Source organism: Phymastichus coffea, unplaced genomic scaffold, assembly GCF_024137745.1.
Source record: "Phymastichus coffea isolate CEN01 unplaced genomic scaffold, Cenicafe_Pcof_1.1 PCOF00061, whole genome shotgun sequence".
NCBI classification, from domain to species: Eukaryota; Metazoa; Arthropoda; class Insecta; order Hymenoptera; family Eulophidae; genus Phymastichus; species Phymastichus coffea.
Window position 1 is genome coordinate 519,477 of NW_026706872.1, and position 68,745 is coordinate 588,221.

The following is a 68,745-nucleotide window of genomic DNA, read 5'->3' on the forward strand; positions in this document are numbered from 1 at the left end:
GTTCACCGAACAATATCGAGCATTGCGAATTTACGTTGTTTTTATCTCGGTAAGAGAGCGGCATCCTCTTTGGCGCTCGAGCTTTTAGCAACTTACGTAAGTGCGATTTATGAGGCGCGCGCCAAGTTCGCTGCACTCCGCGGGATTTTTAAGAGGATGAGCGTAAGACGTGGCCTTTTAGGAGGATTTTCGAAGGAGACTGGTCGTGAGAGCGATTGCTTGGCTGCTACTATTTTTTCAATTGCTGCCAATCGTCAGTCTTATTCTTCCCAAGCAGATGACTTTCGCCCATTGATCATCGCTTGCTGTGAGACAGTAATGTTCAAAAATCAGGGCGAAAGTGATGAAACGATATCGAAAGAACGCATAGTCCATTTTTTGGGGGAAATATACCGGACTGCAGATGGAGAGGAGGAAGAAAGAGATCTCATTATCGGAACCATATAAAAATCCGAAATGTTGTTCGGAGGCAGCAGTGCATGTGGAAGATTGGACAAAGCAAGAAGGATTATTTGCTTAGCAAAAAACAGGTGGGATCGAGCGGCGCGCTGGTTAGCGAAGCGAACGAACAGGCACGAAGGAAAAAACAGTTGGCAGGAAAATGACGGCGGAGCAGTGCTAATGTTGGCAGGATAAAGGGCAAAAACATGATGCTCCGGTTGATCGCCGAACGAAGTAGGAAGACGGCAAGCGAGCAGCAGCAGTGGAAGCAAGGGACCAGCATAGAGCTATCTCTCTCCCTTGCATTCCCCGGCTAATCTGTGGTAGGAGGCATGTAGGACGAACGGATGGAGAACACGAAAGTGTTGGGCGGAGAGGGAGCAGGCAGAGAGAAACTCGAGAGGAGAGCGATTGAAAGCCTGCAGCGGCGAGCGAGCGAGCGTGCGAGAGAGGGAGAGAGGGAGAGGAGGATATAAAAGAAAATGTAGGGAGAGAGAGAGAGAGAGAGAAACTACGCTAGGAGAGAGGGAGAACACGACTGTGCAAAAAATAAAAGTGCATCTTGCCAAGGCAAGATGGCCGTCGCCGCTTTACTCGCTCTCAAGGTTACCACTCTGTCTCTCTGCTATTGCTGCTGCTGCTGCTGCTGCCTCTTCTTCTCGATTTCCCGCATGTATATGCGAGCCACCGCCAGCGAACAACGCTGTGTGCACGCCCACGGAAAAAATGCTACCTACTCTCTCTCACTAATGCACTCAGTATAGAAATACCTGCAATTTCGCCGAGTTCTACTATGCTTTTCAATTTATTTCATTATGCCAGAGCCGAGATTTATGATGCGTTTTATTACTCTAATTTCTTTACTGAACCTGTCGCTGTCCCGTTGTTGCTCTCGACAACCACGCTTAGCTATGCTCCAAGGGAATTGTTTCATTTTCTTCCTAGCTTCATATTAAATTCACAAACGAACTCGCATTCGCATTTAGAATAAAAATGTCATTACAGAGGCATGCATGTGAGAATTTTCACTGCCTCTCATCAGTCGCTCATGCAATTAATCGTTACTATCGGTATTTAATAAATATTTAATGTCAATCAAGGTCATTTCTATAATAAGTCCATGAAATATATATTTAAGTCACGCTATCACCTAGCATCACTGCTATATAAATATTTTGAGACAAACCAATTATTCAAACTTTTTACGCAACTCCATTTTAAATAATCAAGTACTAATCAATTTAAAAAAAAATAAACTTACTTTCTTTAGCTCGCTTTGCGCGCTCTTTTTTCCTTTTTCTATGATTTATTACATTATTATTGTAATCATACAATTATAAATTTGCTCAATAACAGTGGTTTTCTGCGCCCTAGTATTATATTAGTGTTCGTAATATATCTCAACATCCTGTATGCCTTTTTATCTCGTTGAAAACACCCGTGAACATTCTTCAAGTTTAATATTCTGATAATAATTACTTTCCGTTTTCCGCATACCTCTTACTTTACAATGTCAAAAAGAAAAATTTAATTTTCTACATTTTATTTTATTTACTTTTACTCTTTTCCAATAACATTTTGAAATGACACTTTTCATTTCACAGGCAGTAATTAAATTATTGATTCCTACTAATTATTCCAGTGTTAAGAAAAGAATAGATGTCCAGAAAAGATAACCTCTTATTTTCTTAAAACGTTTTCTTAACGATATATTTTCATTTTTGCAGATTATTATCCACATTGATTATTCGTAAATTGACCTCACTGCTGAAATATAAGTCACACTCATAGATATATATAATCTAAATATTTCAAAGTATACGAAAATTTGAAATTTCGCGGTCTATTTTAGCACCAACCAATCATAACGCTGGGTATCGGCGACTCATTAGTTTGTAAAAATAGAAAAAAGGAATAATAGGAAATATATGTAATCGAGTACACTTCAGTACTATATACAAAATATTTAAAAAAATTTTTAAAAATGAAACTTGAATATTTGAAATGATGATAAATTTTCACGTAGAAGCAATTTCATCAGCGAAGAAAAACGTGAAAATGAAAAAAAATTTGTCAGAAGTGGGATTCGAACCCACGCCCACAGAAGTGGACTGCGACCTGAACGCAGCGCCTTAGACCACTCGGCCATCCTGACAGATGTCAGAGAAGAGCTAAAATTATGTTAAGTATTTTAGTTATACCATAAAGACAAATTTAACATTTTACTTATAGTTGATGTATATCAATTGTTGATTATGAACAGTTAATAATTTACACAGTTTGCGATAACAATAGTTGCGTAATTTATACATAAATTTTTCCTGTAACATTGCCCAACTAAATAAACAGAGATAAGTGTTCTGTTGTAAAATGTTGTTATGATTTTTCATTATTTATGAAGTTATTTAAATCGCATGGGCATGGTGCTACTAGTAAACTAACTTACCGACGAGCTCCGAAATGGACGAAGAATCCGATATAACGCTAAAGAACGTCATAAAAAACTTGTCCTCGTGGAATTGAACATTAACTACTGCACAAATAAAAGATTTAAATAGTTTTAATGTCGATGTATGAGTAAATTGAGAAATTAAGAATGATGCACGAGAGGCTTAAAGATATGCGAATCCTGCGGATTGATTTTCTAAGCATGAGTGAAAAATGGAATAAAATGTAATAATGAGCGTTTGTGAATCTCAACACTGATTGACGGAGCGTAGAAAGATGCAGCGCGAACAAGGCATACTCGAGCCGGTGGCAATGAAAAGCATTTCAACGAAAGAGCGAGAAAGATACGCGAAGAGAAAAAACGCATCGGCTCGCGGCAATTATGTTAATACGTCGTTCGGATTTAATCGATAATTTCTTTTTTCGAAAAATGTTCCTTGCCTCCTTCGCCGCTTGTTTTCTCGTTTGCAATGCGAGAGAGCGAGAAGCTCTTTGGATTTTATCGCGATGCGAGTCTCCTGAAATATGCGACGGCTGAGAAAGAGATGGGGCTCTGATATGCGTGCGCCTGCCAACTTCTCCTTAGCTCCTTTTCGAGCGCGCGGACTTTCCCGAAGCCGGTGCGTGACGCGCGGAGAAGACGCAGAAGAGACGGCTCGTTCGCGCGCACTCGCTAATTTTTAATTAGGCCCCGGCGTTCCTATATCGCCACTCGGCGATCTTAATATCAAACATTTTTTCGAATTTAATGGCTCGCGCACGGCCCGCGAAAGCTTCGGCCTTGACGCTCGCGCCAATATGGTCACGGGAGCTAAGCTCATTAAGCGTCTCGAATGATCGCTCGATTTTCGATTTCGTGCGTGAGATTACTTTTTGATTTCAGTAATGGAGACTGTGCGCGAGGCAATCTGCAGGCTCGCGCGCCAGCGGATTATCTATACGCATCGCGGCGGAATTTATTATGTAGCGACTCTCGCGCAAAAAGGGCCGATCGATCGTACGCGCGGATATAGTTGGTGCAGGCTGTCGCCGCCGTGCCGCGAAGTGGTTTTGCGCGCAGACCGCGTAACGAGACTTGGAATAAAGAGCGCCAGCGAAACGGAAGCGGCTGCCGAAACGGAGCCGACGCAATTGGCCGCAAGTATTGGCGCGACAAAGAAGACAAAAGGGGCTTAAGCGTCGCTGGAGCGAGCGACCGAGCGAGCGTATAAAGATTCGCTTATTCGCCTGTGCAGAGGCCGGTGCATTGAGGATCGCTGGCGTCTCAAGGCCGCGACGTCCGCGAACTAAGGACACGAAGGAGAGCCAAAGAGAAAGAGAGATCCCCACCGAGAGTAGTCTCCGTCGACTCTGTCTCGCGTGCACGCGTAAACTTCAGCGACGACCACGACGACCTGTTCGAACGCAAATCAATATGTGCGCAAGCGGACAGCGCGAGCCCCTCGACAAAAGCGCCTTTGAACTTGGAAGGCGCGCGCTCTGTGCTCTGTGCTCGGTCGCTCGGTCGCTCGGTCGCTCGGTCGCTCGGTCGCTCGGTCGCTCGGTCGCTCGGTTGTTCGGTCGGCCCGGCCGCGGCGAAGGATTCCTACTAGACAAGCGCGAGCTTCGCTCCGGTCGGCTCGGCCGTTCGCGCCTGCGCGACTTGCGAGCGACCGACGCCGAGGATGATTTATGGCGGGCCTTTTAAATGGCCGGCTAATGAGCGGCGATTTCTTGATTGGCCGCGTCGCAAGCGATCAAGCTCTCGCCGGTCTGATTGCTTCTATTCGCCTTGCATTCCGCTCTTCTGCTCATTTTCTTCGGCCGCCTCCACGGCAATCCTTCGTCGCCTCGGCTGGCTGATTGATGAAAATCCTGCCATTCACGCCTGCTTCCAATTTATTATTCACGCGCGTCTATTTGATAATCAGTCTAACAGCCATGGATGATTGATCGTTCACGTTTTTGTCGTGTGAACCGAACTCGTTGCGCGCGAATATACCTCGTTGTTCGCCAGTTCATTCAATTCTTTTTCAACGACTTTCTTTCTCTGCTCGAATGAGATCCACAATGCACGAGTCGAAAACTTGACTGCCAAGCCAATTTGCACGAGAATTTCTATTTGCTTTATTCCAAAAAAATTTGCATTTCTAATACAACCGTTCCTTTCAATTCTATTGCATTCAGATCTTTGGCAGAAAGAACTGTCAAGTCCCCATTGTTTCGACAAAAATCCTTCATTCGAGCGTAAAACAAAAAATCCAACTGCAGCTTGAATCATTCATTGGTCTTTTCTCTTCCGCCAGTCAAAAGTCGCTGCGGAATGTCACATGAATCGTCGTGGGTACGTCTACAAAAAATAAGAAGAAGAGGAAGATCATGAATTCACGTGGCACAAAACAAAAAAGAGTGCAAGTTCAATGTCAGTTGGTGAGTCTTGCCCCTTTTTTTCGACAAACTCGCAGCCCTGGCCGAAAAAAAGTGGAGGCAGGTGGACGGCGCGAGAGCTTCAGGCAGGTTGTGGGCCACGGCGTCGCCGATCAAGGTCAAGTACAACGCACAGCGTTTTAGAAGGTTGTGGGCGAAATCGTATACGCCACGTGTATAGATTTCGCGAAACATCTGCGGGGCCTGCACGCACGCACTAACACAGCACCGTGCAACAGCCGAAATTCGCGTTTAGCCCAGTTCCCTTCGCACGCGCCTGCATGTATCCCCTTTCGTTTTCAAGGTCGCGGACTAATTTCGAGGGGGAAATTTTGCCTTCGTCGTCGACGCACACACACGCCCGATGCTCTCTCGCTCTCCTTCTCCTGTCTCTTTCGACGCTGACCGAAAAAAGGGCTATTACTGTTTGCCGAGGTGGGTATTTACGTTGCCACGCTGCTCTGCTCATAACAGTTTATCACGTTTTGGCGTTCTCACTCACTCGATGTCCCTTTTTTTGCTTTTCGCCCCCCCCCCCCTCCCCCACGCCGCGCTGCCACCCCACTCCAGCCTTCCTGCTCCGACGTCCTTTTTGTGACCGACGCACAAATATTGGCTGTTCCGACTGGTGCATTTTTGCGATTTCTAAAGCAATTTTAGATTTTCAAGGCGTTCTTTTAATTGCTTCTTCGAATTTTGATAGCGGCTAAATTATTATCTTTCGCAAATGTTAAAAAGGAGATTTGATTAGAAGGCGAAATATTTGTTTTGCATTGCACTTGTGAGCTTAGTGTTCCGATTATGGATAACGATTGATTCGAAGTATGCGTAGGTATAATGTATAAAAATAAATTGTGATACTAATTGAGTGAACTGCACTCGAAAACTATTGACTTACTTGTCAAAAATACTGGCTAAAATAAGAGAAAATCCGTGAGAGTTTGTATTCAACGTTAATTATGGTTTAATCGAGTTCTATTCACGAGAATATTATTGCCTTCTATTTTTTTGCGATAGATAAAAAATAAATAATTTGTTGAAGCTTTCGCTATGAATAGCTTGCGATGCACATATGCATTTCTCAACTTGTTCGTCGACATTAAAAGCTTGCAATGGTAATGGCAGCTTAAATAATTGACGAACAACGCGAACGAAGCATAATGCACAAGAAAAAGAAATGATGTAACGTGTGCATAAACCACACGTTACATAATTAACGAAGCTGCGGTCGTCGCGACAGCTCACATTTATTCCTTTAACAATTGATGAGGCGTGCGAATACAAGCAAAAGTGCAGTTTTCAAGCTGCCAAGACAATTGGCATCGAGCAGCTCTGCCAATTATAATAATTCTCCAAGACAGAAAGAACAATTAGCACCCCGAAGAGTAGGTGAAAACGCGTGGGCGCACGAGCAAGTCGTCTAGCATCTCTCTCCTATACCAAAAGGCTAGCATTACAAGCTATCTGAAAAAAGCCACCAACCCACCTTAGCAGCAGGCATCCAAAATCTGACTGCTGTGTTTTTTTCGATACAGGAAGTTTGAAGCTAGCAGGTGCGCTCCAGATAAACGCCTGTGCGCTAGCTATTTCCTTCTTTTCTTTTTCGCACGCGCTGCATCTGCGCCGCTGACGACGGCGGCCTCGACTTTACGTAACGTCGTATACTTGCTGCAGTCAAGCCAGAAGAGAGAGAGAGAGAGAGAGAGAGAGAGAGAGAGAGAGAGAGAGAGAGAGAACAATATTGCGACTCAAGGCCGCGAGTCTGCAATTATAATTCAGTGGCTACACACCGAAAGGGATATATCTGTTTAAATATATGAAACGAGCGAGAGAGAGAGAGAGGGAGAGAGAGACGATTTGATCGCATGATGCATGCTTGTACGTGCGTTGCATCTGCAATCGATGACCTACAGAGAGAAGAAGAAGCTTTTGGCAAGCGCGACGCAAGTGCGGCGTTTTATTGAAGGCGGCGCGAGCACGGTTATAATTAACATTGAATGAGCGTTTGTCAATTTCATTTTTTTTTCACCGTTCTCTGGCCGTTGACTTTTTGTCTGGGTAAACACGCCTGCTGTGGCTTGTTATTATGCCGAGGCATTCAATCACTTGAAATACGATGTTGCGAAAATATAACGCGTCAGAGACAGTGAGAGAGAGAGAGAGAGAGAGAGAGAGAGAGAGAGAGGGCTTGTCCAAATTTTTCAGAGCGCTGCTCTCTTTCTTCCTCGAGTGTTTGGCTAAACTGACATTTTATTCAATCAACGCGATTTTTAAGTTGGATTTTTAAAAATGGCGATCCAAGGACGACAAATTCATTTCCCTGGCATCCTTTCTCAAGTACGCGCAGAGGAATGCACGGAAACGATTGATCGAATTGAAATATTCTAATGACTATATACGCTTGCAGTTGGCAGCGCTGGGCTGTTTCTCGACTTACGCGTTACTAATTCACGCAAATGGAGCAAAGTTTCAGAAATGCAACTTGACGGAAATAAAGCACAGCAGCAGCAGTCATTTCGAAAATATGCATGAAGGCGAGCTTGACGAGATCCGACGATGAGAATGAAAAGAGTAAATCGAGCGTAAGAGAGCGCGAAAGAAAAGGCAGTTTGAAAGTAGAGGCCGGCCGGGAGCTGTCAATTAAAACGACACATCGGATCTTGCCAAATATGTACGCACGCAGGCAGAGAGAGAGAGACGCACAATGCGACGTGGTTCCAGAGAGAAGAGTCGGGATCGGAATGTTTACATTACCCTCGTCCATTAAAGTCGGCTAAGCCTGTCGGATGGGTTCACGCGACCAACTAGTCATACACGCGTATATCGGAGCGACAGCCAGCAGCAGCGTGCTATTGATCAAGGAGTAGCCCCTGTTTCTTTTTTCTTCTGTGGGAAACGATATTACACGCGCGCACAACTGCGTCGCCCGAAAAATCGTCAATTTTCATAATAATGGCCTTTCGTTGTCGCACGAGTAGAAAAGACGTTTGTCTTGCACTTTTTCCCCTTCTGTTGTTGACTTTGTACAGGCCGTACACTCGACAGGTTTCACTGCCACGGCTTTATGCGTTGTCGGCGTGTAAGTTAATAATGATCGGTGTTCAGTGCAGTCGAGTCAAAGTGACTCGACAATGCCGTCTGATAAACACTCGTCTGTCTGTTACTTTTCCTAACTACTTCAATTGCCCTTTGAATCTCCTTTCAAGACGTAAGAAAGATTTTTAGTGCACACGGCCGGTCGAAAAACTGCAAGCAAATCGGCTTGCGAAAACGTCGAGAAATGAGTTTTGCTTCGCGGCAAAAATATATGCACGTATATTTGTTGCTGTTGAACGGACGCATAAAAACGTGCTTCCCGCCTCATCTACGCAAAAGACCCAGTGAAAAATGAAAAAAGGAGCGCAGAAGAGGAGCTCGCAGCAGTCGTAAAATTGCGCAACGGCGCACAAAACGAGGAGACTCGAGGGGCAGAGTCGAAAGACGAGAAAAAAAACCTAGCGAGAGGGAGTGGCGTGGGTGTGCACATCTGCGCATCGCCTAGCTATAAAGCGCATCTACAACTCTGCGTATGCGGCTCGTGGCTGTCCGTGGCTGCGGCCGCTGTCTCGTGATGCTTCAGCCAGGCGGCGGCGGCCGGCAGCTGACCTTGGCGGGAGAGTTGTAGCTGGCGCGCGCAGAGGCGTTGCACTGCGCGCGCGAGAGAGCGAGAGACTAGCTGGCTGGCTGGCTGGTTGGCCGCTCGCGGTCGCTGTACGACTGACTCTCTAACCCGATCGTCGTATTATATACACAACGTGGGCGTCGCTCTTTTGCTCTCCATTCATTGTATAACAATGCTGCCGCCGGCGGCGCGCGCTTTCGCTCTTATCGCCGTTGGCGCAAGCTCTCCACGCGCGCTTCGCTGCGAATCGATCGCGCAGCGCAGCCGCTGCCGAGAGAGCTCCTGCTTTTCAGGCGAGCGGCCAAGAAAGCCCAGCATAAATTTAGCCATTAGCCGTTTGGACATCGCCGACGAGTGCACGCCGATGGGAAGCGCAAACGACTTGGAGCAGCAGCAGCAGTGAATTGCCGGGCCGCGAGGGAGCAATCTTCGCGAATAAGAGTCCGCCAAAGGAGGCGCGGAGCAATTGATAGCGCTGCAGGGAAAGCGAAGCGCACCACAGCTGACGATCGGCCAAGCTTGCGGCACGCGTGGCTAGAGTGGGCCAGATCAATTGGATACGGTCGGTGCATGTCTCGAGGTCAGTCTCGAGAAACGACCGGTGAATTTCGTTTCTCCGCCGGAAGGCGCGAGAGAGAGAGAGAGAGAGAGAGAGAGAGAGAGAGAGAGACGGAGAAGGAGAGCGCGCGAGCCAGAGCGTGGGCTCGAGATCGCCCGCCGCTCGTAGGCTCTATCGATGCAGCCATTCTCTCTCGAGGCTTTCGGCCGCCCAGTGGCTCTCACTCGGGCTGCGCCGTATTCCGCTGCAAGCGCCTTACCTGCGCTTCTCCGCTTCGTAGCTTTCGTTTCAACGCCCCGCGACTGCTCGCACCGTCGACGTCCTTTGCGCTCGACTTCGCGTACTTTTATGACTAGGTCCATCGCGGGCTTGCAAAATAACCTTTCGCAGTTTATTTACGGAGAGGCGATCGAATGACCAGTCCGACGCTAGCGCCTGTAGTGCGCGTGGCTGCGTAACGTAACGTGACGTGCTTGCTTTCTTTTTTCGTACTCTACGGCTTCTGTGTTGGGAAGATCCGATTGCAAGCGTGCATTAAGCGTTAAATTTGATATATCTTCGATACGCTGGTAGTAGCGTCATTTGAAAAATCCACTCTTTCGCCATGAAATCGAGCTTCGAACGGCCGATAGATAAGCAAAACGGACGCGTGCTTGGTTTTCTCTCGGCATTGATAATAAGAAAGCCCGGAAAAAGGTCCTTCCGATGGAGTAGAGAAGGGGCGCCACGAGCCGAGAACAAAGCAGGCGTACAAACAATTCGATAGACTCGGGCAGCGAGGAGAAACGAAGCTTTTTAGCAAAGAAGAAATGATTTGGATCGATGAAGATGGACGATAAAGCGGGAGCTGTCGTCATTATCGCAACCGTCTGAGAAACAAGCATTGTACGCGAAACTCGATTGATATTTAGGGTTAGTGGCACTGTTGAAGCGGACGGCGGTGGGAGGTGTATAGTAGAACACCTCTTGTAGTCATGACGACCGACGCGCAAAAACGCCATGCTATACGAAGAGCACGCGGCAGAACTCCCCGTCGGGAGCTTTTTAACGAGCAAATCGCTTTTGTTTGGGCTTGTCGTTGGCGCTATCGGCTCACCACAACGACTCCACGAGAGAGAGAGAGAGAGAGACAGAGCTACCTACTCTAGATAGGGTTCGTCACTTAGCACCTGCATCCCTGGCAAACACTTGCTCGCGTAAATGAGTCAGAGGAGGATCGTCGTGTAATTCGGCAACAGGACAAGGGTCGGTACGTAAGCGTGTGTGGCGCGCGAGAGCACGAAGAAAGCCCAATTCCGTGAGCGCAGACGCGACTGTTGATTTCGACCGAGCACAAAAAGAGCATTGGCTAGAGTGTTGCTCTTGCACGAAAGAAGCGCGTCGGTGCAGTAACCTTTGGCAATGCCGCCGCTCTCGCGCGTGTCCGTGTCTATATGAACGCGCCTAATCGTTATATTGATAATTCGGACGAAGCAGGCTGACTCGCTGGCTGACGCCTCGACGGCGTGGTAGTCGACTCGCGCGAGCCAAAACACCAAGCTCAACCGTGCTCGCGACTACCCAGCCTTTACCTTGATTGTGCTCGTCTTTTGACGATACTTTCACGCGCCGATCATAGGCACTGCATTTTCAATTGGAAAGCATAATGTCGACTCGACATTCTTCCAATGATGCATATACACAGAAATACTTTTAGACTTTACGGCGAGTCTTACTTAAATTCTCTCTTGTATTTCAACGTGAATTATCTGCGTGGAATGTTTGGCAAACGTCTATACGCGGCCAAGCCGAAAATTTACAAAGTTTGCTCCGGTTGTATTGTTTACTCGACGCTCTCTTGTTCGACTCGCGCGCCAAGAAGAGTGAATCGTGGATGAGATTTAAATTTGCACAATCCAGCAATGTCACTGTCAATTTATGCGCCGTCGCGAAGAGCCGAGTTGGAATTGTTGTTTCTTGCCAAAATAAAACGAGCGAAGAGCGCCGCGGCCCCTTTGGACCGTATAAAATAAACTGCGCAATCCATCATCTGTCCGAGCTTTTACGAGTCACGCTATTTTTAAAATTACTCGAAGGAAACGTTCCATTGCAAAGATGTAGATCGCGAGAGTTTGGAGAAAAATCAATGTTTACGAAGTAGGCGAAAGAAAGAAGATCGATGATAAAAAGACGAAGAATTTGTATTTGTAGTCCGAGGAACGAGGAGAACACGCTGTATGCTCATAAAACTTGCAGGAAGCTCGTAAAAGTACTCGAAGTCGGCGCGCCCGTCGGAGGATCAACGGTTGTCGCGGCTGGGTTCGAGGAGAGGTCATCGCCGTGCACGCACGCCAAGTTTGCAGGCGAAGCCGCGGCTGCTAGGCTGAAAACGAGAAAGCAGGAACAGCACCCCAACAGGCGGCAGGTCATCGTCGCGGCCGTCGCGGCGTCAGGTCGGCCGCGCGAGAGAAGAGGGGGCCGAGTACGTCTGCGACCTTGCTCGGGGTCGTCGCAAGGTCGGATCACTCTTTTCCTCCCACCAGGCTCTCGCCTCGCACGCTCTATACTTCTTTCGCCTTTTCCCGCTGCCAGGGTCAATATCACGGGCTCGCCAAATTCTCGCGACGCGACGCGACGCGACGCGACGCGACGCGACGCGACGCGACGCCTCCTGCTCCGCTCCTCATTATTTTTATCTATGCGTCGCCGACCGCCAACAGCCCGTGACTCATTGTCCAGCGCTCCGCGGCTAACTCTCCTTTTGCACTATATCGATTGCTACTGTTGGATAGCTATGTTAATTGCGGCCCAATTTCGCTTGCAGTCCAGCGACCGGCGGCGCCTACACTTTCCTCAAAATTATCTTGAAGCATCTGCAATCGAGATATTCAGAATTTTCAGAATCGATTTACGATTTATAATGATCATCCGTTAGGATCGTCGGAGTCGTTGGTCGTTGATCGCAGTGCTCGGCGCTCTTGGTTGCCACGAGAATATACGAGTCCGTCAACAGGTTATCAGCTAAGTGCTAAGGTTGGGTCGTTTTGTGCGCGCGCGCGGCCACGCTACGCTTTCCGTCTCAATTCCATCGAAAGAAATTCAAGTATCTGGCAACAACTGGAAAAGATCGCTTTGGCCAAGGAATGCAGGAGAATGGAGAAATATCTCGTGAGTCGGCGAGCGTTACGACTCACCTTTTTTCGCTCGAGTTGTATCGAAACAAGTTCGCAGTTGCTTGAAGACAATTCGTAAGCTACCTCCATTTGTGTTTATGAAAATGGTGCGAGCAAGAGCGCGCGAGTTGGTTTTGTCGAAGCGCGCTTTTTTTTGTTCGCCGGCGAGAGATAGTTCGCGTCCTAGATTACGCGTGGCGGGCGCTCGGCGATCGATAGAGCTTCGCTGTGACCGTGCGCGCTCTCTGCCAATAAGCGTTTTTTCGCCTGTTCTACTCCCCCGCAAGTGGCGAGCTGGCGAGCTGGCGAGCTTCGCGAGGTCGTACTTCAACCGACTACGCCCTTCCGTTTGCCTTTATTCGGTAGTTTCGTAGACGCGCCGTCTGTTGCATTGGACCGACCTGACCGTCGGATCAGCCGACTGCTGGCTGAACACGGATCGAAGCAGGAGAGAGACGATATGGCCACCCACAACGAGAACAGAAGAGCTGTCGCGGTCGTGGTCTTGGCGATCCTGATAAAACGAGCTGTCGCGTCGTGCGCTCGATATATCTGCCAGCAATAGCGCTGGCCTCGATGTACGAGCTCTCGCGCGGACACAATGCTCTCTGGCGGCGCGCGCGCTTTTCCTCTGACCTTGCCTGCTCGCGCTCCAATTTCGGCGCCACTGCTCCAACTGCAATCGCGCAGCATCGGCTTTTTACGCGCGTCAACGGGTCGCGCGCGTTTTACGAGCCAGCCGCAACTGCCAAGCGGATTCATTCGTCAGAGCCACATTTCCCAAGAACGCGCGAGCTTCGACCGTTGGACTCTTGACAAGGCCCATGTCTCGAACCAGCATTCCGAATGCTCGCGTGGAACGGCTAGGAAAATCCGCGCGCAAAGAGCGAGAGCGCGGCAGAGGGGGGGGGGGGGGCAGGGGGCGTGCGGTTATTCGACAAGTTCGCATTGCGCATGTTCGAACGGGCTACGAATCAATCGAGAGGCGTCGGCGGCGTTTAGCCGCACACGCACACACGAACGGGCAAACAGACACGAACAAAGCTTCGCCGCAGAGAGTTTGGCTGTCGGTTGTAGGCCTAGGTCGGGATCACCGTAATCGTATATACGTATGGTCGTGATCGCGTCTAGCAGCTGATTTCCTCCGCGCGTCTATACGTCCTTTTCCAGGGGTCATGGCTACGAGAGTTTTTGGGCGTTTTCAGCGCGGCGCCGCAGCCTCGGCAGCCTTGGACTCGGCCGTCGGACGCTGCTGCCGCGGCTAATAAAAGAACGGACTTTAACTCTCTCGCTCGCTCTCGCCGAGCAGAAATACATCGCCAATGGCCTTTCGCATGATCTAGTTGTACAGATGCGGTATTTTTGCGCGCACCATGCTCCAGAGGTTCGTTGCTCGCACGCTGCGACACTCGTCTCGATCTCTCGAGTCGGCCAATTACTAAGATTAATCCGAGACGCGGAAATAGAACGCGCGTGAATTATAAATTGACCTTTGACTGGAACGCCAGAGCAACGCTGTCGATGATTCGAGATTGAATAAAGCTGGAGAAAGCTGTTCTCCCCGTTCTCTCTTGCAAAATTGGTAAAAAGACCAAGCGAAACGAATCACTGCTTTTGTATACGACAGACCGATTTTCATTGGTTTTTTCAGGCGAAGGCATATTTTATTTGGGCTACATAAGTAATGCGCCGTGGGCCCCCTCGTTTACGTTGCGATTTGCCAGATAGCAGCGCTGACGATATCCAATGCGTCGAATGCGTGCAATAAAAGTGAAAGGCATATCGGCTGCAAATGGCGAAGAAAGCTCGCCACAAGACAAAAATGAATCATCGCTGGCTTGGCATTCTCCGAATGGGCGCGCGTGTTTGCGAAAGCCGCGAGTCTCCGGCAGGAGGAAAGGCGCATCTCGGTCGACTCGAGGTTGGTTGTCCGCGAGTCGCCGCCCGCAGAGAAGAAGGCTACGGTCAAGGTAGCGCGGGCCTAAAAGCAGGCGCAGGGCCCGCAGCGCACCGAGCGGCATAGGCAGCAATGGAGAACAATAATAGAGGGAACAAACATGGAAGTGAAGTAGATAGAGCGTCGGGGGGCGAGCCAGGAGGGAGAGGGAAGAGAAGGGACGCCCGCCAACGAAAGCTCGCCCAAGGCTGCTGCGCGACACACTGGCACCGGTCAAAAACACTTACAGTCCTTCCGCGCTTCTCCGCAATCTTGCCACTCGGTGCGTTGGCTTTCGGATAAGGCCAAATCCAGTCCGGGCTCGATTTGCGAGAGACCGAGAGACTTTTTTTCGGACATCTCTTTGTCGTTATGGCAGCGCTGCAGTTTGTACCTAACGAGCCACAGCCGAGTGCCGAGTCGTTAGCCAGTACATAGGTATTTCTGAAAGGTCGCGCTCTGCCTTTCCACAAACGACCCGGAGCTCATTAGCATTGCTAAATTGTTTTGGCGCACGGCTCTCTCTCTCTCTCTCTCTTTCTCTCCTTCTAATTGATACCCCCGCGAGCTACGCAACGTGCGGGCGCGCTCTCGACTCTACGTATCTCTCTCTCTCTGCCTCTCGACGTATAAAACAATCCTCCGTGCCGTTGAAAAAATGAAAAAATTAAAGCAACTCGCAGACGGCATGGGCTGCCCAGCTGACGTGGAACTCTAATCACGGGTACAAGCTCATGTTGACAAACGGAAATCGGGCGCTGCGAAGACGTTTGCGAATGAAACGGACAGAGGCGCCAGTCGACGTGTTCGTGTCATCAAGAGTATTTCACGGCATCGATCCTCCACACTCCTGTCTGTACCTCGTTTTCCTCGATGACTAACACTGTGTACGTATCTTATACTCAATGTGTCGCGGAGATAAGAAAACCGCGTGCGCCTGAAGGAACGTATACCTATTCGGATGAAAAGATATCAAGTAAAAATTCGCTATTATCGTTTGCGAATGAAACCTTTGAAACCTCTGCTACAAAAATATTCGTTCGCGTTACACATTCGATATTTTAGATTTTCAGTTGTCGTATAACGTTGCACCCGTAGCCGACGATATTTACATGACGATATTTGAAATGTTGCCCTAAGCATACGCCACGGGTGATTGTAAAATACAATTCTTCGCAGAGAAGCATCGGCCGAAAATAGCACCCGCCAAAAGCAGCGGCAAGGAAAGCCCAGGTCATTGTAATAGGAAATTTGGCGCGAGCGAGCGAGCGAGGAGGCGGAGGCCGGGCGCAGAGTCAACCGTGAAAGCCAAAAAGCCGAGAAGGAGGTCTTTTTATCTGCCGTCGAGTGGTCCGCTCGGCGAGATCTTTGAATCCAAGTGAATCGCGCGACGTCATCACTGGCCGCGCGCGCTGCTCGAAACTCAGAAAAGCAGCCCCCGCGTCGCCGCAGGCGAAAAGCGCGCGCACGAGCAGCAACGATCATACGGCCTTTCGCTGACGCTCGCTCGCTCGCTCGCTCTCGCTCTCCGAGAAAACCTGTTTGCGGACGTTCCGGCCGCCGCTGGCGTCAACCGTAACCACTGCGCCGCGCTATCTACCGACCGAATCTACTTTATGGCACATTGCTAATTTCATTTCTGGCAAATTGTTTGTCTCCTTCGACTCGGTGCGTTCTTAGCCGCAACTTTCTCACCTCACATTAGGACATTAGGACGGCGAAATGTTGGCGAAACATAGCCTATGTTTATACGTTGCAACGTCGCGCAGTAGGTTTGCGAGCTTCCGAGCAGCGAGCGCTTGGAGACAAGCGCTAGAAATAGGGCAACAAATGAAAGAGAAAAGTGCGATGAAAAGCCGGACGACGCGCAGGTTCAGGGCTCCAGAAATAATTGGCTTGCAAGCAGGCGGTAATTGAAGCAGGCGGGCAGTCCGACGAAAGAGTGCGCGCGCACCTACTGGCTGGCCAGTCGTCGTCGTCGTCGTCGCTGGCGTTGGATGCTGCCGGCTATTTATATCGGCTGGCCGCGCGAGCTTGCACTTAACAGACACAACGGCGAGTCTCGCGCGCCGTCGTAGAAAGCAGCGCCGAGCCGTGAGCCGTGACCCTTTCCTCAAAGCACAGAGCCAGCCGAGTCCCCCCCCCCCCCCCCCCCCCCACTCTTGCCTCGGCTGCTTCGCAGGTACACTGACTCGTGACTTGGTTGCCTGATTACGCAACAACGCGCAGCCGTTAGCCCCATTGTCAGGCGGCGCGCAACGCTCGCTTGAATTAACGATATCGGCGCGAACAACCTCCTCGACGTTGCCCGACTCTTCTTTCTCGCTTTCTTCGTCTTCTCGCCGTGCGCACCGTTCCGTCGTTGAGTCACGAGCGTTGCGTTTGCACTTCTAGCTAACCGCCAAAATAGTTGGCATTTGATTTTCGCACCGCTGCCGCCCGGGATCATCGTCCTTTTTAATGCGGTACAATCTCGATCCCACTTGTGTTTACCTTTCATATCATTATCATTTGTTATTCGTGGCGCTACGCTCTGCGCGAATACACCTTCCGAATGCCAATCGTGCGAAAATACACGCACAAAGCATCAAAGTACAAAAGTACGCGCGCGCACGTATCGCCGATGCATCGCGATTGCGATTTTTATCGATCGCTAGTAAATAAGCTGCTTTGTACGAAGCCATCGAGACAGAGACGCTAAGAGCCAGCAAGAAACAAACACAAAGGCGCGTGAAAGCGTGCGATTCGAGCCTCGCGCGGCTAATAACCGTCAAGAATATAAGACGCGAAAGACAAGTGCGCACCAAAAAGGATCGGACGGCGCATGCACGCGGCGTCGTTGCATCACACGAGACGCCGATAATAATCGGCAGTCGTGTCCCCTTTTCACGCAACTTTCACTCTGTTTGTGCCATTTTTTCGTTACTGCGACGATGAGCATTGCGGCGGCGCGGGGCATCTGGACGCCATACACGTTCCGTTTTTTCTTTTGCCTCGCATTGTGTTGCACAGGCGTGATCGCTTTACGACATTACATTACGAATAATTCAGGCGTTTACATAAAGCACAGCTGTACTCGACTGCTTGTCTTCATTCCGTAGCCGCCAGCGAGTCATCGTCGGTGTCTCACGTTCGCTACCCCGGAGGTTCGTTTTATAATTGGGTCAATATGTTTGTGGCAGTTCTGTGTCCGTCGGAACCAAGGGAGCGGAAAAGCGAGTTTTCTCGCAATTTGAAATCGATTCAGCAGGCAGGACGACGCTGGGTCGAATTGATCGCGGGAAATCGGTGACATTATTAATCAGAACGCATGCCTTGCACTTATCTGGATGTCGGATGACTTACGACACGTGCTTGCATATATCAATGTTTTCGTCGATGCTCTCGCAACGAGAGTTCACGATTTGCTCAGTGGTAAAATTAGCGCGGCATAATGAACTCTTGCAATGAACTCTGCTTTGTAAACTTTGAAGCGCGACTGCTCTTTTTTTCATGTTGCTGTCGCAAATGAATGCAACTCGTGACCTTCCTTAAGTTGTAATACTCGCAGCAGCAGCGGCGGCAGCAGCGGCAGCAGCAGCAACAGCAGCGGGAGAGAGAGAGAGAGAGAGAGAGAGAGAGAGAGAGAGAGAGAGAGAGAGAGAGAGACAGTTCGATAAGAAAATAATAAATAAATGATTACAGCTCTCGTGTAGAGGTCGATAGGAGCGAGAGAGTCGAGGCGATCGTTTCTTATAGATTACATAGCTTGGCAAAACGTTGTATTCCGACTGCGGAGTATATAGTCCGCGCAAGTACAATGCGAGTTCGCATGCCAAGTGAAAAAGCAAAAAACAAGTGCAGTGTACACACAATAAGTGGATGTGTACGCACACGAATGTGCACCGAGTTACATTTTTCAATTACTCTCCTCGTTATCTCGGAAAAACTCGCGGGCATCGATCTAAGTATAGTGCGATGCGCTCGTGTACGTGTGTCTGTAAAAAAATGCGCGAAATTTTAATTGACAACGAACGCCGATTGCAAATAGCCGATATAACGGTCGATGATAAAGGAGCTGCTTATAGAAGCGGACGTGTATTATCAGGTCGTTTTCGCGCGATAAGAAGCTGAATGAGCAATTGTAATACGCGCCTCGAAAAGAAGAAGCGCACTGCTGAAAATATGTCAACAGTGCGGAGAGCGTCTACTTGCGCGAGCGAGAAGGAGCGATCACGAGGGAAAGGAACGCGAGTCGAGGGGCACGCGGGCTTGTCGAGAACAGATAAGCTCTACGGCCGTGTCACGCGCCCAATCCAATTGCACGCTCCGCGGGAGCAAAGGTCGAAAAGGTCGCAAATGGATAGGACAGTAGGTGGAGTGCACGGCGAGCGAGAGGATGTGCACCGACGACGCGGCGCGTGGTGGGGCGCAATTGCAACGCCACGCACGGCCGCGCGGTTCGAGATCTCGCGTCGGCAGATCTCGCGAACTCGGATGACGAGAGGACGGCTGAAAATCAATCTCGCGTCCAATCGTCATTTGGCAGATCCATGCACAAGCTCAAAGAAAAAGAATAAAAGGACCGATGTGTAACTAAGCGGCAGAGGAAGTAGCAGCATCGGCGAATACGTGTATATAAACGATGCCGCGGTTGACTGCACTATCGACTGATCGAAGCCCGTTTGAAAGCGCTACATCGGATGACGTCAGCCGTCACTGATGCCCGAGTTATATAAACCTTTGGCAGAACGAGGAAGAGCGCGCTCTGCCCATTCGTCGCTCACTCTTCTCTTGCGATGCTCGCTGCATGCTCTGCTCGCGGCTCGCCTCTTCTACTACCTCCCTACTCCCCTAAGAAGTCCTGTTCATCGTTCCAACTATACTTTATCAATGCTCCAAAATTACACTTGCTTTTAGCCTTTTCGCGGCTGCCCATTTTCGTCTAACTCGTTGCTTCGACTTACATTATTTCAAGCTTCGCTTTTTATAAATAACACTTGCCACAACCGCTTTTTACGCTTTCTCCCATACCTTTCCAACAATTAGTATTCATTTTATTGTACAGTTATCCGACACATGTGCAGTGATCATGGATATTTCTCGATTTATGGATAAGAACCACAATCTGTCGGATGATAATAGAACCACCCATGTTTTTTAAGGTAACGCAGTTTTCGTTCTTGACAGAAAATAAATACTCGGTTTTCCTTCAACAGATGGCGTTGCAATCGATTTCTTGCAATCATTTTCCGATTTTTCTTTAATCACCTGATTGATATTTAATAGGGAAATATTCTTCCGTAAGACTAAAAAACGTGCTTCTATCATTACGCATAAAAATTGGAAAATGATAACATCTTATTTCATTTGACAAAAAAACTGTTTCCGCCCGGGATCGAACCGGGGACCTTGTGCGTGTGAAGCACACGTGATAACCACTACACTACGGAAACTAACTTAACGTACTCTATGAATAAGGTTGCTTTTATTCTCAAGAAATATTTCGTATATTTAAATACGCATTAAAATTTTAATCAATTGAATTAATAAATTTAGTGTATTATAATAAATTTTCAAAGTATTAAAATTAATAATACTTGTTAGTAAGTTTTTTTTGGTTTTTTCTCTGATATTATCTTTTTTATTATGACAGTACAGTGAACGTTAAGCTCAGCTAATCTCTTCTAAATGCGTAATACAACGTAAAAGAGAGATAGTATTAGCCCAAATCAGAAAAGTATTGATAATTTTATAGCACGTGAGAATTGACAATAAAGACGAAGCCAAGCGAAGAAAGTAATTTTATAATGACGATAATATTGTATTATAATACGGATTTTTCAAGCGATTTTCAAACAATAACAATGAATTATTTAGATGAAAAGAGATGTTTCACGTTTTTCTTAGTTTTTTTTACCGAAATATACGCAATCAAAGAAAATCAATTTTAATACGTATTTTAGGTCGAAAAAATATTAGTAAGTCCATAGCACACGAAAATTAACAGCCGAGGCAAAGTCGAGGTTGTCAAACACGTGAATGGAATTTCATGCGCTTCACACGTATTGGGCGCACAGGGCCTCATAATTATCATGGTAAATGATAAATGACAAGGTAAAATAGCGTACACTTGGAATTATAATTTTAACGCTGTACAACTTATATTTTCCTTCTTTATCAAAATGACGTTAAACACGTTCAAAATGATAAATCATTTTGTTATTGCAAAATAAAACATCACAATAAATATTTATAAGTATTTTAATGTCGAAATTGATTACTGAACTTTACGCTTTGCATGAAAATATGAACGATTTGCTTGCCAATATTTTTCCATCCGACAAGATTTTCATTATGTGAATCAGTAATTAAAAAAAAAGCTACTACCAAGTAGCCATTGATATGTGAATGACACTATAATTGAATCCGTTATATGCATGTTTTACAGCAAGAGCCAGTTTGACGATAATAGTTTTTGTAGTAATTCCCACATCAATCAGTTGCCACTTTCGAATTCATATCGCTTCCAATTATTTTTATGCACATATTTGGCTCATCTTACATGATAAAGTCAGGTCTATCAAGCACATATATACGTAAGTTGTTTTCAGTCTTCGGCGCTACATCATACTCTGACTACATATTTCTTTTCATATTCTAAAATACGGTTTGATAAAACATTTTTTATTAATCTAGTATGCGAGGTATTAACGTTATTTCAGAAAAACTAATGAAATGTCAAAGGCATCAATAGTAACAGTATTTTAGCCACATTAAAAATTTAGCAAATTTCATCTGCCATGGCGGCTGAAAACAGTTACGTAATACGCAAAGGGCGAGCATGTGAACAAACTGAGCTGGTGTCATTCCTCGAACAATATTATTTCCCTCGTGAATCGGTCATCAGAATGTACTTACAGAAGAATAGATACAGGATTGATGAAAAAGAAAAAAAAATGATTAAAAGTGATATCAAAAGCACGTACTCAGTGATAGTTGCTAATGTGCCATCTCTTGTAGCGGTTCACGAGGAGTCTAACAAGATCGTTGGAGCAGTTTTGATGCTTGTGGAAGAAAATCCTAAATTCGCTAATGGAAATTCGAGAGACGTAAGTCACCCGTAATTAGATAATAAATTACCACATTTTATTAGCTGTATGCTGAGAACTTCTGCTTGAATTTCAAACAATCTGCTAAAGGCTAAACAAGTAGATAACAAGAAAGATTTATTTGTCAAAAGTAATGTTGTTGTACCTATGTTATTAAAGCAAATCTTTTGTATTTTTGATATTATTGAAATGACACCAATAAATAATTTATTTTCACAATTTTGACACTATTAACGTTACGTAAAAGGAATATTGAATTAATTAGTACAGCTCAATTGGATATTATTATTTATCAAACTTGGATATACTCGAGTAAACAAAAAATTCACTTCTGTTTATTTTGAAAATAATGTTTTCACTTAACTATCAACATTCGATCTTCTTATTTAAGAAGTTTTTGTTTCTTATGATATGAAATCATCGTTGACAACTAAAACATATTTTATGTGTATTTTTAGAATGCAGATAAGAGTTGTGCTATAAAAATAAGCCCAGTCACAGAAATTCCGCTGCCTTTTCAATCAAAACTTCTCGATGAAATAGCAACAAATGTCGTGACACCAGCATACAATTCTGTCGATTTATTTGCCGAATTTCCATTTCATCGTACAGCTTTGAAATTAACATTTTTATGCGTGGATCCAGAACACTCTCGTCATAATTTGGCTACTAGACTGGTGCAGGAAGCTGTTATCTATGTAGAGAATAATGGAATCGGATTCATTTATGGACTTTGCTCGTCACCTTTTTCACGTAAAGCAACTGAAAAAAATGGTTTTCGACAATTCAGCAACGTGGACATAATGAAATATCGTGATGTTGACGGCAACTTGATGTTCGATTGCGGGGAATCATATATGATTTCCATGATGGCAAAAAAAATCAAAAAAATTGACTAAAATTATTCATCGCTGTTAATTTAGATTAAGCTACATACATACTTGAGAAAAATTATAAAAATTTATTTTACGCGATTTAGTTCACCAAATATCATAATAAATAAAAATTATTACTTATTATTACTATTTATTCGATGAGATACAAAATAATACGTAATATTTTTAATTTGGTTTAATATCGATTTTTAATTTGTCTTTTTTTATGAATTAATTATTTTTAAAGTATCCATTAAACGCTCTTGAAATTGTTATTTTTATGCGTCGATCCTGAACATCGCATTCGCAATTTATCAACGAGACTTGTACAAAAAATCTTTCATTATAACAAAAGTAAAGGTATTGGACTTGTTTATGTACTTTTTCTGTCACAATTTGCTCAATTAGCACTAGAGAAAATTGGCTTTCAGAAACTCAGCAATGTGCAAAAATTTAATTTTTCAAGGTGAAGAGTCTCATGTAATTTCTGTGATGGCTAAACAAATAACAATACTTTATAGCCAGAATGTCTGATAGTTATTATTATTTCAAAAGCTAAGATCATTTAAGCTTTGCAGAGGTAGGAAAACGACTTTTAGCCCTCAAGTAACTAACATTTTCTATAAAAGAACCTGTTAACGTAATAAATCAATAATATTTTACGAAAAATACAAAGTTTTATACTTGCACAAGAAATAAAATAAATCACGACGCATGATGGATTTGAGAAATAGATATTCATTTACTTTATAAGTTTAAAATTTATTATTTAATTAAATTTGAATATCACTAATATTTCATTTTCTGCCATGTTAAAATCCAGATCAACCCAGATTTGATGTTATCGACGCATCATATGTACTCTTGCAAGCTTTCACATAATCTTGATAATACACACATTAGTCTAGTTGACACTAGACGAAGGTAGAATATGTCTACGTTTTCGATGATTTTCGTTTATTCTGATTCACTTTTGATCGATACTAAAAACTTTATCGAAATGTCAAAATTATTAATTATTAATTAAATTTAATGTTGCCGTGGCTGCTTCTGATGATAATTATGTAATGCGCTAAACGCGGGTAGATGATAAATCTGCATTGGTGACACTTAATGAAGAATATTTTTTCCCTTGTAAGTACCTTGACATGATGTACTAAAAAACTAGATATGTGATTAATGCTATTGAAAAGAAAGATATCGCTTTAGATGTCAAGACTAGTTATACGTACACGGTCGTTAATCGACCAAGTCTGATAACGACTGAAATAGTAATTTAAAGGAGTGTTATAATAAAGCAACAGCCCTTAACAGCACATCAATATCCTCTCTTAGACAAGCAGTTCAAAATCATTCACTCATTGATATAACTCGTGATCGACGTTCGCCAACTTCAGTGTCATTCTTCGATAATACTAGTATTAGTTGACTGTATATACGTTAATCTAGGATTTATTTTTCTACGATTTCCATCGCGACTTAACTAAAGTTCCGCTATATTATTTAACGTTTCTTCTGTTTCTGCACACTTTTGTTCTGGAAACGTTGTAGTTGAACAGCATTAGTACGGTTAATAGATTCCTTTTGCTCGATTTACGCATTATTGCTGTGACAAGGTTGATGATATTAAAAAATAAACCTATCGCTTTAGATGTCAAGACCAGATATAGAACCATGGTTGTCAATCTACCGAATCTAAGAATTGTCCAGGACGAGCTGAAGAGGATTGTTGGAATGATTTTGATGAAGATACAAGAAAAAATTTGTTTAAAAGACTGGCAAATATTTTATTATAACAAACGCTATTAATATAAAATTTACGTCAATTGAATAAATTGGAAAATAATCTATTTAGAAGCACATAGGTAGATAAGATAGTGACATAACAAATTAAAAATTCCATATGCCAATTATGACTTATACTCAATATAACTAAAGTTTAATTTAATTTATTGATTTAATCTATATTAAAAAAGTATAAATAATATTATTTAATTATAGCCATAGAAAAATCATTAATTAGTATAACATTACTATTCCTACAGTATAAAATGAATTTCAAATCGATGAATTTACAAAGATTTTATTGTTTATCTGTCATTCTATTTATAACTGATGTTATAGATAATGAAAAAAAGAGCTTTTGATGTATATTTTTAAGCTGAACTGAGTTTTTTTCATTTACTTTGTAACTATTTATTTATTTTTTTTTTTTTAAAGACGTCACGAGTTTTGCCGTAAAAATAAATTTAATTGCTTTGAAGTCCTAACTTACTTACATACTTAGGTCAGCAAGATATTTCTGGTAATTTATTAAACAAATTTCCATCTCATTAAAGGATTTTGGAGATTTTGATTTTGTATGTTCTCCCTGAATACACTGATCGCGATTTCTCCACAAAATTAGTACAGAAAAGCATTAGTTTTTAACCTCTTATGAATATTGTGCATTAATAAACACGTTTGAACTCTTTTATAATTTATCGCATTTGTCGCATTATTTATTATTGTGTAAGTATAACAGTATGTTTGTAATATTTTATACGATAAAGAATTGTTGAAATTTAGATTAAAAATTAGAGTGATTTTAGTATAGTGTTCTCGAGTTAAGAGGTTGAATAAACATAAAAGTGAAACCAATTTATATTGATGTGTTTATTGTATTGAAGTTCTAGGGCATTCATATAATAAGTAATATTGTAGCAAGTATGTTCCGAAATGTGCAAATAATTCTTGTTTCATGTATTACATGACCACAAACATACTCTGTATTTTAACAAATGATGGAGTGGAAAGACAATCTACTTATTCTATATTTTTCTATTCCGTGATAATATCCGCGTTGAGTTTTAAGTTAAAAGTTGATAGAAATTATTTCGTCATTACAAACTATCAGAGTCTAACACTACAGCTGAATATTTTTTTATAATTCGAATCTATATGATTTTTGAAATATAGATTGTTGCCGATTTCTAGACACATAATTCTTTCCAATAAAACATTTCTTTATCGTCTTTTCTGTAATAAATTTATTTATATATCAGTTTACATTTTATTTTATTTAATCTAAACAGACTTATTTAATTCGTATTTAATACAACATATAAAACAACTAGGCCATTCTAATAGTTTATTAGTAATAACATATTATATATTTTACAGCAAGAGTAGTAAAATTTCTGTAGATTTAGCGATTGGCACTATTATGAATAAAAATTATTATAATTTGAAATAAAACAAAAAAATTTGAAAAGTAAGCAAAGTGTTTTTTGAAAACATACTTTCGAAATTTTTATGGTTTACAGTAATAAACTATAAATTTAGGTATTTACATCCATTTAACATAACTATAACCCTTTTATAGTTTTATCAAGAAATCTTTCCTAAAAAAAATTTCTATGTGATAAAAATAAAAGTCATAAAACAATTACGCAGACATTTGCGACAAAATCAATGATCTTAAAATAAATTTCAAGTTCACATTACGTATTGCAGATTAAAGTCATGCATAAATACGAAGCTCGCACATGGGAAGACAAAGAAACGTGTACGCTTAAATAGTGACACTGATGATAAAAATTACAGTATTTATTAAAAAAATAGGAATAAACTTTGTCGTTATTGTAATTACAATTACTCGATGGTAATTTCCTAGTAACAATGACATTTGAACAATAATGTAAAACATACAACAATCGCAAAAGAAAACATTTTAGTATTTCACAGCAAGGCAATATATATTGAATAATAAGCTGTCTGAAATACATTAAAAACTACATTTATTCATTTTGGCTTTTGATTTATCTCACCGACCACTAATATTAAAATCAGTTGCGCGAGCGTTTCATCTCTATACAAAACATCTACATCTTCTTTGGCAAAAATATTCGTTGTCATTTCATGAGCCATCGTCAAAGTAGCACTAAATTTATAGCTATCGCTTATAAAACCTCATTTTATTGAAAATACAAAGTGCACAGTTTTTTAATGCTACTGTAACAAAGGTTTCTTATCAACGAAGACTCTTGCCTGTCATTTATCAAATATAGTTATTAGCTATCATTGATCGTCAGGCATTACAAAGAAATAATTAGATCTGCATTATTATCAAAGATGTAACACACAGCAGTAAACAACTGCTGTTTGTCATACTGCTCTATAAAAAAAGTTTTTTCAAACCTCAAACCACTCGATGTTCAAAATTATAGTCTTTTCAGAAGTTGACGAGTGGAGTAAAAAAATATCTAACATTTTCCTTCGACCGGACAATTGACTTGAAATAAATATAATCACGTATAGCTATCGTTGCATCCAACAATCATATTTCTAGGGGTATTTAGAGTCATTTTAATATCTAGATGGTGACTGGTTGAGATTTTGTTGTGATCTACTTCGCCGACAATCTTGCTTGTTATTATTCGTACTTGTGGGAGGTAACCTGGTTGTGTTATGTAGAAATGTAATATTTCTGTGATTCCTGTCGTGGCGTTCATCAGCAGCATGCCCTCCTGGATAATCCGGGAGTGGAGCTGATGTTTGAAATTGAGATAAGCTGTGGAGTACGCCAAGGGACCTTCGCCAGTCTTGATAATGTGATTTGTTCTGTTCATTGTGTTCGGTTTGCCTGTCCTTTCGTCTACTCTGAGAAGAACCACTTTCCGTGGAATTGCTGTCTTCGCTGGTTCCTAAACCAAGATCTCTATCTTCGAGGGCAGTTGTGCTAATAACTGGACTTACATCTTTTCCTTTGCTGTAGAGAAGTGTCGGATGAGGTATGACGTACGGTTTTGGTAGCTTTGCAATATCCTCAGCTTTTTCCAATTCTTCTTGTTGATCGAAATCGGTCCAAGAGCCAGGTCCAAATACGGAAAGCAGCACTGGCAATAAGAATAGGCCATGCAGAGCACCAAGAAAGACGACTAAGAAGACCATCTTGAAGAAGACGAGGAATATGTAAGTATCGGCGAGTACCAGAGCGAACAGACCAATGATCGTCGATAGAGAACCTTGGACTATGGGTAATCCCAAAGTGTACAGACACTCTTTGACTCGATCTTCAGGTCGCTTTTGTTTTGAACTCATGTACGCGTAACAGATGTGGGCGGTAAAGTCGACACTGAAACCGATGCACATAATTAGATTGATCATGGATATACTGTCCAAGCTAACGTCCCATAGCGCCATGTATCCTGCAACTCCAATCTCGATGGAAATGATGCAAAATGCTACCCACAAACTGCACAGCACATTTGGTATGAATATGAAGGAAATCACCATCATCGTCAGGGCACCATAAGTCAAACACTGTATACTCGTAGGCATTACGAGTTCGAATTGATCGAAGAACACGAAGTAAGGATGAAAAACTGTTGCATTCAAAGGAGAATCTTCACAAATTTGACGAAGTTCTCTGACCATGTCTTTTTCGTTGTTGGTTCCACTAACGTTGACCGCTTGAATGAGGAAACGGCTGGCAACGATATGCTCGGTGTTGTCGTCAAATTTGACGTCCAAAGCCCAAGTTGAAGTTGGATAAAGGAATGTATTTCTGAGAGTATTTATGAAACCCTTTTCATTCAAGATTGTATAGTTCACATGGTCTTCTTCTTCACGATGATCTTCGTAAAAAGAGAGAAAACTCCGCAGCCAACTTTCTGTATAAATATTGCTGCCGATCCATTTGGTTCCCTCCAAACTTAGCGTTAAGTTTTCCATCTGCTCCTGGATGACTGGATCGCTGTAGTTGTATTGACCGCTAACGACAACCTCGAAATTAAAACAATCGAATTATTAATTATATTGGTTGTAAAGTGATTGAGATAAAGAATGTTTGACGCAACCCGATGAAAAATTATTTTATTCAAAGCGAAAGAAGCCGCACAGTTGTTAAAACATTAGTAAATATTATAGCCCAAAGATGTTTTAGTATTTTTTTAAAAAGTAAGATTTTTTTGCTACGCTCTAGCGAATCCAATACACACACACACACACACACAAACACACACGCGCGCGCGCGCGCGCGCGCGCACGCACATACACATATATGCTCGCGCGCCGTGAGAACTTATGTAAACGCGGTCAATGATCGTTGTCGCATCGAAGCTTCGCTAGGCGCCAGGGAGTTTCCCGATAGTTCATGAAAAGCCACTTTGCGCTTTCTCGTTTAGCTGAACGCGCGAGAAACTCGTAGGATTCGTGGTCGTTTGTTGCCTTCCTAAGCACGCGCGCGCGCGCACGCATCATGGAGTAAGCTCTGTATCGAGGAAGAAGCAAATTTCCTTTCTCAATGAGCCCAACTTCCGCTCTCACTTTGAACGATGCGTCGTCGGACAATTCGATCGACTTTCGTTCTCTCGATCGGATGCTGCCGCAGTCACATCTCTAATCAATCTCTATTTCTTTCAATATTCTAAGTATTTCGCTAACTTTACTAAAGTAACCACATTATTTACACTTGGCGAATGTGCACAATATTATTCACGCCGCATTCGACGTCATCATTCAGTTGCAAAAAAATCAATATACAGACGTGACAAAATGTGCTTTCTTTCTTTGCCATGTTTACATAAAGGTTTCTTCGTCTCTATTGGCGAACACCCGGACGTATCAAAACAAAACAGCGACCGAGGTCTATGTACATAAATTGTGACCGCAAAATGTTCATGAGAAAGTCTTAGAGAAAAAAGAGCGACAAAGAGAGAAAAGTTGCGAAAAAGGTGAAAATTTCAGCGGCGCAGTCAACGATCTTCAAATATAGGGCGTTGGCAGCAGATTAACACGTGATGCAATGCGTACAATTAGAATCAGGTGTGCGTGTGTGTGTGTGCGTACTGGAAATGCCCAATATAACCGAACAATAGAAAGTTGCACGTCAGGGAAAGGGATGCGTGACATAATTACACACGATTACGCGCCGAGAGAACAGATGCCTGTCTCTCTTTCTCTCACTACGTACGATTAATCAATTGGTTGTGGCAATTTGCATCCGACGCAGTAGCTTCTGTTATCTCGCGGCTAGTAAGAGTTGTTGAAAATCTAAAGAGTGCATTATCGAGGCGAGACTGACGTCTGGCCTGAATACCTAGTCTCCGGAATAGAAATCTTGTTGTTTGAACGATACGCGCTGCTACGACAAACGCATGTACAATGTGGGTGTCATTGTTTTCTTTTCGGTATATAATTCGATCAACGATCCTGCCATTACGAAATCTGTAAAATTATTTCACAAGTATGAACATACGATTGTGTCATACTATCACGTCTTTAAAAAGAACGTTAATTAATATTAACTTGTGGCCTCGACATCACTACGAAACCAAAATTGGTTCTCGAAAAGTCATAAAAAAATAATTAGTAATTATTAGGATAAGGGAAAACCCACCTGTATCCTGTAAGGGAATTCTCGGTAGTAAGTGTCCTCTCGATCGTAAAATGTGATGGAGTAAGAATCAGATTTTGATAATCTTCTTCGATCTAATCCTTCCTTCAATGTTGTTAGTCCGTACAAGCCTCCAGCCAGATATAGTCCAAAAATAAGAATGACTACCACCTTGACTATGGGTTGGTTTAAGGCAGCTGCAAGATAATCCCGAAACCAACTCATGCAACCATGTTCTGGGTTATCAACAGGATTGTTCGGGTCTTCTGGATCCAATCCACCAGTGCAGAATACTCGGTAGAACCAGGAGCGGTGCTCTGCAATACGACCGATTGATTGATTGATTGTCAAATGATCTCACATTGAATTTGATTACAGTCTCGGTATTTCCGAAGCGAAAAGAAAGTTGAACGAGGGAAAATCAATGAAAAGAAATTGCACGCAGCAATTTCTCGGTAATGTAATTTTACGAGGACGTAGCCTAAGAATATAAATATAAAGACGACAATCACGGTGAATCCGAATAGATGGTATTTCTTAAGTAGCCGAAATGATTGTTGTTGGCAATAATGGGCTATGGTTAGTCTCGGCCTAAGGAAGGACAAAGCAATAAAATAGCAAGCAAGCGAAATCATCGTATAACCAACCGGATATCTCTTATAAGCCGGTTGGGGAACGTTCAACTTCACTTGCTGTCAGTTAGCCTTCGCAATCGCGTCCGAAAGTCCCCACGATCGTCCGATGGACGTCTTTCTCCGCGTAAGAATATTACAGAGCTTGGCGCTTCTTTTCTGTCGACGATATCGACAAATCCCAAGTTCCGGCAAGTTCCGGCAAGTTCCGGCTACTTTCTCCGAGCGCAGGTATTTAGAATGACTACCACGACGCGCCGCGCCGAGCAGCTGCTAATGTGCGCGTACTATTGCTAAGAAAAAATGCCAGCTCTTATCCAAGACTTTTCGCCGTAACAACTTTGCATAACCGACCTGACCCGAAAACATGCTTGGCATAAAAGATAACGAATAAAGGGAAAAAAGTCCGAGCGGTCGTTCATTAAAATCGACTTGTTACTATTGTCATATTTTTTATGTGAAAACTGCGACGACGTGAGGAGAATATCAATGGAGCGCTTTTGCGTGTACAAAGGCTGCCGAGGTGATTGTCTGCCGTTGCTACGAGCGTGCTGATGAAACAAAAGTTTATCGCTTCCGTTTATGACCGAAATGACTCATCATCCCCCGAAACGCAACTTTTGTTCTTTACAATATCATTGCATTGCATCTGTGAGCTGATCTACAGTCGTTTGCCAATCGCGCAACCTCGTGAAGCTTTGCGCGGAACGACTGATAAAGCGCCATACCGTTGCTCAAACTGAGTTTGTCATTTCGTTTGTCGTTTTTCTACTCCCCAATCACTGGCTTCATTTTCATTTTCCGATGTAAGACTTACTGTTTAACTCCTCAGTTTTTTATCGAACGATTCTTTTCTTGCCGTCCAGTCGACATATTGTTTTGAATAACGGGAGGCTGTGTTTAGCGTTTGCCCACCAATAAAACTTGACCAAGTTATTCAATGCGGAAATCTGTTTGAAATTTATATTGCAAAAATTGTGCAAACAGCGTTATTCAACGACGAAAATTCACAAGCCGCTTCAATCGATCATAGCGATTTTTTTCAAAACTACTATCACATTTCCGTAATGGCGAGGCGTTAAAAACTAAAACGCAGGCTCATTATGAAATCGCGCGGCTATACTTAATTACTACCGGTTGTCGCGCACATAAATAATAAGTTCACTCGTAACAAACGATTTCTACTTGATGGGAATCTCATAACAGGCGCCAAATTAATTCGGAGCGCAGAGCAGGCAACTTTTGTTTCCACTGTATTACAAGTTTCGCAAAGTCCAACCACGTCCGGTAGTAGTTGGCCTTTCAATCAACACATTATTGTATTCGGGCGAAACGTAGCCATGACTCAATGAAGCCATGACTTAACGACGCGAGCCCGCGGGATCGGCCCCGACGATTACGACGATTACAAACGAATTCGCGTCCAATACGATATCGTTCGGTTCATAAGAATAGGAGAAAGCGAGGAGTAGACAGCCCAAGGGGCCGTTGCATAAGTCGATCGGCCTCGTGTGATCTAACAAATTGACGACACTGACGTAATGTTTGACGCGCTCTGCTATACGTACGTTAGCTTACAGTCCGTCGACGACGTCGCTTTCATTGTTTCTGCCAATGTTACTCTCGATCGAGCTTCTTCTAGCTCGTAAGTTGAACATTTGCTGCTTTGAGAAGACGAATTTCAAAAGAAGAAATCGAAAATTTGCGACTCGGCGTCGCAAATTGTCGCGTAACAGCTTGACCGAGCAAGCATTTCGATCAATCACGACCGTTTCACCACAACCAATTGCACGTTGGATAAAATGGCTGTCCTTAGAGTTTTTGCCGGTGATTAGACCCGATTAAAATAATTCATTGTGCACGCTCAAAGCGACGTATGATGAATTAAGCAAGCGAGCTTTTATTCAAATAAACGCTGCTTTTACAAAGACAGCTGCAGCCTATTGTGCCCGAGCCAGTATCGCTTTCATGCGAGAAAGTATAACAGTTTTATACCGATGCCCGCTATTTTCTCGAGCGGCCTCATTTAACTTGCGCAGCTCTATACTTTGATCTTGATAGGTTTTGAAACAATCAGCAGGTGCGTTTTCTAAAAATAAAATAAGGGAAACTCCCGCTGCGATTGGTTGCACGATAAAAAGTGAGAAGCAAGAGCTACGAATGTCTAATTGCGTATCTAATATTCGGAATTTTCATGCGAGAACGAGAAGCGGGTCTGCGTTTATGATCAAACAAATCATAAACGTACACTCAATTTTCCTCTTACGCTAATGCCAAGGAGGCTAATGAAGAAGAAAGAGAGACACGTCGAGTGATCGCAAGTTGTAAGTCGTAAAACAACAAGGCAAGATGCGTCGTGTGACATTGGAGGAAGCGCAATTTCCTCGCTGATTCGAAGAAAACAAATGCTCGTTTGGTTTTGCAGCTTGCAGCTGAGGCTTTGCAGTCAAGTCATGTATCGTAAGTTGCACGCTTACCTGATTTAGAGAGCGGCTGTACCGAACAGCAGATCACACTGTGCAAGTTCTTTTGCTCGCAGTAGCCGCTGATAGCCATGCAGCCGGCGAAGAAGGTCAGGTGGAACACGAAAGTGAACACTACAGAGAAACCTAGACGGAAAAAACACACAATTATTGCACAATTATTGCTCATTTCTTGCCTTTCATTTCGTCTCGGCGTTCATTAACGTCACTTTATTTTTTCATTGGCTTGGCAAACACGCTCGTTTCGTAGTGCGCTCTTATTTTCAAAAATCCTAAGATAAACCTTGTCCTTTTTCGAAATATCGTTGATGCTGCAAGTGACTCGCTTCAAAGATAACGTCATACCATCAACTTGCAGATTTATTGAAATTCAATTGATAACATATCGGAAACAGCAAAATCACACACTAAGTAAACACGGCTATAAAAACTGGTACTAAAAAAATTCACGACTCTTCGTTGCAAAACAATCGTCTGTCGCGTCTGAATGGCTCCTCGATAAAAATAGATTTCGAATTGACCTGAAAAAGATTTTTTTTCGCGGAGAATTTTTACAGCCGTGCAGACAAACAGACAGGCGTGAGTCGATGAGCAAAACCACTGTTGACTATAAAAATAATTAGAGGACACCAAGTGTATCGCTGCAAGTGTTACATCGCGTCGACATCAAACTTATGAAAATATTATGTGTGACCACAACCAAGAGCGAAAAGTTTGCGGTCTCGACAATTACAACTGACGGATGATTTTACTTGAGTTTTACGCGAATTCGACTGTGGCAAGCGTGACATCAACGTAGCAATTTTTTTTTCTCTGCGCCATCCGACTGTCGAGAAAAATTCATTTCGAGTATTTCGAATTTCATTCATTCGAAACGGAAACGTTATTGCGAAGCAAGTCGGATGACTTAATAAAACTTTTATTTTTCGCTATGGCCATTCGTGAATACAGTGCTGCGAGTCATGGAAAAAACAAAACGTTAAAGCAACGTTGACTCTCAACTGTCGCAATTGACAATTAGCTAGTTTTCTACGCCGCAAAGACGTTTATTTCGCTCGACTGCCAGCTCATTATTTACAAAAAAGAAACGATAGCAACGAACCTGAGTAGATGCAGAAAATCTTCACTGATGGGAACGGCGAGATGATACCGATGAAGAAGGACACCATGTCGGTGACCGAGGTAATGGTGATGGATACTGCGGCTTCGCTCAAAGCGTGTGCCATACGCAGAGGCACAGGATCCATTATGTTTGTTCTCCTCCAAGCTGCCAGCATTACGAAGGTGTCGTCGATTCCGATACCTGCATCAACAGATTTGTACTCGATAATTTCATTGATCGTGAAATGCGATTCCAAGATTTGCGATTTACTCGATTCGCGAACAAAACCAAAAATCTACCAGTTAAAGTCAGCCAATGGAATCGCATTCCGCGTGCAGATGATTACGATCGTCGTAAAATTGCTGAAAGTTTACGAGAACTCGCTTTGAAATTCATTATGAAAGCTGTGCAATGATTGACGTTGTATTCCTGCTTGAAAGGTTACATTGATTTAAGGCTAAAAGAAATGGAAGAAACTGGCAAGTGCGTTGTATTGTGCATCAAAGCTGATCGATCGCTCACGGTGACTGAGCCTTGCTGCAGTCCTTTGAATGACCAGCCTCTAACTTTCCATAGCCCCGTCGGGTCATTGATCATCGCCAATCGCAATGAGATTGTGCGAAAACAAACAAAACCAAGTCGACCCCGGCGCTTTTCAGTAAAAGACATGGCCTGTTCGGTGTCTTGCATTAAAATTCGGAAAAGGTTGCGACCTTGACTGCGCGCGGTTGTGCCCGATTGTGCCCGGTTGCGCCCGGATGCGCCCAGTTGCGCCCGAAATTTCACCGCGAGCATCGCTCGCCTGAATCCCCAATCGATACACTTAGTTTTATGTAACCTACGTCTAAGCTGCCTTCTCTCGCGCACGCCGCGAGCGAGAGTATAGCTGAGCATATTCAGGCCTTGGATCGTTATTGCGGGTGCATTGTATATCGCCTGCGTGAATCATACGAATTTCGCTTGATCCGTGCTTCACGCTCGTCTACGAGGTGTGAAGTATGTTGTTTTTACAGCTATTTCACCGAATTGCCGTTCACTTTGTTTCTTTTCTTCTACTATTTATCTCTCAAACTATTGAACTCTACGAGTATATTTTATTTTCTGCAATTAAAATCTAGTTAAAAGCTCGTTAAGCGGTCAACGTCGTGAGTCACAAATCGATGCTTCACACTAAAGCGATCACTTATAACAATAAAAGCAACCAGTTATAACACGCGCGAGATACGATACTCAAGTGATTAACATTTTTTCAGTATTCCAGTCCAAGTCGCACGTCGTCTGCGCGCGAAAACTTATATGCTCTTGAGCTGAATTGATCAGGCCACGATGTATTAAACGAATCCTGCACAGCCTTGGTTCGACTGAGCTTTACCGAGCAATTACAATTCGACGCGCGTCTCATTGCGCGCGAATACGCTTAACCCGCATATCGAACGGGCGCATTACAGAGCCGCCTGAGGACGCGCGCGTTCGCCCGATTGATCGACACGCCGCGGATACGTGCTACGGTATTCGACTATTGATTTTTACTTTGCGCACTTTAATTATTCAATTTTATCATATATTATGTGGCTTGTTGTTAAACTACCGGCCTATATTTATCAACCTAATATTCGAATCCAGTTTTCGGCCAACATTCGAACTGTAACAAAGGATATCGCTCGTCGTCGTATCATACAATATATATGGATATGAATCTTGAATATTAAAATACGTGAGAATTCACATTTCAATTTAAAATCAGTCATTGACCTTCCAAACAAATGTACTCGACAATCAAACTTTTTTCATCGCAATTCAATTTCGAAGAGGCAATTATCGATAAGAATCACTTTCAAATGTCTGAAATAAATTTAACGGAACACGTTAATCTACGCCTCAAATTTTGTTTAGAAAGTAATTAGTGTCATATACAAAAGGATCATGTTATCCAAATGAATTCATTAAAGAAGCATTTGCTATTGCCGTTTTTATATGCAAATATCACTATCAATTGCATTAATGCAATCAACTTTTTTTGAACAAGACAAGCTCACTGTAATTACCGATACATTTAGTGTCCAAGTAGCAATCAAGCACTTTTTAAAACGCACGTAAAAAAAGCAGTGCAACTTTAGTTCGTCATTGTTATCCCGCTGTGATTACGTAGTCCATCGATCAACACAAGACTGCATAGATTGCATAGTTTATTTTCGTGTCAACTACTGATGACGAAAAAAATGTCAGCAAACCTTGTGCTTATTTTACTAAAAAACAAGTCCAAAAACGTACTCACCAATCATGAGGAAAGGCGCCGCCAAATTGATACCAATAAACTCAACTCCCAAATAGCAGCACAGTCCAAAAGCAGCAGTGGTAGCCATACCAGCAGAGACATTACCAAGTAATCCTAGCCAAGGTTTGCTACGAACCCAATCTGACATCATACAGGTGACGATAGAAAAAAGAGCCATGATGGTAAATGTACTGAAGTAGTAAGGGATGACAGTTTGGGTGTTACGTTCGAACTCCAACTCGAGAGTTCGCGAGGCGAAGCGTGCCACACTTATGTGTTTGAACAAATGTTCGTCTTCTGCTTTGCCTACTGCATCTAGGAATGCCTCTTCCCAAGCTGCACCACTACGAGTAAAAAAGTTATTTTTCCTTCGGGATTGTTTCGTTCGAGCTTCGTATATAATCCATGTATAATTTGTTCATTTATGTCTCGGCAAGAAACGTGTATGAATATTGCCCGCAGAGACTCGCCAATTTTCGCGATTTCGGTAATATGACGGCCCTTGACACAAAACTAATAGAATTATTTCTAGTTGAAATCATTCGAATAGATTTGATTTTTTTGCAACCTTATTTTCATCGTACAGTCAGTCACTGTATTATCTAATAGAATAGTTATTTTAAGTAATCGTAAATTCTCATAAATCGTAAAAGATGACAGTTATGTTAGTGAAAATGAAAATTATGAAATAGAGTTTGCGATACTGCTCTAAGTGAACCGAAATTCGAAACTGAGTTCCAGTATTTTTGTCAAAAAAAAAACAACAAAAAGAGGAAACATCTGTTGATTTGAAAATATTCTATCAATTCCTAAATCGTAGATAAATATATTAATAAATAAAGACGATTAAATTGTCTGGCGCAGCTGACGGTACAATTTATTTAGAAATAGAAGGAGAAACGAACATGGTACACCACCCATTATCTACAACATAGCTAACATCTAAAAATTTGTTACGTTATTAGGTTTGAAATTAATTATAACTAAATCTGCGAAGAACAACATAATTGCATTTTTATCTGTCAATTAATATGAACGGATGTTAAGCAATCAAAGCATAGAACTGTTTTGTGCATGCGGTGTATTTTATAATAGTTTTGATTTTATTCAAGCATGAAATTGACTATTAATATAAACAAGACACGATAGTCGTCGATTCAAAGATTTTAGGAGCAGAGCTTATTTAATTTTGCGTGGAATTGCAAGCGAGTCAAGTATTAAGTTGTATGCGCCGAATTCCGAAATTTTTTTGCAGTATGCAATAAGCAACGAAAATTGAGTAAAAATTTTAGAATATGATTAATCTTACTGCAAAATGAATTTTAAGGAAGAAGTATTGCGAGAGATCGGTGATAATCGTGGATTCTAATTTCTTCGTACAATTTTCTTTGCCAACTTTTTCGCATAAAATAAGTGCAAATAATCAGGCAATCCATTAGCGATTTTGACTCTACAATGGACTCGAGCATAGATCCGGTTCGCTCTTATAGAGAGAATCTATGAAATTTAATGAAGTATAACTTGAAGTTAAAGGGATGCACACGATGCAGATTGTCGTTAGAACCACTTGTAAGCTCGAGAAAATATGATATCGTAATCGACATGAATTGCAACCGGCGCAAATTCAAATAATAAGTAAACACCTGCTGAAGGGGAATCTATAACTAATCGCACTTTCTAACGCGAAATTTGCAAGTTTCGCGCGTACGAAGCTGTTGATGAATTACGAGCGGGCATAGCGAGGTTAATTCACTACAAGTTAACGAACCATACGAAATCAAAGTGTCACTCACATCGCATCTTGCTTTGCATTGTCCACAACAACAAAGTATCCCATTTGCAAAGCTGGGGCTGCTTCCAGCACCAAATCTTCGTTCACCACACTTCCACCAAAATATACGGGTATCAGGTGAGGAGTCCACGTGACGGGATTGAACGATATTGGAAACGTTAGATTCATCTCCTTGTTCTCGACGTCCCTGTGCACAAACAAAAATTCATAACGCAATGTTCGCACGCAAGTAATATGTTTTGCGTCTCTTTTTTTACGTGCTATACCAGTCTCGTTCCCTTTCACTTTTAACCTCACTTTAAGCTGCACTTCGCTGTGCATTAAAAGATATTCGGTGTTTTGGTCTATGAAGAAACGCCGCGCGAGGCATGGGCTCTCGGAAATACGAACAAACACTTTTATGGAAATGCTGATAAGCCGATAAGGAAACTTTGGATAAATATTACGCGATCGAATTAGAATTTCGTAAAATCTAAAGAAAGTAACCCGCCTACTAGTCAACGAGCGCGCGCAAAAATTAATTAATTGACCGCATTGAGCGCAGAGCACTAAAGCGAACAGCTTATGATTCGCTCTGCTCAGGGAGAGCACAGGCATAGCATAAGGAAGAGCGTAATCAAGATTACTTATGCATACTAACTCGATGATTTGATCGAGCTCGAGGATGTCGTTGGTAAAGCACTCGCCCAACCACTTTGCGCAGATTTTCGCATAGTTGTACGTCTCGCCATCGTACACTGCCGTGGCGTTTCTTATCATCTGGTCGAGTACAATCAACTCTTCGAATATCACCGAACGGAGTAAGTTCGTGTCGTTGTCCTTAGACAATACCACCACGTGACCAAATCGTCCTAGAAATGAAAGTGTCAGTGATCTCATCGGTGCAATCTCATCGTAATTTGGACTCGACGCGCGAGCTTCGAAAAGGCAAAGCAACAAATAAACAAGAAATTAACACGCCATTCAGAAGCAACGTATCACTTTTTTAATTAATTACTCCCTTTGAAGACAAATAAAAGTACATACCTGGCCTCGTGATTCGCGCGATGCTAAACTTATCGCTATAATTCACTTGAAAATGTTCCTCGACAACTGCTCTCTCAGCCTTTCCTGGGCCATTAATCGGTGAGAACAGATATTCCGGATCGATTTCGTAGGTAATCCGTTGATAACCCGTCAAGCAAATGCATCCCAAGAGGACCGGCACTATGACGAAGTATCCTGGATGTCGACCGACTGTCAGGCCGATTTTGAAGAAGGCTTTGTTTAAAAAGTCATCGACGCACGTTATCGACAACATCGTCTGAAACAGAAATTTATCGTAGTTTTTATTCTTTTTTTTATGATCATTACCACTTAGTTTTTTATAAAATCAAGCTGTCCTTGGGTCAAACGTCCAAAGTTTATCAACGAAACTCCGAAACTCACATCGGCTATGCCAAATATCTCTTGCTATCGTCTACTGGCTGATCTTGATTTCCACTAAAGCGCAACAGAATAAAGAGGATGTTCCATATATAAGCAAGCTGCCCGTCAGCCGCCGGAGAAAGGAGAACGTCCCGGCGAACGGTTTTTTTAAAGCCTTGCGATCTTTCGCCAATCCGAACTTACCGGACCTTTCGCGCATTCTCGCTCATTTTTTTCCAATCCTCATCCTCATTGATCGCAATCAAGTCACAGTTAACTCTATTATGTTTTAAAATTTGAAATAATACATTTCATAATAACGATCTCTCCTGAAACTTTATTCTATCCGACATGTGTGAAAGCTCGATTAGAATCTTCATCATGAAGGATAACGCAGCAAGAAAATTATCCTGGCACCGGGCCTTACGGCATGTTGCTTTTCATCCGTAGCATAAATATTCCTATTCTTATTTCGAAATTTTTTATCATTTTTCATGTATCAAAGAACGTTAACCTTTCGTCCTGTCAGTCGCGATGCAATCATTGCAATCGACATCTTTCACATAACATAAAAACTTTGTAAAGTCGTATTGATTTATGACTAATCACTGTCACGCGAAGGATTAACTTAAAAAATCGAGTACAAACGTTACGTACAGCACATCGTGACTAAGTGGTAATATATTCAAGTTCACTTGAATTATATTTGTATCTATAAGTGCTACAAATGACTTACTTTCGCTTGACGATATCAGTGCGGAATGACATTTTTAGTGTCCTGAATGCTTTTGTGTCAAGGACTTCAAGTTAGTTTTTATATTAACGGAATAAAACGTTCAAATGCAAATTCATAGTAGATGTCGTAATTATTTTCTACTCGGTAAGTGTTCTGGTTAGGATATTGTATACTTTGTATTTTTAATTTAAAAATACAAGATTTTTGTAGGCTGGCGAATAAATTATTATTTTAGTATCGAAACATCAGCCGATCAAACTGCAATGACAGAAGTTTATTATTTAAATTTGAAAAAAATTCGCTAAAAAACATTTACTTATCCTCCTTCACTATCGTTCATTCAAATATTTACTAAGACGTACTGTAATTAGAGTTCAAATGTTGCAGTAACTTTATTTCGTAAATCCAAATGTCCAGAATGATTGCGAAAAGAAAAAAAAAATTATACGTACAGTGGGACCGTAATTATATTTCTGGTCTGTCGGTCAAGCAAATTTGATTAAGAATTTTGCAGGAAACGCTGTTTGTTATGGTTTCTTTATCTGTACGTCTTGCATACTAATTTCTGAATGCGGAAATGCAATCATATGCTCGTTTTAATTTCTTTCCAAGTAAATACAAGCATTTGATGCTCCGTTATGCTCCTTAATTATACTCGACACTTGTTAAGAAAAAGCAAACTCGCATTTAGCAGAAAAACTTTCTCATGGTAAAATAAATTATTATCTTTTGTGTATGCTACGTTGCATTTAAAATTCATTTAAAATTATGAGTCTGATTTTAGGAAACGAAAACTTATCAACAGGATACAATATAGAAACTGCTTGTGAAAATTATTCCCACGAACTTGAATCATCTACAAAGATGATAAGACAGTGGAAAATCCTTCAGAACTGATAATTTTCTCCTTGGTAAAAAAAAAAAAAAAATAGAATTGACCTGATAATCGAAAGATCGTCGACTGATGTTGCAGGCATATTGCACGAGAGCACACGTGAGTATTTATCAATGTCGGTATCGCTACATCATTTTTACGACTTCTCTTTTCGCGCAGATGATCTCGGGTATGTATGGACGCTTTTTTCAACGAATGGCAAAGTGAAACGTTGTGCACGTGCGTCCACGGAAAAAATCTTATTTTTATCACACTTTCTTCTGTTGGTTTCACGCTAAGATTAATGCTTATCATTATGATTGATTATACGATATTATTTATTTTGTTTTCATTTTGCATGAAAAATATAACAAAAAAATTGTAAACCGAAGCACGTGTCGTTGATTTGATTGATATGAAGGATCATCAGCCGTTTTGTAAATATCGATAGGTGTAAAAGTCGAATACGGTCCACCTTTCGGTACATATGACCTAGACCCAAAAATAATGAAGAAAATCTCAGTACAGCACGGATATGACACTTGCGCAAGCATACTCATTTGGAAAAGGCAAATAACATGTTTGCGCTAGTTCTATTAAAAAAAAAAGTCGCATACAATTTTCCGTGAAAATATCCACGTGCTTAGTCTGAATTATCCTTAGTCATAAAATTTGGAACGTCGAGGAATAAAAAAGCCGTACTTCTGATAACCGAGTCGGTAAAACTTAAAAGTAAGTACCTACTCAAAAGCCAACGAAAACGCCTGAAAAGTGTAAGGCGCGCGAAGCGTGAGCAAGGCAAGGCTAGGCTCAGCTCGCTGCAAAGGAAAAACAAATGTTGGCTCGTGGCGTTGCTATCGCGTGATACGAGTGCGTTACTTATATTCTCCTGCGGGCAGTTCTTTCTTGACTTGCACGCATTTGGAAACTAACGCTACTCTGTAACGAACGGAACCGCACCTGTTGCCGTAATCAGCGTTTCCATTGTTTTTCTACGTATCGTGGCTGTGGGGATATTTTCATCGACCGGTACAATGAAGTTCTACGCGTCGTGCACCACGAGCAAACAAATATTAAGCAGTGTTACTTTGCAATTTCAAGCAGCGTGGTTTCAGTTTAGAAAAAGTGTTTTTAAAGATGCTGCGTGGCAGATGCTTTAGTTTCTCGATAGCATATTAAGTTCTTGCACATCATGTCTATTATGACATTTCTATTTTTGAGCTCGTCTTCACGTGTTTCAATAAAGTGTGAAATTAAATAACGTTACACTGCGGCAACTCTGTACGGTACGAGTGACGTTGCTTTTTTATCATAGATTTTTACCAAGTAGAAGATTCGCTTAATCATTTATATTTCCATTATTAATTTATGCAGAGCGCGATTACAAGCAGTTCATCTTACGTTTCGATCTACGCAACAACTTAATTCTCAACTTTACTATCTTTATCAGCTTAATCTTAGACTTTGAATGACGAACGTGAAAATGCCATTTATTTGTGGATACTTGTCCTTTTGCTAACAACGTTAACTGCGCATTTTTGCACCAGCGCAATTTATCAAAAGACATCTCGGCAGACAGGTGTCTCGTGTGAATTTTAACGACATCCTCGGTGACAAGATGAGGTCGTGACTCGAATAGGTATACTGGATCACTGAACGTAGCTGACGATTCTTATTTTTATTTTAATGCATTATAATTGTCAACTGGAATTTGAGCCTGCGATCGACTTAATTATTCCTATTTTTGAGTCTCTTGCAGAATTAAAAGGAGAGTTAAAAGAGTCACCTGCAATTTTTTGCATTGCATGTCCAGACACTAAAGAGATACCGACCACCAAGCGATACCATTTACGTGTAAATTGCACGTACAGCCAATCAAACGCAATGGAAAATATGTATTCTCACAACGATTCCACTTTTTAACGTATTTGCACGAAAAACTCAACAATTCACAAGGTAATTACTGACAATTCCATAACTCTAGATTTTCATCGCGACAACCATGACGGCCATGAAGTGAGTGTTTGATTCGGTCAAACACAAAATAACAAAATAGAACGCATTAAAGGCCAATGTGGCGATGGTTGCATCGATCATTTGCGCTGTACTCATCACAGACTTGGCTTGTCGAAGAACGACAGTTTCATCGACTTTCTTTTGGCTGAACATGGCACAATAATGCCGTGTTGGGAACACAGTAATCAACTATAAGACTACTCGAAAGTCAAACTTGTTTAGCGACGTGTAGCTTATGAAAGACTAAGTGTAGTCGAAGAGCTTTATAATCGAACGTATTGACGTAAGCACACGGTAGATCGTGGACCAACGTTTGCACCTTCGACCACGCTCTCGCGCGACGATTACCTGTGGTTTTCTAAAATTCTGCACAATATGCGGATGTAGTCTTCAATCAACTTATGATGAATTCTTCTTTTTGTACGATAAGTTTGCATTTGAAAGTGACAGTGGGTAGCTTCGATAAGTGTATTTCATGCAAACTCATACAATAAGTAACAGTCTTTACCTCGCAATAAGGATACTAAGTGACAAAGGAGATATTTCAGTTGACAGTCGAAAATTGGTTCACGGGTAAGCTACGCGGAAGTTGACGTGGAACTGAGGCAAAAGTGGCTTTTTCGCTTGTCCGCGTCTCGAAAATGCGAGAAAGGTCGTCCGTCTTGTAATGAACAGATCAATCATTACGTATTGTGCTTTGTAACCATCGAAGTCATGAATTTGCTTCTATTTACAGCATCACACGCTGACTGATCGTTTGAGACTTTATTTGCTTTCTGCGGTAAACTTTGATGGTAATTTAGTGGTTAGTTTCCGATCGCTCGAAACGAATGCCATGGAATTTTATGACAACAAGACGATTTTCTTTAATACATTATGTTTTTGGTATGAACGAATACTTCAAGTATTACAAAATCTGGCGGTATCATTCTGGAAAAGAACATTGGTATTGAAATCGAAAAGTTGTTGTCTTATTTCCAGTGAAAGTAATGAATGGTTAGTATATAAATAAGATGTTATGTAAATATGTTACCGGCCTGGAACTCAATTGAATCACTTGCGATAATATGCGAATGTTATTTGGGATTTTCCTCCGAAATGTTTTAAAGTTATGGAAAAATAACTATCACAGGATATATACCTACAAATCCGCAAACACATTCTTGTTTTACTGGTTTTGTGCAGTTACGAAACATGCGATAGTTGTTTTGGGTCTCGTCAAAGACGATTTTAGATTATTTCCTCTATCAACACAACTCGCTTTCATGTATTCCTCTTTTGTCCTTTAAACATAATTTTTCGGATGCTCGTTTGACTATACAATAGCTGATTATTAGTTTGTTAATTGAATCGGTAATTTCGTGCATCAATCCTGCGCATTTCAATTGCGATGACTATTTATTTTTCTAAGAGTAGTCATATAATAAAACGACACGCTGAACAGGCTTATTTAGCAGATATATATTTTGTAAAATGTTGTTATTGATCAGACGCTTGTAATAATAAGGTATTTTTACAAAGAATTTGATTTGCGCGTAAAAGTTAGTAAAAAAGAAGATTAATGAGAAGCCTAACTGCTTGAATAACGATGATAGACTTTAGTAAGATAGTTGACGTTCAAACATCCAAATACGTAAATACGAAGGAGAGTACATGATTATCTAGCATTGAGAGATAAAAGTAGGCTGTGAAATATCAGCATGACCTTTAACTATCATTCCTCGATACGGGAGTGTCTCATCTGATCAACAGCCAGCAAGAGCAAGAGAGCAGCATGAAAAAAACTGAACTGCGTCGTTGCGTCGCTCTTCGGCAGGAAAGATGCGGCAATCGTTCGAAATGAAAACGAAAAATTGGAAGGAGCACAGGTGAAAAGAGAGAACATTGCCCAGTGGACTTACATAAGCGCAGCGACAAAAGTTGACCGGGCTGACGGGCTGACGGGCTGACGGGCTGACGACCTTTCGCTTCGGCGCGCTTGGGCATGAAAAGACAATTTTCTAATCTAGTATAGCGTCACTTGTGCGTGCAACGCACGCGGCTCGCGAGTCGAGTAGCTTTCATATGCGCTTTCTTGCCGACGACGACGACGACGACGACGACGACGACACGCCTTGCTTCCTCGCGCCATTGCGTTAGCGTGCTCATTCGATTCATCGGCGCACCGCTCCTCGTTACTCGTCTCCTCGATCGTAAAAATATCAGAGTGTTGGTTTCCCGATCGGCGCCGAGTTACGAGAAGCCACGAAAGCTCGCCGCCTCGTACCAAAACAAATGGGAAACGTAATCGACAGACCACACGGTGTGCCACCGTGCCTCGACGACAAATTCAAGAGCCGGACATTACACACCTGCGCTGCCGCGATCCAAGTTCGTAAGTTGGCAATGCATAGATTGACAAAGCCTCGCAATCGAGCGATTACAGAGGCTTACTAAATGCATTTCCTTGAGCAATTCAATCCTTCACTTTTTTCTTGTTGCGTTTTACTTGAAACTCGTGAACGCGCTATGTGATAAACACACATTTTTACGTATTTTTACGCATTTTTACGCATTTTTACGCATTTTTACGCATTTTTACGCATTTATATACGAGTAGCAGGGTCTCGCTTTATTTTTTCTTCTTTTCGGACCAACAATTTTTAGCCGAGACTCTCGAGCAATGGCGTGCATAATGGACACTGTCCCATTTTTATCGGCAGCTGTCATATAGCCGCTCCCTTACGCAATACTGCAACGCCGTTGTGGCGCATTCGCATTTAAATCGGCGAGGGAAAGCGCGCACGAAGCTGAAAAAGACCGGTTAAATTAGATGAGCTCGTTCTTTTTTCATTTGCCGATCTAAGACGATTTTTCTTAGATTTACGTAACTTACGCACTCTCCTTTTTCTTTTCGCAGTCCCTCGTTTTATTCGGCACGATTACGTAAATCTCATTACAGTCATTTTTATGTGTCCACTTTTATATCGATCAATTATTCATTGCATCTTTCCATTTGTTTTATTTTCATTCCTGGCCTCGATGTTAGCCTTCATTTTAAACAACTAAATAGTTTTCGTTTCTGATGTAGCAGTATATATACATTTCAAGAATTTATCCTGTTGAACATTAGCAAAAAACATTTAAGCTTATTCCGTCCGAATGATTCGCAGTGAATTATTAATGAACCTTTTAGCTACTGCCGCTAACTACAGGAAATAACTGTTCCACTCGGATAAAAACCGCAAAAAGCTGACTCACAAAATTTTGTAAACTAGAGTAAGATCTTAATTACTTTGAGAAATTTCACTCGAATGTATGTATAAATGTTCTACCGAAAAATTATGACACTGATGTTCATCGTATCTGTGTTACCTAATAACAAAGAAAAAGAAAAAAACAACGTCTGGGCGAATTTCTTTAGCCGATAGTGTGTACTTCATCCGCGTATAGACGTCAACCAGCATGGGTGTATTAAGTCTTGCAATCCGAGGACAACGATATTCCGTGAAGTGCACTCGATCCGTACATGCGTTTACAAAACCGATAATAGAATATACACGTGTGCGAGGTACTCCTGTTTTACCGCGCGGGTGGTATGCGTATGATGATCCTCGTGGTGAATTTCCGTTGTTGTCGATAAAAAAATAATGACACGTGTCTTGATGGAAAATCTGCATGGTAAGGCTACCACTGAAAAGAATGCTTTCCGGATTATACGCTATACTTATAAATCAGCGGCTTAGTTTTTTTCTCCTTTTAGTCGCGATTAGTAAAGATTAACTGGAACTGCCGGCTATTGGAAAGAAATGGGCTATTATTACGTAAACGGAGAGTTTTCGTTCGGAAGCACTTCCAGTCCGTTGCCGAGACTTTAACGAAGGTTTCGGAACGTAGGTGGCAATTAGACGGGAATTGGAATACCGTAGAAAGTGAGTCTTCCGGTGGCGCGAAGATCGTCGCGAGGAATGGAAATCAAGGCTAATAATGGTCTCGCGCGACAGGAAGGACGACCAGGTTGTTACATAAGAGGGATTCTCTTACACCTCGGTCTTCCAAAAAGAAAAGAAAAGCAACTCTGTTCGTGGCCTATTACGAAAGAGAAAGTAGATACACACGATGTTACGCTATCGACAGACGCGCTTTCGCAGGAATTATAATATAGGTGATGTATTTCTACATTTTTTTTCATCACGAATTCGAAATATTTAAGCTGCTCATTATCAACTAGACTCGCTTTCTCTCTAGTTGCCCTCTATCGCTAATTACTTTCTTAACTTACTCTCTAAAGGATATCGTTCTTTTCGTTTTGGCTCATCGTTTACTTCGACCAAGAATGCTCTTTCTTGTCTGCCTTCCCAACCTATTCTTCATTATGTATGCAGAATAATTATTTGAAAAGACTTTTTTCTGGCTAAATTCTCAGCACTGAACATCACTGAATAACGTCCAACACTAGTACGCGTCTGGTATCGGAAGCTGTTCTTTGTATTCCTTGCGGCTTTTGCATTTCCTTTGCAAATTTGAAGACCAACAAGAATTTCCTTGTACCGATAAATAAATCAAATCTATCATAGTTTTTATTCCAGGAATAAGAAAATTGTAAATGAAATTTCATGGAAATTCATTAACTTAAAATTACAGGATGGTAATATATTCGGTATTTCTGTTTGTTCGTGTATTTGTCTGGAGAAATTCTGTATGCCGTGTGATAATCGTCACCAGAACAGCCACAACAGTCCAAGAAATATAGCGCGAAAATTAATCAGAGTGCATTTTTGGTTAACAGCGATCGTGAAAGTTAAGAGCGTTGAAAAGAGTTGCGAGGAGAGCGCGTTCGAATCGGCTGGTTGCGAGATAAAGAGAAAAGCAGATAACGTCCATTGCGACGTAAGCACGCGTCGACCACGAATTTATTAATAGCCTAAGTGCGCGTATACGACGATTCCCCTTCGCATCGTTGCGCTGGTTAGCCCTGGAAAGTAAGGTATAAACAGTTGACTGACCCGCGAGTTGATAAATTTATTGTCGGGGCACCGATTTTTCACGATCGACGTCGACGCGCCGCCGCGCCGCCGCGTAGCCTTGATCTTGCAAGTTTCCTTACAGCGAGTTTGAAGATGATCGAACGACGAAACAACTAAAACCAGCGCCTTGTCAAACGAATGCATTCTCTCCCGTATTTCTTGGTAAAGAACACGATAAGTTTGTGCTTTAAATTGTCGATTAGCATAAATTATTATCGCAATGAAATCGGCAAACGTGTGCAACTGCATGTACACACTTGCTGATACACTGTGACCGATTAAATCTTTTCATTTAGTCTCTCTCGCGATGAAGACGTGAATCTTAACGACCAAACAAACACGCGTGCAGTGGCCGCACTGAAAATAGTCGCAATGGAAAAAAAGCCATTTACATGTGACTCGGCTCGAAGCGCTAAACGCCTCTCGCTCTACGTGAATCAATAGGATACCTCTCGTTATTCAATTAAAGCTCGGGACAAGCATCGCGCACAACACTTTTTCTTCATTCCTGCTGTTTATTAATAGATTCCAATAGACTGGACTGGCTAATAAACTTCAAATTGCTCGCTCTCTCCACTGAGCAATTTACTGTTTGATCCCTTACGAAAAATAAGATTTACTGTGACAATGAAACGAGCCAGCAGTTGAGCGGACAAGCAGTGCTTGTATCGGATTGTATAAACAGCTTATCGATTAAACAGCTCCGTGCCTACAGACACTACAATAAAGACACGTTTGTTAAATACCGATCACTCCGTCCTCCCAATAGGAATTGCAAGGCTGCACCTTGCAAAAAATTTCATAGGCACGAAAGAGTCGATGAAAAATCCTTTATCGGTTCAATTGAAAGCAATTCGAAAAGTATGCGGTTAATGGATGTTGTTCTTCGAGTAGCGCAATAATTACTTGCCACCATAACTCATCGCGTCTGCATGGCAATATGACATTTACAAAAGCCGCTTAGCGATAATTGAGAATCAGTCGTTTATCGAAAAGAGGCTCGAACAAAAGATAAAACCCTTACCCTGACTACAAGATGAGTAGAAGCAGCAACGGCTCGAGAACGTTTGAAATGGTTGTCCAAGGATGATAGAAAAACCGTTTCGTTCACTGAATCATCGAGCGCACTGGCAGAGAAACAAACAAAACAAAACTAAACGAAAGAAAAGTAAGAATCACAGTATAGAAAGGCGCGAATCTCGATCACAAGCGCGCACTCGAGATCATGACATTTGTTTGGTGATAGAGATCGTGAGTTATTCAAGTCGAGCCTCCGTACGAAGGACTGAGCACGACGATCGGCCGGCTGCGGACTAACACGCGCTTTTCTCCCTCCTCTCTCCTTTTCAAACTCTCCTTCTCCGGCGCGATCACTTTCCTTCGTGAGTCGTGGCTTGAGTGGGGAACTTTAGCGTTGCTTTACGTACACATCATACACTCGCTCTTGTTGCTTGTTGCTTGTTGCTTGTTGCTTGTTGCTTGTTGCTGGCTCAAACCACTATTTGCGAGGGATGCTCGAGCGACGAGGGGAGAGCTTTTGAAAGAAAGGCCGACTGAAGCAGCGGCTTCGTGCGGTTTTTTCAGTTGCGCAGATTGCTTATGGGATTGTTTGTGTCTCTTGCGACACGCATCCTTTTTTCCTGCAGTATTTCCTTTTGTCAACTGCTTGCGAGCACTTTCTTATGGAAAACGCGACAACGCTGCGGCGCGTTACTTTCGCCTTTTATCATTTCATATGTTTTCTTCGTTACAAACTATTTTTTTCTCCACTACAATTATTTATTTTATCGTTATTTTCACCGATTTTCATAAATAAAAGTCCAACAGTTTTCAAACAACATTACATTCCAAACGTGTGGTGAGGAAGCTATGAAAATAGCACGACTGACAGGCTTTTCAGGAAATATTATAAGCTCGTTAAATTTCAGCAATTTCGTACGACAATTGGCAGCGATTATACGATGCGTCGATGCTCCTAGCTTAGACTAAAATAACCATTTCTGTTTTACGAGATAATAAAAGTGTTGTTGATTGTGCTATTGATTGTAAGTCAGAAAAGCTGTTTCATATTGTTTTAGTGTAAATGTAAAATTAAAATGAAATGACCGATGGGTATAACTGAAAAGTCACGTTACGCAAAGAGGAAAACTTTTCGTTCATAATTAAGAAATATACTGATTGATGATACTGCTAAAGTCGCAGAGCACAATAAAAACAATAGGTTTCGAAGTTTAAGGGACCAGGTCCCTAATTTACAGCATAATTTACAGCAAGGTCATAGGCCGGCTTTTTCAATGCAGCAACGTGCGCTTCTACCTGACCTCTCGCGTTTACTTATTTTTCTGTCATTAATTTCCTGCGATATGCTATTTGTTCCATTCGTTTATATTTATGTCACATTACATCATTTTTCTACGATTACACCTGGAATAATTATCCTTGATCTTGAATATAAGCATTTTATTTAGGGCACAATAGTCTACTATATACGATTAACATGTTTTCAACTGATGGATTATTCATACGTCTAGCGTCTAGCGGGCGATATTTTTATATTTTACTAATTCCAAAATCTCTAATGTTCAATCTTCACTGCCATTTCTTCTCGGGAGGAGTATCACTTCTCGATTAATATACCATTCGCAACTGCAACACGATGTCATCGTGATTACCATATTTAGTTTATTCATCTTTTTCTCTGTAGTAGGATCACTTTCAATTGCGCTCCTTGCGGATTCCTAAATGAAGACGTTCGTCGCCGAGGACATCTGTACTGACAACTGGTACTTTACCTCCTTTACCAAGTATATTTTTTAATTGTAAAAGATGCCGTAACATCTTTCATTTTTTTTCAACTCTTCTTCTCTATCGGAATGCATATAAAAAAAACGAGGCTAAACTCATTTGAAGAGCAGTTGCATTAGTTTACTGGTAAGATTTCAAGTTTTTTGCTCGCAGTATCCGCTGATACGTGAGCAGACGGCGAAAAAAAAAGGTCAGTAGAAAAAAAGTAAGTACCTTTTTGAAGCCTACGAAAATAATATTTTTTTTACTACTTTGTAATTCAATTATTTTTGCTTTCTCATACAGGAAGTTTTGTTTTAGTGAAACAAATAATTTTCTCCAAATCATCATGGAAGTATGTTTTGAGGTGTTAGGAATCATAATAAATCATTTTTGAAAAATGTCTGTGTGCGTGCGTGTGTGTAGTATGTATGGAGCCATCAATAAATTGTGTGTGCTGATATGTAACAACACTGGTTATATTATTAAGGGTCTGGGTAGTCAGAACCTACTCGTTTTCATCTGTAGGTACGACATTGTGGTCCGTTTGTCTAAATAAATAAATAATAAAACTTGGTGAATAAAAAATATTTTTATTTAATTTAGTTTTATATAGATTTATATTTTTAGTAACATAAAACACAACGAGTCAGTAAATCTTTAAAATTTTATTTCTATTAACATAGTACTAACCAAACGTGAAACTTTTTAATTATAAATTGAATTGTGAATTCGATTAATTACATTGCGAAAAAATAGTTAAATTTTACCATAAAACAAAAAGTAATTCAAACAAACTTTAATTAAAATCAACAAATATAAAAAGGAAGCTAATTGCCAATGGATTGGCAGCGTTTTTCTATAGATATGAAAAAAGCTATTTTTTATAGCGTCTTTGTTTAGTCATTAAATAAACGCTAAACTTTTTTTTGTAAAATGTATACAAAAACATAATTCGAAAGTGAATAAATTTGCCTGATAAATTTTTATAGTTTCTCAGATTTCATCGAATTTTAATGGATAGCAAATATGAAAAGTAACACTTAAAACAGGAAAATCACGTGGATATATAAGCGCAATGTTTAAAAACCAGTCCTATAAAACAATTATAAAGTTTTATTGCAAAACAATAATTTGTCATGTTTGCGTGACTTTAATAACTATAAAATACCAATTGACCTAAAATTTATCTTAGTATTTTGACGACTCGTAATCATTGTAAAAACTACGGCAAACTAAACAAACAACGTGTTGACTATGCAATAATTAAAGGAAAATTCTACATTGCACCGGCATCAATCTTATGTAAAAATTATGTTTGATTACAAGGAAACTCAAAAAGCTTATACTCTAGCCAACTATAATTGATAGTCAATTTTACATCAGTTTTACGCTAATTTGACACGCAGTAGTTATGAAACTATATATTAGTTTTTTTATAAAAAAAAACCAAAAACTTGTTCAATGGGTAATTCAAAACTTTGGTTGGTAATTAAAAGATTCACTACGAGACAATACTAATGAAATTTTATTGTTGCCAACGTTTCGAATACATTGTCGTACTCCTTTTCAAGGTTTGAAATTTTATATTTTAACTGTTTACATAATTTATGTGAATAAGAAAACTTTGCAACTTCCTTTCTGTCTTTGTAATTTACCGACAATAAACTGCAGCTGTATTTGCAACTTATCGACAAAAAACTTTATTTTTGTTAACTTTTAACATGATTTTTACACAAAATAAAAAAGACAGAAATTTTTTAATAATTCTAACACTAATTCACCGGACCATGGAATTGAGCAAAACTCATGGAAGTGCCTAAAATTTGCTTGTAAATCTTTTTGTTGAGAAAAATCTACCTATAATCGATTAACCTGTCGATACCATCAATGAATTCAAATTTTAGTATTGGAGTGGTGGCTTCTATGTGTTTCTATTTTTTTTACAGTGGTAAAAAGTATGAAATATTTTGGTATAGTTGAGAAAAGTTATATCATGTCTAAGAAACATAATGAATGATCTTGTTGAATATTTATTTTTTTGATTTCATCAATAAATGTAGTACTATTTTTTAACAAGACTTATATAATAAATAGTTAATTTATGTAATATAAATTAAAATTAAAAGATTATACTATAATAATCGAATATAATAATCAAACTTTAAGTTCAGCCTGATAAGGAACACCATAGTATACTAGATTTTAGTATATTTCTAAATGTAGCTGTTATTTCTGACTGGATCTCGACAGTTTTGTATGGTGGATAAATAAGCCTCTGCTTCAAATTATTAGAACATGGATGGACAGGTGAATATACTGTTTTTTTGGCGAATTTTTGGTAAATAATTTGATATAGTTTAAGAATAACGTGTGACTTTTTTTTTGCAAACCATTAATGATTTCCAATATGATTTTATCTTTGAATTCTTCATTTTTTATAATATAAAATGTTTCATCAATAAAATTTCCGAATTTTTAACGAAACATTGAATCAGGCATATTTTACAATAGACATTTTGAATAAATAATAAATTCGGAATTATCGAGCAACCTTGACAATACTATACTTTATCACGAGCTTATGGCGTTATCAAAATTCACAAAGGAAATTTCTTAATTCATATCGTGGTATCATGTATAAACAGTCCAAGCTATACGTTTGATAAATGGTTTTATTCCAATTTTCATTCAATTTTTTACTAAACTTATTTATTAATCTAAAAAATAAATATTCCACAAGATCATTCATTATGTTCCCTAGATGTCGGATGGTTTTTCTCACATATATATACTTAAAGATCTCATACTTTTTGTCATTAAAAAAAGATAAATACACATTATAGCCACCATTCAACTATTAAAATCTGAATTCATTGACGGTATCGACATGCTAATCGTTATTACGTAAATTTTTTTCAACAAAAAAATTTACAAGTAAATTTTAGACATTCTCATAGGCTTTTGCTGAAACATAAACAACATTTTGAATATTTTTAATAATTACAACAAAAATTTACAGCTTACCATGGAATTTGAAAATAAAAAGAGTATCAGTTTCCTAAACGTTTTAATAATTGAACATGATAATCTTCCCCTACTTTTTAATTGGTGTCAGAAGAAGATTGCTTTTCGAAGATACATTCGTCATTGGTCGTACCATCTTATCTTCCAGAAAATAGCAATTATTATTTATAACCAAACAGATAAAGCAATACAACTTGTTGACAAATAATTACATAGTAAAAACATTCAATTAATTACAATCTCTCTACTAGCTAATAAATACTCATTGAACTTTATAAAAAAACATATAGAAAAAAGAATTGCTCACATTTATTAGCAATATAATCTAACAATGATAATAATAATTACAATAGCCTAATAACGTTAATATCAATTCTGACAATACAATAAAAGAAGTTTTAGTATATTATGCAACGAGTGCGGAAAGGTTTGTGTCACGAAATAAGGAGTTTACGGCACGAGCCGAAGGCGAGTGCTGTAATTCGTTTCCTAAAAAAGCCTTTTTGCATTAGTTACATACAATATTTTATGCTACGAGAAGCCGAAAATAAGTAACGTAGTTAATTTTTAGGTCAGAATGGCATAAGCTCACTTATGGTACTTCCATATATAGATAAATACTTGACTCCGAAACCAAACCAAACTCTACATAAGTTCTACATCATGCCAATAAATTAAAATATATATAAATAAATAAATAAAAATATATAAATAACTCCTTTTTAGTTGCTATTCTTAGGGGACGTGAGAGATGGACGTTCTCTACCTAATGCACCTCCTCATATGAAGATGAAATTGATCATTAATTAACTCACTGTATCATACACATAAATGAAGTATTTTATCACATAAAGACAAGCGATTGATAATCAGTTTTTTTAATTTTTACCGCTTTCTTATAGTTTGATTCAGTATTGCATACAAACACTAATATTCAATTTTTCTTTCTTATTTTGTGGAAAAATGAAGTTTAAAGTTAACGCAAATGAAGTTTATCTTCCGTGATTTGCAAAGACTTCTCCTTTATCACATTAATTATTTAAATGGTAGAAATTTAAAGTTTCCAGCCTTGAAAAGGGGTACGACAATGAACTCGAAACGTTGGCAACAATGAAATTTCATTAGCACTGTCTTGTAGCGAATCTTTTATTCACCAACTAAAATATATTAATTGTTTTTATAATTTTCTAATTGTTACCCATCTTTTAACATATCAATTGGGTTTTTTTTTCTGAAAATAATTCGTTTCAAAAATAGCTAAAACAAATAATTCAGTGATATAGTAATGAAATCGTCAAATATATCAGGTATTAAAGATAATACAGTTAAATTGATGCCAATCAAGTTCATCAAAATAGCTATTTCACAGTAATTCTATTCAGAATTGAGTTTGTTTACGTATACACGAGTGGCTAACGTCAATCTTCTGCTTTACCATTGCGGCGTTCAGAAGCAGATCAGTTCAGAAGAGCTCCAATTTCAGGCTCCACCATTGCGAATAAACAACAAAATTTGTCATCTGGATGCATAGGAACTTGCATTATTTTTATGATTCTTTTACGTTTACTTCGTATGAGTTGCGCACAGCTGTTTCTGTTTATGTTCGAGAGGTCAGCATAACAATTCTCACTCCGGAAATGTATACGAATAATTAATATTCCCAGATTCATAATAAATTTTTTGAAAAAAAGAATAAGACAATGAAGAAATGTATGTAAAGTAAAAGATATGATTCACAATGAGGCAGCGTCAATTGTTTCGGACGTAATAAAGAGTACCGAAAGAATTATCAATCCTTGCAGTCACTTCATGACTAATGTGTGCTTTTCAATGACAATTATATAGTTATAAGCTTACAATTATAAACATAGACGCAAATAAACTGAAAGTTGTTTTCGATATTGTTCGTAATAATGAAGAAAAGCTGATAAAAATATGATATTGCATCTTATTTGGGAATTCTCATAACAAGATAATTAAGCATCCTATTTCTGAAGTTGCAGATCATACGAAGATTAAATTTTTCGTTGGTACACTTGCATCAAATATATAAACCGAGTGTGTTCGCCATGAGAAAATAATAGTTTCGCCTTTTCGTTCATATTTTTTGTGTGGACAATTTGATACAATGCTGTGGCGTACATAATGTTACTCGTATATGCACCTTTCTTTGCGCAATCCACTTTTTCGCTATCTTTCAACCTCACAGGTGAACTCGCAGCGTACCTGACTTGCAACGTACTATTAATTTTATAATGCAACAGGGTGATTCATGAAATGATCAATTTGAAACTGCTACTATGAAATAATCAAATATCTCTTGTTTTAGAAGTGCAAAAATGTGATATGCGATTGACGCAATTCACTTTGATAATAATGTTTAAGTTATGTGTTGTTTAAATTAAACATATCAATCAGCCATAACAGCAAAAATTAAGAAAATTCAACATTATTATTCACTTTATTCAGTTAATGAAAATCGAATTAATTGAGCGAGCGTTGAGCAAATCGCTTGTAATCGTTCTCATTAAAAGAAGTAGCGCACAATGAAGAGCTGAAAGCCAAATGTGCTCAAGCTTTAAGATGTCATTGACGAGGCTTATTTTGCCAAGATTTTCACATAGGTGTAAATTAAGCTCTCGTCAAACAGTCTCTACTATTTGAGCACCACCAGTTATAAAAGCAAAAGTATTGTTTCGAACATAGATTTATAATTATTCGACATTAGTATATCATACGTATAGATGAATTACAACAGTTTTCTTGTCTATTTGAATAATCAAAGAGTCGCAAAGAAACCAGTTCATATACAAATTTTACGTTCGATCGTAGTCATTTGTACAAAGAAGAAAATACTACGGTATGAATGTCGTCCTAAACTTGTATCGTCCAATTTGCCAATCCATGGGCATGGCTACGGATAGTTACAACATTACTCTATGAAAAGCGAAAGCGAAAATGTATCTAAAATTAAATTGTCCCATGAATTAAGGTCCCATGAACCATTGGAATCCGTACATCATCGCCGAAACGGACAATTCTCTACAAAAAATATTAAGCAGCTCTGAGGTCGATTGAGTTTTAGTGGACTCACCCGTGAGACTGTCACGGTTGATTATTGTTGTGGTCGAAGCCTTCGTTCAATTTCATTCAATTACATATTTTAAAAGTCCTCCTCATTTGAAAGTTCCCTTGTAATGCATAAGTATTTGTTTTTTTGAATTCGAGCGGTTATAGATTAAATTTAATGAAAGCTTGTTCAGGTCGCGTATTTCGAAAAATTGATTTTGCGTTAACGATCCTGTACATGAATATAATTGAGAGATATTGATAATGCGTGCACAGATCGATATAAAAGCGAGTTGTCGTCGAATTGGTAAATAGCCGCGAATCGCCGATACTCAAAGTAAAATTGGCCAGCGCAAAAAGCGAAAGATCCTGCGGGATTGCACAATGGGTATAGTATAGTACAAGTTGCGTGGAGCGGTTCAGCGATCTCTTGACAACGATTTTCCTTTGCACGATTGGCGTGCGCTCTCGTGCGCGCGGCTGCGTTGCAAAATAAATGCTCTCTCATTTTTCTGCGAACGGGCGACCTCGACGAAAATGCCGCAATCTGAATTGAATTACCTGCCTCGCGCTGCTTGCGCGCAATCTCATCGGTGCGAAAAAGCGAGCGAAGAAAGTACGAAGGTATTCAGTTCCTGTTTCAAGCGCGCACTGCTGTAAACCTTGCAGCTTGCTCCAAACAAAGCAAAGTCGTTAATATTTTTCAAAGCTTTTTCACGGGTTTCACTTTTTAAGCTTTTCTATGAAATTCATAATCTCGGAGCACAGTCAACAAATACCTTGCGCCACCAAATGTAATGAACCTAGAAATTTTTCAATTCATTAATTATCTACTTTTTCAGAATATAAAGAACTGCCGAAATCGCTTAGTCATCTTATATCTGATGGAAATAACAGTTTCCATTGGTCGACTTTCTCACCGTCAAGAATTCCAAATGTATATTACTCTTATCTCAAAGTACCATTTCGTACCTGAAATATCCTCGAGTTATTGCCTTGTATTTTATTGAGCAAATATTTTTAACCATTTACAAATTGCTGCGTTTCGATTAACCGATAAAAATTTTTCGACATTCCGTGCGGAAAGTGGGTTTTTTCCGCACGCTCGGCAAAAAGCGTGCGTTGAAAATCGCACTTTCCACACGTCTTATCAAAAATACAGTACGGCACATGTTCGGGAAAGAGTTTCTCATTATTTATCGTAATGTACTATACATACTAAACATAGTAGCTTAAAACTCCATAAGATCCGAACAAAATCTCAACACAGCTGCACATAGCTGCGACACGCGTATACTTTTATTTCAAATAAATATAGTCCCGCAAATAATTCGTCAAAGTCGCTCTGCAAGTCATTTAATTATAAGCCAGTCCGAAAAAAGTACCACTTAGCTAACAACAAGACTCGCTGTACAAACTAGTACGTAATCAAACTGATAGAAAACATCCACGTTCGTTGCCATAATTTATCAGATGAATTCACAGCTGCATAATCAATCAGCGCGACGTGCGCCAAGTATAAATAAGCAATCGGGCGTGAGCCAAGATCTTCGTGGATGATCGACTGAGAGTCGGCGTGATCAATTCGGCTGCTTTATGAATCAGTCATGTTACACACACACACGCGCACACACGCGAGCAGAACCACTCGGCTTGTCTTACTTCAACATCTAATGTTTTAAATGATATTCAATGATCTTATGGCGATCGATAGATTTTCAGACAATGTGTTATTTAGCATGCATTGTAGAAAACCTGAAAGTTTAGTCATCTTGTTGACCGTACGTAAAACGAATTCAGCAGACGTCACTCGTATTTATATATAGTTCCGTTCTTCAAAACGGGTTTGCAAAAATACATATGCTTGACTGGCCGAGGCAACAATTAGTATGCTTCTCGCAGGTGCTCAAGCTATGACATTTAACGCAAATTTTTAACATTGCAGCTTGCAAGGTTTTTTTTAAGTTTCTTTATTGATTACGATATATAAAAACATTCAAGAGTTTGTAACGATAATAGTAGACTATCTTTTTTTTAATTACAATTTAGAGCATAGTTGAGTATTTTGCTAGCTCAGAGACAACAATTTCTCATGTCGTTAGTATATTTCAGTTGCGTATTTTTTATACCAGTTCCTTCAAGAAAACATTTTTTGTAAACGGACTTTTTTTTATTTGCATTTTCAGTTGAGTTGATAAAATACATGGACGCCTGTTAAAAATCCATTGATAATCAGTCAATTGTATGAATATTTACCAATGAATCTCATAGAGAATAATTGTTTTACGTATCAAAATTATATTTAACAAAATTCAGAACAAAATTCAGACTCGAACCGTGGTGGCACTGACCTCTCCGACATCAAAGACACGTAGAATACATAATTAGGCAGTTCGACATCATCTCTTCCAAGGAGTTTCAAACACATTGCTGTCGCACATACAAGTATAAACGTGACTTTTTGTTTGATTGTCCGCAATAATTATCTTGCAAGTGAGTGGTGGTACATGCTTCTATCGCGTTTAAATATGCTCAATGTACTTGAATTTTAAGATCAGCTAGCGAGGACAGCGGTTACTGGGAAGGATTATTTGGCAGTAACTCAGAATCAAATGACTCGTGGAGCTTCAGCTTATGTCTTTTTAAATGTCCAAGGAAACCGTGAGTTTTCATGTCATAGGTGTATAAATGGCAGTTTTCATCGAATTTTGCTTCCGCGAAGAGATACTTTTCTTTTTTAATGATATCACCCAACTCGATTTTCTTTTAAATTATTTTGTCGTGCAATTTTCCGAAACACCATTTTAGATTTTTAATAAAAGCATAAGTTTCGTAAGAAAAATCTACTTTACTCTGTAGGTGATATTTTTAGATTCAATATTTAACCGCATGTTATTTTCTTCTCTGATTTATTAATTTAATATCGTTATTAATAGGTAAAAAAATGAAAAAAATGTTAATACATACCGTTAATCAAGCTCATAAAAATATTTTTAAACAAAAAGAGCGAATTAAGTAATAGGAGAAATTTCTTTCAATGTTAAAAGATATAAGTCAACATTGTATATAAAAATCACTTGCAAATATTTTAATTTAATCTGTGAATATTACTCTATATGTATTAGAATTTATTCTGGTGGAAAAAAACTAAAACTTTTACTTCAACAAATAGTTTGAATATTTAGACATAAAAAAAGTTATTAAGTGAATACCGATTAGTTCGAAAATTCTTTTACTATGTTGAAATAATCTACCTGCAACAGCGCCTACATTTCTCAAGTCGAAAGTTCACATTTTTCCAGTACATTGTGATGTGTTGTAATGATCTGACATCTAAGTAGTAACCAACAAGAACAATACCATTTTGATTTTCAAATACCTTTGCGTATTATGTAATTGAAGTACTCATAAAATCAAAACATGCCTGCCAATGAATGAATAGTAAATTCTAGAAACCGTAAAACTCTTTGTAAAAAAGTTTTAATTTTTTGCCTCTATGTTATTACATCAAGGTTTGCATAAGAAAAAAATAAAACCGAATGAGATTCTTTGTTGGCTTTGATTAAGTGGAAATCGTACTTTTTTATAATGACTTGTATTGTTTTTTGGTACAATATTATACCGAGGTTTTTTCTATAGTTACGTCTGAGAGAAATTGAACTTGGGAATCAGGTTTCTTTGCTTTTTAATTCACTAGCTATGCGTTTGTTGATCTCAATCACATATAAATTCCGCACTCGTAATTAGGTTATAAACCTTTTCGAAAATATTTTGCGCAAACAACTATTTTATTATGTACTTGACCTGTAACTTATGGAATTAATTTAAACTATAGTATCTATAGTACTGATTAGTTATTCGTGGTCTCTTCAAATTTATCATGACTATCCATTTTGATTCATGAATAGCATTTTTTCAATTTTTAACAATATAACACCTTTCACCGCGGCAATTTTACATCTACTTAACTGAATATATTCAGTTAACAATGCGATACGGCTACATTTGTGATTAGAAAGCTCATAATAATTTCAAATCAGTTTAATTTATAACAACACACATTCGACTTTTAATGCTAAACTTATAATCTATTTAAATTTATGATGATGAACCAGACAATGACACGTTAAGTTAGGTGCGCAAAAAGGTTACGACAAAATGAAATTGCAGCAGCAGTGTCAAGCAAATATCGAACTACGTAACAAGCTATCCTAACTTTCTCATTGAGCCTCGAGCAAATAAAAGAAGCCCTACTCTGATATGAAGTTTTTATGTGTACATACAACTATAAATACCGTTTGTAGTAGATTCTCATAATATAAAAATTGTTGCAAGTAATCCGAAACTTCACCAATATAATTCTTATACTTGTTCACATAAATTTAATTTTTTAATTTATTTAAAGGTATTTTATTATTTTTTGTTAAGCTCAGATATGGTACTAATCTACAGTTTGTTCTATTCATAATAATAAAAAGGGATAATTTGAAACCATTTACTTATATACAATAAAATTTTTCTTAACCATAGTGTACTTTTTTAAAACAATATTACGATATTGATTTAATTTATTTGGGATAAATTTTTACTACTCATAGCATAAAAATTGAGTGATCCTTAAGAAACTTGTTGCCGAAAAATTATACGATGTCATCATAATAAAATTCACTGTTTTTAGCATAAATATTTTAATCTGGCATTTTTCTCATATAGGGACAATATTCTCTATAAAAAGATCTTGTGTAGACATATTTGGAACGAAATAGAAGGCGTAGTTTCAATTATTTGGTAATGTAACGTTGATTGTGTGACTATGTAATTATACGTGATACATCATTGAACTGCAAAAACAGTGCTTTTTAAAACACTTTTACCTGGTATTTTTTTTAATTCTTATTTTCTCGAAGACATTACAGAAGACATCACTCATTGCCAGTCTTTTTTTGGTATCTATTTGTAACTTATCGCATTCACGTCTCTAAACAGAATTTGGAATTTCTCGACAAAGCGCTGATTCTTAGTGAAATCGGTCACCAAGGTCTTAGGCGCATACTATGCTTATATCGGTAAATCTGCTTTCACCTCGGCGTGCACCCGCAGTGAAAGTGATGAGCAAGTATTTGACGAATTTATGCCTTTATCGTTTCGGTACCGTTCTTAAAGTTCTTAATAGTTTTCAGTAGTTCGTTGTCACGACTGGATAGACAGGAGACAATTACTTAGCGCTTTCTCATAGGCATAAAGTAGGTATTTTAGGTATTTGAATCGATAGCAAAAAATTATATTTTATCTTCAAATATATTAATCACATCACGTCAGGATGATACTAATCGTTGAAAACTCATATCAAAATAACAATTTTTATTTCATAAGAACAACAAAAGCAGGAATTCGGCTAGCTCATTCATTTTCCTTTCTTTTTCTCTTTTTTTAAATAAATACCACTTGTTACTAATGAATAAAATGTTAGATTTGGCATTGCAATGTTGAACTAATAACGTAATTTTCTATTCATTCCTGCGATACATTTGCGGATATGAAGTCATATCGAGATTAATTTAATTATAACTTTAATTATAATCGAGGAAATAAGTAAATTAATAATAGAAACATGCCAACATTGATCGCATGACAGTATGCTTACATAGTTAACCCACTTTTCGTCGCTTGGTGTTATTTTCCGTTTCATTCCTTATTTTCTACGTAGTTTCATGAAATCGTTCATCAAGTAACTCCATCTTTTTTCTATGTCATTCTTCAAATGGCGTACCTGCACAAGTTGGGAATTCACGTGTAGGTGCCTACTGTACGTGTAGGCAGACAGTAGTTTGACCGTATGATTTCACCCAATATATAAATCGTTCACGCAAATATATGTTTTGGAATATTTTAGATTCTCTACAAGCCCGAACAATTTAGTTAGACTGGATTGTTTGATATAATTAAATTAATGAATGTGATAACATTTGCTTTCAATTATTAAAATTACTTTAAATTCTTTTATTTTAAATCGGACCACCTTTCAAAGTTATTAGTAGCTTCAGGAAATTTCATTCATATTGTAAAAAAATTGTAGATTAATCTTCTATATTATCGGGTTTGATACTTTAGCGTTTTTATAAATATCTCGCTGTCTAAGTCTCCAGCGTCAACATTGTTATTTTTTTCTCCTGTTTTGTAATTATCAATTTCTATAAAATATTGTTATTCAATCCTAGTTTTCTTTTGAACAATGTTTAGTGAATTAGTCGATTGTTGATCTAAAGACAAATAAATCTCTATTATTTTATCTAATCATATTACGACACTCGACAGTTTTGTATTCCGTACATACATTATGTTCTCTAGTTGACAGATGCTTTTTATCTTCTACTATTTATTACATAATAACAAAGCTTTATTAAATTGCAGGCTTTATAAAATTAATTTTAAAAATATTCTATTCTAGAATATACAGAATGTTTAAAGTATCTTAATCAAGTTTTATTTCTAAAAGTAGTAAGTTAGTTATAAAAACATAAAATTATACAAATCAAAAAATAAATTAACAATCATATTAAAGAAACTATTTACAATGCTTTATTAGTTGAAAATTTGTGGATTAGAAAATTTTGTGAATGGACTTTAATGAAACTATAGTGCAAAGATTTAAAAACATTCTATTTTATTTGTATTCATAAATATATACATAGCATGTTCGATATCAATAATTCCAATCATTAAAGTTTCATATAAAGTATATGTTATTGACTTATATTTGTCAGTACACGTTTTAGACGAGAAAGATCAGCGTGTATCACAAAATTACCATATACAAATTGATGAAATTAGAACAACTCATTTATATTGTTCAGTAAACAATATTTTTTGCAAGAAAACTATAGTAACTAGAACGGTACCAATAAAAATACTACAAAAATATAAATTCCAATACTACTTAAAAAACATTTTAGTCTTTTTATGGTGATTGATACATTCTACGTCGTTTTAATACATGTTCTAACCAATTGAAAAAAACTATATATTAATACTTTTTTATTTGGAGTTCATTTTTCACATTAGTATGTGATTGACTTCAGTTGAAATATATCATTTGATTTTGTAATCTATTGTAATTTATTTTCCAATCCTTATTGATAATTTTCGGTTTTTACATTTTTCGAAAATTCTATAATACATGAAAGAATATCCTATGCATAAAGTATACAACCGATTACAACTTCGCGGTATATTTAATAAATATAGAAAACAAATGTGACTAACTACCAGTAAAATTTTACTATCAATTGAACATGTGTTCAAATAATATTTTATTTAACATATAAAATATAGTGCAAGTTGTATCGATCATTTTTCCCTTTTTTTTTTAAATGTACTTGGTTAATATGCTTTCACTTATATGTATAATTCTAACACTACGTTTTGCAATAGTTCATTTAGCATTTATTTTGAAAGATCAACGAATGTTTTTCATAATAATACAAAAATAATAAAAGCAAGGCTACAAACTGGTAAATTTCTTTTATTTAAAGATAAAGTATATAATATAATACAATATTCATTTTTAAATGATAAACTTAATAGAAAATTTTGTATTAATTCGATTCAGTGAACGCCATAAGTAGAGGCAAAAATTTCGGAAAATCAGTTTTCTCAAAGAAGATGGAAAAAACCTTTGCTGCATTATAGAAAACTTTTCAATAAGATAATGTCTAACAACTATAATTTACAAATAGTGGATATAAATAAATACAGTGCCGTAGTTGCTTGAAAATTAAGTTGAAAAAATTTAGAGAAGATTGATTTTCCGACGTGCTATAAAATGTAGCCTAGAATCACTTAAACTAAAATTTTTTTATCACCCAAATGAATAAAGAAAATAAATATTTTGTCTTCATTGATTAACGGTATACAAGTTTCATTTCATATCGTTATTAAAATGCATTTTTAGTAAATTTTCCAGGCTTAAAATGAAATAAGAAAGTTTCTATGCAAGACTAAACAATTGAATTTCAATTGCCTGCTAATTTTTTCTGTGTATTGTAGGAAAAGTCGTAAGTCTCATTTTTATGTTTTTTCACTCATTCACTTATGAGATACTAGAATAGGTATTTTTGTAAATATAGTTTTGTTTATGGGTGTAATATGTTTGGTTAGGCATGTATGTATAGAACTATGAACTGATAGGATAGACGAAGACCTCTAGTATCTGGATTAATTTCATATGCCCACATCAAACTCACTGTTTGCGTTTTTTCTGATTCCGCTCCTCCTGAAAAACAAAGAAAAAATTAAGTTCAATGTTTAATAAAACCAATCATTAGATCAATAATATTTATAATTCATAAAACCAACCTTTTGAGTAAGGATGATGAGCAAATGTCGGAAAACATTAACAAAATCAAGGAACAGATCAAGAGAGTGAGCGATGTAGTCTTTGCTGCCCATTCGGTTTTTCTCAATTATGTATTGTGTATCATAGATAATGAAGCCACACATGACAAAGAGGCCAAGATAAAGGTGAATTTGATAAATCATTTGAGATCTGAAGAAGATGTTGGCTAATGAAAACAAAACCAACATGTTAAGAGCACTGATTAAAGTGCCACCAAGGTACAGCCATTGGCCTCGTTGAGAAAGTAGAGAAGCAATGCTGAATGATACAAAGACTACAGTGGTACCTGTAAAAAATCATTAATCGTGAGCATTGAAAATAACTGCTAGTTAAATAACAATTTTTTTAATGAAAAGTATTTTGTTATTGTTATATACTATAGAAGTCTGTCATGAAACTGTATAGTATTGATTCAGAAAGTTGTGGAAGTGTAAATCAATATACTCAATCATTAATCATATAAACAATGTGAAAAAAAGTAATAGTCTTTTCTATTTTTGAAAACAATTCATTTGACCATTGTTTAATATGAAAATCATTTATTTTTGCTTATGAAAATTAACAAGATATTTACCAACAAGTGCAGATATAACAATGCTAGGATCAACGCTGACCACCATCTCTAAAAGAGGACCCATCCCTAATCCAGTGAGGAAAGCAAATCCTAGAAGATATCCCAAACGAAGCGATCGATTCTTGCCATTATCAGGAGTACTGATTAGAGCAAAAATTAATCCAAGTGCTCCAATTGTTGACAAGAGACCAGCTTGCATGATGTAAGTGTACATATGTACATAAGCTCCAACAGCTGCAGAGATGGTAGAAAGTGACAGGCAGCCATAGACATTTTTGAGGTGTTGTCGAACTGGAGCCTCTCTACAGCCAGAAACCATTTGACATATAAGACAATATTGTTTTCTTATTCAAGTACTGATAACAGTTGTTGATTTGATCACAAGATACAATCATAAATTCAAAAAAGACGTTATTACGATCCAACAATAATAGCCAATGTAAATTTGCCACGTGAATTTTTACTAGCTTGCATAAAAAAAGTATCTAAACTAGCTACCCGAAATCGTGCAAGTGGCCTAGCGTATATAAAAATGATAACGAGCTTTCCCGATAAGAGGCTATGAGAGCTCCGCGAGTTCACGACTCGCTGAACATAAGCGCGAGCTAGAAACGGTAGTTACGTCAGAAAAGTTAGAGGAGAAAACTTAGTACATGCAGTTAATCCTTTCTTTTGCGAGCAAATATGTTGTTTCTTTCCCTAGTAGACAAAGAGATATAGCAAATAGTAATTCCAGAAAACCAACGCATTGACCGCTCATTAGTGGCACTTGAAAGTTGCCCGTTCATCGTTCGAGAATGATCGTAAACACACGAAAATTGTTGGATTAGGCGCACGCGCCTGCAATGCGTTTCTTGCCCGAAAATCTCGCTCATCTGACCCAATTCTACGTAGCCTCGAAATAAATACTCACAGTTTATTGTTGAATGAGTTGACGAAGGAATTGAGTGTCGCAGCCATATCTACTTCCTTGTATGTCAGCTCCCGTTTAACTTGTCTGTTGCTGTACAAATTCCACTAAGAATTTACTCAACGAATGTTTCGTTATCTCTTCGATAGCAAAATAAAAAGCTGTAATATATATATGTGCACAGAAAGTCTCGTTCACAGAAGTTGCTTGTTTGTCAAGAAGAAAAAAAATGCAATCACGTACAAAGTATAGAATGACGATTTGATAGATATATGTAAAACGTAGTCGGTTGCAATGCCTCGAATGATCATGAATCCGCGACGGACAGACGTCGCGCACGGGTACGAGGGTGGGGGCAAGGCAAGGCGTAGCTCCGTCCTCGTCGCGCGGGCGCTAAAGGACACGTCAGTAATGATGCTTGTGTGTGTGCGTTACGGCATGCCACGCCATTGGTCGATCGAGCGAGCTTCCGTTTCTACGCCTTGCGCTACCGACTGCTGACAGTGATGGAAGTACAGGTCTGTTGACCAAGCTAGAAAGAGATAGACGCGCGGCCAAGTAAAATACTAAAATGCTGACGACGTGTGTTTGTCGGTGTGCGACACCCGCGAGTTTTGTATTGGCCAGCGTCGCGCGCTAATTATTTCGTCATCTCTTGTCGTTTTCCCTGTTTCTTGCTTTTTGTTTTTTTCTTATTGGCGCATCGCGGGAATAACGTGAAATATTAGCTTATGATGACATTTCAGTGCAAGTGCGTGTAATACATAATCATTGTAAAAATAAGCGCTAGTCAGGTTCATCTGAAATAACGAAGCTGTGCGTAATCTTGTCGGTGGAGTTGGCGAAAATTTCAGGAGCTTTAGATTAGATTGATAAATAGATAAGCGGATTAAAGAGACAGAGGAAAAAAGTGCTAGAAATTTTAGTTTATATAGACTTTGTATTGTAAAAATATGCATACAGACGGTAGCGCTTGGCATGTACTTATTATGTCCCCTGCAGGATCGATGGGAAATAAGCGCACGTGTGTATTATTCATACGGTTGCGAGGGGGGGAAAGAGGGCTTTCCATAAATTGCATTATTGCAGCTTACAACCTAATTATTTTTACCCCATAAAAATGAATAATTCGAAATTAATTTTCGAGACTTGCTCTTACGCGAGGAGCGAACGCGTCGAGCCTTTTGATGAAAGAATTTTTTCCTTTCAACGCGCTCTCTTTTTTGTAATACAGGTTGACGTTATTCAATCACAGCATCGATATTGATGTCATATATAACGTCCAACGTGAACTTATTAATACATTTTTTTTTGAAATTGTGCGATTATTCCCTTGCGATCGTTGATAAACTTTACGTAAGTGTAATTATTTAATTGTCATTTCACGGGCTCTGGAACTTTCGTTTCTATCACAAGTTGTTCAAACATTTAAAAACACACGTGCGCCTTTCACAAATCACATTTCAATCAGGATTCTTATCGATCTCAACAATAATTTGCTATTGTCATATAAATCCTTCGTATTTTTATGTGACAATAGCAAGTGCCAACCATATAATAATCATTCATTTCCATTGATCACACCTTTAGTAGCTTCCGAGTAGGTCGATGCGATCAAAAAAATTATCATTGAAGGAGCAATTTAATTATTCAATCAGACCTAATAAAAAGCCTTTTTCTTTGTAATAATTACAAAATCCTATCGATCTATCTTTA

At 39.4% G+C, this 68,745-nt stretch overlaps 3 protein-coding genes and 2 non-coding genes across 5 annotated transcripts; 1 reads left to right on the forward strand and 4 right to left on the reverse strand.

Moving 5' to 3' along the window:
* Nucleotides 1–2,512: 2,512 nt before the first annotated feature.
* Trnal-cag (transfer RNA leucine (anticodon CAG)) lies at nt 2,513–2,596 on the reverse strand. The gene has a single exon. It is a non-coding gene; the product is annotated as a tRNA-Leu (tRNA).
* A 17,369-nt stretch (nt 2,597–19,965) lies between these two features.
* Nucleotides 19,966–20,038, reverse strand: Trnav-cac (transfer RNA valine (anticodon CAC)). Its single transcript has one exon. It is a non-coding gene; the product is annotated as a tRNA-Val (tRNA).
* Nucleotides 20,039–21,307: 1,269 nt separating this feature from the next.
* Nucleotides 21,308–22,673, forward strand: LOC131666841 (uncharacterized). The gene is made up of 2 exons (XM_058939813.1): nt 21,308–21,694; nt 22,153–22,673. Exons 1-2 carry the CDS (start codon nt 21,386–21,388, stop codon nt 22,591–22,593), a joined length of 750 nt encoding a protein of 249 aa, XP_058795796.1. The 5' UTR covers nt 21,308–21,385; the 3' UTR covers nt 22,594–22,673.
* Nucleotides 22,674–25,209: 2,536 nt separating this feature from the next.
* Nucleotides 25,210–49,589, reverse strand: LOC131666823 (patched domain-containing protein 3). The gene is made up of 9 exons (XM_058939781.1): nt 49,295–49,589; nt 39,258–39,534; nt 38,872–39,082; nt 38,233–38,418; nt 36,440–36,783; nt 34,165–34,365; nt 33,057–33,188; nt 29,951–30,264; nt 25,210–28,335 (listed from the first exon to the last, which is right to left on the reverse strand). The coding sequence occupies exons 2-9, from the start codon at nt 39,529–39,531 to the stop codon at nt 26,917–26,919; spliced, it is 3,081 nt and encodes a 1,026-aa protein (XP_058795764.1). The 5' UTR covers nt 39,532–39,534; nt 49,295–49,589; the 3' UTR covers nt 25,210–26,916.
* Nucleotides 49,590–63,817: 14,228 nt separating this feature from the next.
* On the reverse strand, nt 63,818–67,349 carry LOC131666793 (probable Bax inhibitor 1). The gene is made up of 4 exons (XM_058939719.1): nt 67,033–67,349; nt 66,120–66,421; nt 65,506–65,831; nt 63,818–65,422 (listed from the first exon to the last, which is right to left on the reverse strand). The coding sequence occupies exons 1-4, from the start codon at nt 67,077–67,079 to the stop codon at nt 65,390–65,392; spliced, it is 708 nt and encodes a 235-aa protein (XP_058795702.1). The 5' UTR covers nt 67,080–67,349; the 3' UTR covers nt 63,818–65,389.
* Nucleotides 67,350–68,745: the final 1,396 nt, after the last annotated feature.

What these genes read in the sequence shown, in the direction of transcription:
- LOC131666841 (XM_058939813.1), top strand. Translation starts at nt 21,386, where the DNA reads ATGGCGGCTGAAAACAGTTACGTAATACGCAAAGGGCGAGCATGTGAA. An exon ending in CTAATGGAAATTCGAGAGAC is followed by an intron (nt 21,695 to 22,152) that starts GTAAGTCACCCG and finishes GTGTATTTTTAG; the next exon opens with AATGCAGATAAGAGTTGTGC.
- LOC131666823 (XM_058939781.1), bottom strand. Translation starts at nt 39,531, where the DNA reads ATGTTGTCGATAACGTGCGTCGATGACTTTTTAAACAAAGCCTTCTTC. An exon ending in GAGCTCGATCAAATCATCGA is followed by an intron (nt 38,419 to 38,871) that starts GTTAGTATGCAT and finishes GTTTGTGCACAG; the next exon opens with GGACGTCGAGAACAAGGAGA. An exon ending in AATGCAAAGCAAGATGCGAT is followed by an intron (nt 36,784 to 38,232) that starts GTGAGTGACACT and finishes TTTTACTCGTAG; the next exon opens with TGGTGCAGCTTGGGAAGAGG.
- LOC131666793 (XM_058939719.1), bottom strand. Translation starts at nt 67,079, where the DNA reads ATGGCTGCGACACTCAATTCCTTCGTCAACTCATTCAACAATAAACT. An exon ending in TGTTATATCTGCACTTGTTG is followed by an intron (nt 65,832 to 66,119) that starts GTAAATATCTTG and finishes GATTTTTTACAG; the next exon opens with GTACCACTGTAGTCTTTGTA. An exon ending in TCATCATCCTTACTCAAAAG is followed by an intron (nt 65,423 to 65,505) that starts GTTGGTTTTATG and finishes TTTGTTTTTCAG; the next exon opens with GAGGAGCGGAATCAGAAAAA.